Source organism: Camellia sinensis, chromosome 13, assembly GCF_055761805.1.
Source record: "Camellia sinensis isolate YWXY chromosome 13, ASM5576180v1, whole genome shotgun sequence".
Classification (NCBI taxonomy): Eukaryota; Viridiplantae; Streptophyta; class Magnoliopsida; order Ericales; family Theaceae; genus Camellia; species Camellia sinensis.
This window is the reverse complement of record NC_138973.1, coordinates 48,329,149-48,401,237: the sequence shown is the minus strand read 5'-3', so window position 1 is coordinate 48,401,237 and position 72,089 is coordinate 48,329,149. Positions and strand designations below refer to the sequence as shown.

The window sequence follows — 72,089 nt, the reverse complement described above, 5'->3', positions numbered from 1 at the left end:
AATGCAACTAAGATAGGCCCGGCTATTCTAAGATGGCATATGAAATGCTACAGCTAACACGTATTCAACTTGGAATTGAAATACAAATGCAGTTAGTATGATGCGCCAAGCTCGGTGCATGCAAGATAGATGAATGAATGCAAACATGCTATCATACTATATGCTAATTGAAACATGCCCTAATCTAACCATCATAAGTTGGTAAATAAAAGGGAGAAAGACGTGGGGTTGGAAGACATACATCACACTCACGCACACTTATTACAACATTGTGCCCTCGCTCGGAGGGTCCGAATAAATAATACAGTCCCATATGAATAATTACAGTCCGAATAAGTACAAAACCCTAATTACTTAACAAATTTAACTAGGAAAGCAGTAAACTAGCACGCAAATCTATGGACCGCCTCAGCTTTGTTCCGAATGATGAATGATGCATGCTTGAGTTGCCTTGCGCGGAAATCCATTGCGATGCCCCAATTAGCCTCTGTTTACAATTAAGCCCGGAATATTGCACGAAGCTCCAAAAGACTGCCGATTTCTGATTTGCTGCAACAGAGAGCAAGAAAGGGGCATGGTAAAGTATTTTCACATATGTATGCATACCTCGATCCTCGTGCCACCAATCACGCATCTCGATGCATGATGGCCAAGGAGTGGAATTGCACGACTCAATATAAAATGAATGAACATAACAAGACCGAGACTCCATCATGGTTACTCCGGAGTGTCGATGACCGGGAATTGAGGCACGTTCCGTCACTCGAAGTACGAAACGTCCCTCGTTTCCCGTGCTTGGGCTAACTCCTATCCCAAGCACAATGCAATATGCATGACATGCATGAATGCAATCCTAACATGCAACCTAGCATACGCAATGCTATGAGATGGCATACACAATGCACGATGTAGCAAGGCATACACAATGCTCTAACATACAACCTAGCATACGCAATGCTATGATTTGAAATGGCATATACAATGCATAATGGACTTACACCAACATGAGTGGACCTCAGCCACACTCACATTAGCGGCCATGAGATGAAAATGAGACCACCGAAATGCGTGCACACATGTACGCAAACCGAGGACCGAACCTAAGGCACAACGTGCAACTCTAACAAGGCATGGCAAGGCATGAAATATGGCATACAGACATGTAAATTTCAGCACTAAAACTTGATGCTAAATGATCCCGAATCATGGATATATGGCACCCGATGCATGAGATAAGCCCCGAAATTCAAAACTAGGCACATGTATTGACTTATAGCTATACAAAGCATGCATTATTTGACCATGGAGCACAAAGACAGAGCCAAGGCAGTCCCAAAACATGAACATTTCTAATTCAAAGCATGACCAAAAGATGCTAGCATGATGGACTAAAATAGCATGCAACTTTGACTAGCAAACATGGTTTACATGGCATGTATGTGAAGCATGTGAGATCTCATCAAACCAGCAAAAATCAGTGAACAAAACATATGAAAATATGTCCAAATAATCACTGAAATGCAGCCAACATCTGCAAAAATGATGAGCTCCTTTAGAGGGCCATACAAGGGGTCATTAAGCACATACAAGATAGACACTTAGCAAGACCAAACCAACTCTGGAAATGGGTTATGAAAGCCCTAAAATCCACCAAATAGGCCCTGGAATCAGTCTCGGAAACATGCAAAGAAAGGCCTCTTTGAAAGGCCTTGAATGGGATTTCTCTACACATGCATCATAGACATAAAATATGGCCGAAAGGGCCTTGGACAGAGCCAAGAAAGACCTCAAAATCCTCAAAATGAGGCCTAGAAAGTAACTTCAATGCATGCAAAATAGGGTCCCTTTGGAAGGTCAAACATGCTAGTAAAGAGAATGAGGGGTGAGAGGGTCACCCCTCTATGATTTCAAAGCTCAAAACCTCATCAAAGCCACTGAAAATCCGCTGAATTTTAGTGGCTAAGTGGCCAAAACAAGGCTAATGCGAATGCTCAAATGCATGGCTTAAAGCATGAAGGAATGAAGCATGCATAGGAGAAGATAACCCCAAACAGGAATGGGACCTTAACCAAACTTAAAGAGGATGTCAAAATAATACTTTTTCTAATTTATAGAAAATCTCGAAAATGTTCACAAGTAAGGCTAAAACATGATGCAAAAATAGCCCTAAAAGAGAGATAAAGGACAAGGGGCAGAAGATGGTCTCAAACAGCAAAGATCCCTTCAACAAAGTTGAAGAGGGGCTAAAAATAAGATACTTTACAGTTTGGGTCGAAGCCCAGAAATGCTCGCAAATAAGGCTAATATATCATGCAAAATAAGCCCTAAAAGAGAGATAAAGTACAAACAGGGAGTAGATGGCTTCAAACAGCAAAGAGACCTTCAATAAAGTTGAAGAGGGGCTCAAAATAAGATCTTTTCCAGTTTGGCTCGAGGCCCAGAAATGCTAGCAAGAGGGGCTAAGATATCATACAAAATAAGGCAAGAAAAGAGGGAAAGAAGGCTTACCCTTGTAGCACAGCAATGCAGCAGCTTTTGGTCCAAGAAAATGAGCTCTCTACCTCTGCAAATGACCTTCAAGGTGCTGGAATGGAGTGTGGAGGTGGTAGGCTATGAGTTGGTGAGTAAATGGTGTAAGAACAATGGGGTTTTGAGGCTTGGATGAGAGATATAGAGGGTTGGGTGTATATATATCTCCAGCTGGTTTTTTTTCTAACCCTTGTAAAATGAGGTGGGGTGTTGGTTATATAGAGGGAGAGGAGCCAAAGAAAAGGGGGGGGGGGAAAAAACCAATTCAAATTTCCCCCCACAAGGACAGAACCTCGGGCATAGGGTCTAGTGCAAAACAGCTGGCACAGCTGGAATACACTCACAGAGACAAAAATGGCCGACCAATTCAAAAGGGCCAAGGTGGTCAGCCGACCAGGAAAGGTGGTAGGCCGACCAGTTTAAGTGGTCGGCCGACCAGGGATCAAAAGGTTCAAGCCCTAAAGCTGGTCGTCCAAGTAGCCCTTGAAGTTAGCTTTCCAATGCCGCAAACCTTGCATTAAAATTCCTCCTGTGGAAAAAGTTATGCTAGTTTTGGTGAAGCCGCGCAGATTCGGTCCAACCGGATTGATCCCCTACTTCAACCAACCATATCTCCCCCGCCCGAACTTGTCCTTAGGAGATTCTTGAGTGTAAAATGAAGCCCCGGAAGTAAGCTTTCAAACGGTGGTGGTCTCATATCTTAATTCCTCTTTGGAAAGAGTTATGCCTGTTTCGGTGAAGCCGCGCAGACGTTTTCCTCCTTCCCGGATTCATGCTGAACCACTTTTGACCAAAAAAGCTGGTCGGCCATCTGATTTTCTAGTTTTCCATGTGGCCACATTGAAGCCCCAGAAGTTAGCTTTCCAATGCCGTAAACCTCGTATTAAAATTCCTCCTATGCAAGGAGTTATGCCCGTTTCGGTGAAGCCGCGCAGATTTGGTCCTATCCGGATTCATGCCGAACTTCTCCCAAACTAGTTTTGCTTTCTCTTCTCCTCTTTTCTTCAAATCCAAACCCCTAGACAAGGTGTTTTGAAAGATTTTTCAAAGATTTCATCTCTCTTTCGTTCATTTCCACTTTGTCCTTGCTCGGTTTACCGAAAAGCGTAACATTTGACAAAATGCGAGCCTCGGAACATCGTAAAAACTTTATTTCAAAAACGTTTTGAAAGAGAGGGTTTTAAGGTCTAAAATATTTTGATCAAGATTGTTTCGGTCCAAAAAGGGTATGAAGTTGAGATTTGACTCTCTCCTTACCGAAGAAACTGAACCTTTGCCCTGCACACCTTTCTCCATCAAGTAAACCATAAGTCGCGTCCAAGTCTTAAGGGCAATCAAAAATGGGGTGTCTACAACTTTGAGGAACCAATGCCAAGTGTCTCCATTGTGGAATCATTAAGGCCAGAGAAGAGAGTGAGAGGATGGGAGGAAGCCATGATAGAGAAAGAGAGATTTGAGCTGCCACAGACTAATGATACGCAACTTTTCGCTTTGTGTCTCTCTCACAGGCCTCAGCTAAGAAGAATATGGAGCAAAGGAAGAAGACAAAGAGAAAAGGCATCGAGACAAAATGATGGAAGGATCGAGGTGCTATGTGGGTCAGACGCCGCATTTGTTAAAATTGCGTGCCAGACACGGTGCTTAAAGGAGATGAAAATGGGACAGAGAGACGAGAACATGGGAGAAGAGAAAAGAAAAATGAAAAAAATGAAAAAATAAAAGAAAAACAGAAACAAAAAAATAAAATCAAAGACAAAAAAAAATTGAAGAAAAAAAAAAGAAAAATACAAAATACAAAAATGAAAAGATACAAAAATACAAAAAAATATGTAATAATTTCAAAAATAAGAAAATAAAATGAAAATTAAATTTGTGCATCCATCAAACCATCTTTGAGCATCGATCTTACGATCACACTATTCATATGCATTGATTGTATAATTAGACCGTTCATGTGCATCTATCGCATAATCTCATCATACTCTTTGCATCTGTCGCATAATCACACTGCTCCCCATGTATCTATCTCATCATTGCACTGTTCTTGTTCATTTGTCGTATCACATTCTCTTTGTATTCATCGTTTGCACGTGAAACGTGTTTAGGCTTGTCATCATTTGGTCATTACAGTTCCTCCTCTCACAATTTAGCGTTGTTGGAGTTTATCCCTATTTTGTTCCTCTTCTCACGATTACAGTGTGGTTAGAGTGTGTCATTCCGCACATGATTTCAGCGTGTTTAGAATGTGTTCTTCCTCCTCTCATGATTTCAGCATGGTTAGAGTGTGTTCCTTTTCTTACGATTACAGCATGGTTAAAGTGTTTCATTTCTCATACGATTTCAGCGTGTTTAGAATGTGTTCTTTCTTCTCTCACGATTCTAGCATGGTTAGAGTCTCTTTCTCCTCCTATGATTTCAGCATGGTTGGAGTGTGTTCATCTCCTTACGTTTATAGCGTGTCATGATTACGACGTGGTTGGAGAATGTTCTTTCTCACATCGATTTCAACGTGTTTGGAGCATGTTTGGATTTGCATTTCTTACATTCATGTAAAAAACATGTTTGCATCACTCATATAGAAAGTATGATTGAACAATATTATTTATTGTACTCATATCAACTAGCATGCATTGTGTTGTTTGCTTCTTTCATATGGTATCTTTGCAGCTTTATCATTATTGCATCTCATCATCAATTTTTCAACCGACTGTGTGGAAACATGTAAGTCCAACTTTCAATCGGCTGCGCGAAAGTGCATAAGTCCAACTTTCAATCGGTTGTGTAGGAACACATAAGTCCAACTTTTAATCGGCTGTGTGGAAACACGTAAGTCCAACTTTCAATCGGCTGCGCGAAAGTGCATAAGTCTAACTTTCAACTGGCCGTGTGGAAACACATAAGTCCAACTTTTAATCGGCTATGTGGAAAGACGTAAGTCCAACTTTCAATCGGCTACACAAAAATACGTAAGTCCAACTTTCAACTAGTTGTGTGGAAATATATAAGACCAACTTTCAGTTGGCTACGCGAAAGCACGTAAGTCCCACCTTCAACCGGCTGTGTGGAGACACGTAAGTCCAATTTTCAATTGACTATGTGAAAGCACGTAAATCCAACTTTCAACCGGTTGTGTAAAAACACATAAGTCCAACTTTTAACCTCCTGTGTGGAAACACGCAACTCCAACTTTCAATCAACTGCACAAAAACGCGTAATCCCAACTTTCAACCGGTTGTATGGAAACACGTAAGTCCAACTTTGAATCGACTGCACGAAAACACGTTAGTCTAACTTTCAACGGACTATGTAGAAGTGCGTAAGTCCAACTTTCAACCAATTGTGAAGAAGCGCGTAAGTCTAACTATCAACTCGCTATGGAAGCATGTAAGTCCAAACTTTCAATTACATTTCGAGCATATTATTTGCATCCTACCCCTGAACTACGCTAGTTTGATTCCTTGCAAAGGGATACGTAGGCAACCTTCGGGTTCAAGTAATTATATTTGCATCTTATTTCTTTACCCAAATCTTACAGACTTGTCAAAAAGGTTGTCTTCGAGCTTTGACATTCACTCATGTCATGAAATGACGTATCGAGCTCTATCAAAGAGGAACAACTGTAGACATCTCATTTTGACCAGCCTTAAGACTTGGGCGTTTTCTTCTGAACACCCGATGATGAAAATTGGAATATGCTATTTTATGAATTTCTCAAAAGAAAAATTAGATTTAAGCTTTAATCACAACCTTGCATCCGTTTTTAACCAAATTATTTTAGACCCGTTAAAAACCTTTTTTTTGGACAAAATACATAAAACAAAGCAACTTTGAAAAAATTGGCCTCATTTCCTCGTAGGATGACCACATGGCTTTTGAAACCGCATGACTTGTGAGAAACCTCGTGGGTTGCCATATGGTTTGTTAGGAATTAATGGGTGTGGTGAGAGAGGAAAAACAAGGGTTTTATAAAAAGAGTAAGGGAATTGAGAGAAAAAGGAAAAGAGAAGTCAGAGAGAGAGGGGGGAAAAATTGCTTTTCAAAACAAAACAGAGGAAAAAGTTAAGTGAAAGAAAAGAAGAAAAGAAAGGGGGAAGAGACAAATTTGTTTCAGAAAGGAAAAGAAATGGGTGAGAGAAATTATATTCAAAGAGAAGAGAATGGGAAAAGGGAGAAGAATTAAAAAATTGAGAGAGTTGAGGAATTTTGTTCAAGTAGAGAGAACTTTCAACTTTTTCACCTCTTTCTTTATGGATATATTATCTTTTAATTCCATTAAAGCTAAAATTTAAGCCTTCTTGCTAAGATTTTAAAACATATTTTATAATCCTGAGAGTGTTAGGAAGAGAGTTTGTTAATTAGAAAATTCATCATTTATTCAAAAGGTGAATTTTTGTATTTTTCTCATCTAATTTTGTGTTGTTTATAGGCAAAAAAATTAAAAAATAATAAACAAAAATATAAATAATAATTTATAATAAGTAAATAATTATTTGAGGGAGTTGTTTTCCACCCTCCTCCGTTGTTCTCTTATTATTGCTGCTCTCGTTGTTTTATTGTTACTATTTTAACATTATTATATATACATATATATATATATATATATATATTGTGAAGTGGGTTACGTCGGCACCAGTTTGATTTTCATTTTATTTATATATTATTTTATTATGTGTTATATAATATTGTGTATATATATATATCAAAAAATGGTAATGGGGTGCAGTTGGAGGTGTTGGCATTTTCAGTGTCTACATATTACTTGAGGGAAAACATAACACAAGGCTTAACTTAGTTTAGTGATTAAAATGTTGAGTGTTAGGGTTTAGGTCACGGGTTCAAACCCTCTTAGCAACATTTCTTGGTTTTTTTTTATTTTATTTTAGTGGAGGATGACATCAACGTAATGCAGTGATGGCGTCATCACTGTAGGCAGATGATGTTAGTCCCAGTGGACGAAATATTCCATGGTGTTAATAGAATTTCGGGAGAATTTTTCAGTGAGACCCCCAGAAGTGCGACAAAGGTTGGTCCTAGTTAAACAGACCATGCCTGACACAACCGCGAGGTTAGAGTTATGAAATTCTGAATAATTATTTTTTAATTGCATTTGTATTTTGTTAGTGTAACACTTTGTACTTCTTGGACTAGTGGAATTGCTCTTGACACTCTTATTATTGTACTTGGAGCTTGTTTGGTTCATTTTGGGATATTGATTGAGGTGGTATCATAATGATAAAGTAAGATTGAACCAAAAAACATTGATTCGGATAATTGTCACATGAATAGTCTTCACTCTTTTGCCCTTTTCTCTTTCTACACTTTGAATTTGATGTGAGGTTAGAACTATTGAAAAGTGTGCTTCCGGGCCTTCGATTTGAACACAAGAATGACCTAAAACGGAATCCGGATGGGGGAGTTATGCCTATTTGAAATTTGGGTACCTATGTTGGAAGCAAGTCTGCTCAAGCAAACTTTTGACCGCTCGAGCGATCTGCGCAAATTCTGGCACTTTAAAGTCACTTTTTGGCCCAAAATCTATATTCTTTCTTCCACTCTTCTCTCCCTCTCCTCCATACCTGAAACCCTAGAGCTCCAAACACTTGATTTCTTTAATTTCTCCCTTAAATCCACCCTAGATCCTTTAAGAAAACTGAAGAACAAGTCTAGTTCGAGATATCTACCGATTATTTCACATTTTCGTTGAGATTTCAAGTGAGTTTCCATCTTAAGCTTCCATTCTTGAGGTAAGGGTATTTTTAACTTATTATTTCTTTAATTTGAGAACTACATGTGGTAATTTCATTAGATATTTACCTTTGTAGATATATATATATATATATGGATGTATGGATTGTGCTTGCTAATAAATGATTTGGAAGGATGTGGGCAATAATTTATGATTATGGATGGAATCATGTCTATTATTGATGATTATTGTTGTTGATGATGACAATTAGTCTCTAATTCATGAAAGAGAGAAAACTTCTAATTTTCTACAAACTCTAGTTTTGAAACTTGTTCAATAAAGAGGGGTTTTGCTTAATTGATTTTTAAAACATGAAATTGGGTGTGTTTATTCGACTTTGAGGTTGAAATATGAATTATTGGATTGTTGTGAATTGAACTAGGGGAAATTGAAAACTTTAAATTCATGCAAAATTCATGCATCATATACATTACTCAATTCTTCTTGTGATACTAATGTGTATGAATGGTTGGAAGAGTAAAAAGGGGGTTTTGTCCAATTGGCTTCTAGAACCTAAAATTAAGTGTATTTACTTGACTTTGATGTTGAAAAGTTAGACTTTGAGACTTTTACACCAAAACTAGAGATGATGATGGTTATGAATTGAAGAATCTTCTCATTGTTGGCATGTGAACTATTAAATTGTTGTGCATTGAAATTATTATAGGGAAATTGAGATTTGGAAAATTCATGCATCATAAACTTTTAAAATTTTATTTTGTGACTTTTAAAATATTGGCGTATTGAAGGAGTTGAAAGGGGATAAATAGTTTGTGAGACCGGGTAGTGAGTCAGGTTTGGTTGAGTTGTGTAAAGTAATTGATACCCGCACGAGGAGTCAAAAGATGCCCAATTGCCCTATCTGCGCATATCGCCGGACGAATGTTGAAAAATGTTTTTGGGTGTCCATGAACCCGCCGTTTCAGGAGTCAACAAATGTGGAAAAACATGGTTTTTGGGTGTCCACGAGCCCGCTTTTTCAGGAGTCGGAAAATGTGGAAAAACATTGTTTTTGGGTGTCCACATCTGCGCCGTTTCAAGAGTTGGAAAATGTAGAAGGGAAAAAAGTTTTTTGGGTGCTCATTTCCCTGCCGTTTCTCGAGTCGGCAAATGTGGGACTAGTTTCAGTATACAGAATCTATATCTATGTATGTATTTTGAATTACGACTCTTACTTGGGATGTTATAGTATATTTACCACCCTTACTTTTAGAAGAATGATTATCTAATATCCTGCATGGTCATTTAAACTTATAAAGAAGATTTACTTATACTTGCATAGCATGATCATGTGTATTACAATTAATTATATAATTTGTTAAATATACTTCCTACTGAGCATTAGCTCACCCCAAAAACTAACCATTTTTAGGAAATGAAGTTGACGAGCCAATTAAATGATTTACTATGGAAATTAATTTGGACGAAGCATGAATGATTACTTGTTTGATGTTTTGTGTTGAAGCCTTGGGGTTATTTTGTATAAATGTGATAGATTTTATTTTTAAATTCTTGAGATAGAGTGTTGTCCCTTTTTGATTTCTCTATTTTGTATAACTTCGTAGCTTTTGAACTGTTTCCTTTTAACTATGGATGTAAACCGACTGTATTAAAATTCTTGAGAATAGTTCAATGGGGAAAAAGTGTTATGGAATTGTATTATTATTTCTTTACATACTGTTTGTATCTATGTGGATTGAGATAGGAGAACAGTATTTGGGAGGTGTTTTCCCAGGACATTACAGTTAGTATCTTGTATGTTTATAGCTTTAGTACCCTGCCTATACCTATTTCGTTTTTCTTATTATGTTTAGCATTCTACCATATGGCTACATGCTTAAGTCATATGTCTCTACAAATGCCGATGGATGGAGGTTGTGTCGCTTAATTTAGAATGATATTGATTTTCGTTTTTGTGAACTCAATTTCTCTGAGTTGTACATCTTCAAAACTCTTTCAAAATGCATAAAAATAAATTGTTTCAAAATGAATAACATAGCCTATATTTGTTTGCTTCATATAGTAAATTTTAGGTTTTGTTAAATAAATCAAAATATGAACATTGTACGAGCAAGAAATAATCTTCTCGTATAATCCTGTTGATCAAGTTTGTGCTCCTCTAAACGTCATCGCTTTACTCCTTGAAAACACAAACGTGAGCTAGCCGACGGGTGTGTGCCGGATACCTCTCCGATGCCTAAGTTAGCAAAATAGACAAATAGACAAAAGCTCTGTGTATTCGGGAATTAAAGTTGTGTTACCTCTCCATAGGTGATGTTGTGAGCTTTTATAGGTTCCGTGCGGCACAATCCTAGTAGGACTCTTATTTCTCCATGCAGAGTCCTCTTAGGAATTACTCTCCTAAAAGATAATGCTTATCCTTCAACACCCCCCTCACTACTTAAACCAAGTGAGATGGTCCTAGCTCGGTGGTATATCCAAACGAACGAGCTAGCATTGCCATGGCACAATGACAATGTAATCGAGCTAACAATATTCATGTTACATTTATACCGGCGCTTTATGTGTAACGTGTACCTCGGCTTCGCCTGTAGACCGTGCTAACCATAGCCTACTTGAACCGAGCTACTCAACAGCAAGGTCCTGAGTAGAAGCCAAAAATACCTGGGCTCAAGATGGTTTGACCGAGCTAACTGTCACCGCGCCGACCGTGGTGACCAAGCTAACCACCAAGCTCTTTTGGACCGGGCTATTTGCAAGGCTCCTCTGGACCGGACTAATTACAAGGCCATTTTACTCAGCCCTTCTTACTGTGGCCCACAAAATGGCCCATTACCCAGCTCGGCCCAATTTACATATAAATTAACCTCTCAATTGCCCCTTAATTCCATCTGCGCAACATGATAGGGATTACCTGTTACCAGCCGAGCCAAAAAAGCTTCAGCCTTCCAACCGAGCTACAAAACTTTAGCCTTCCAATCCGAGCTAAAAGACTTTAGCCTTCCAATCCGAGCTAAAAGACTTTAGCCTTCCAACTGAGCTAAATTCACACCGTGCTACCAATCTGTCCAGTCAAACATCTCTTCAGTCTCTGCAACTGAATCAATTTCCATTCCAAGGACACATGGTAGACTCTGATTAGCTCAATGTAGCTATCACGCCATCTTCATACTCCACGTTTTTTTTTTGAATAGTCCCGCCTTTTTGTCCTTTCCTCTACACAAAACAGACCCTTCGTTTTGAATCATATACTTCACTATTCATCTCCTTCTTTCTCTCTCTCTAAGCCCCCCTCTCTCCCCAACTTTATATTTGCAGAGCTCATGTTTGTTGCTGCTACTACTTCCATCTTCAGTGCCTTCACCTTGAACTGGTAAGTGGTTCGAATCTGTTTCTTTTTTGTTGATTTTGTACCTATTCTGCAACACATAGCATGCTTGTTCGTATGATTTTCAAAACACCTATTCCACTTTAGCTTCTATTTTTCTGAAAAAACCTCTTGTAACATAACCACTGTCTATATGAATAACTGGGGAAATGGTAGTTTTGATCCAAAATCACACTCCAACCAAACTAGGATACTGTTTGTATTAGGTACGACCTTGGCCGAAATAAACAACCGAACCAAAACTTCATACCCTACTCGAAGTTTCAATTAGCCGGGCTATCGAACTGCATTAAGTTTGCGCAATACCGCGCTAGAAAGCCCTAACCACCGACCGAGCTAAAACCTGGAGCTAAACTAGCTCATTAGTTAAAACCGAACTAACAATGCTGCACCAAAAAGCTCAACCGAGCTAATGGCCCTTACTCAAACTGAGCTAAGAATGGATAATGGCCCACGTAACCGAGCTAGGACTTCATTTATCTCTGCCTTTGTTTCTTTTAGCACGGTCCAATGAGCTGAGCTTAACACCTTTCTTTTTTCACTTTGCAGACTTAGGTTGCCAGGCACTCCCTTGAACGCTCAACCGAACTACTCAGCGTCATTTCACGACCGAGCTAATACTCCGTTAATTTGTACATAATTTAAAACCTCATGGGTAAATATAGGTTTTTGGTAAACACCCCAGGTGCTATGGCCGAGTTCTGAAGTGACTACCACATCCTTGATGGTGTCCATCTCACTCTAGCTAAACTAGATATCACACCTTGGGGAAACCCTAGTTTGTTCCCTTTACCCTTCTTTCCATTGTAGAAACCGGACTAAGATTCCCTGTACAGCCTCTTCTTTGCGAGTTCCTTAGACAAACCAACCTCTGCCCTACCCAGCTTTCCACAAATTCATACCGCATAATAAATGGCATCGTCGAGCTAAACTGCCGGGCTGGCCTTAACCTCGGTTTAGCCGAGCTCTTCCATCAATATTCCATGGGTTCAAATGAAGATGGCTGGGTTTATTATTTAAGAATAAGGCGCCGGCATGAAAAGATAATAAAGAATACCCCTGATAAGGACGTAAACGATGATGACTTCTTCTGGGTTCTGGGAATTTCGAAGACCAAGAAGCCCAGATCCGGGGTGACCGAATAAACTGGAATAAAGGAGTCGCCGGTATAAAGTAAATAAAACTCATGTCATAGTTTAGTAGAGGTCGATCTTTTAATTGGATGAGCGGTTGTACTCAATTAATGACCTTTCCCTCTCATACCTAAGGTTCTGAACCGAGATATCTTTAGTTACGACGAGCAATAGCCTTGGCACGAGTCACGGGTTTTTTAATTTTTCTAAAATATTAGGTGATGACTTTGAGATGTAGTCAGTCCATTTTTGGCAATGGTTTTGCAATGAAATGGATTTTCTATAAAAGTTGTCAGATTTGGACTCTCATCTATATTTCACATTGCACTCGTGAGACTAGATCAAAGAAATTGAGAATCTAAACTGTTTAGCGCGTTCGAGGTACCCCCGGGCAATGCGACACTTACTACCAATAATAGAATCAATAATTATGGATATTAATTACATAAAATTAATAAGAGTTAATTAAAAAAAACCCAAGGTTTCGCGTGTTTTTCAATTTAAATCCCAGAATTTTAATTTCAACAAATTAAACCCTAGAATTTCATCTGTGTTTCAATCTGGCCCCTCTGTCCATCTCCATTATATTAAACTAACGGAAATTTGGGCAAAATTTCAGATTCAAACCCACATGTTCAAATACTTGTATCTCCCTTGTCGTAACTCCGTTTTGTCTCATTTTTGCGTCGTTAGATTCACCTTATGGCCTAGGTTCATTGCACTCTTCATAAGCCTTGTTCCACATCTTTTTACTTGCCGTCGGAGCTCTGAAAGTTGGCCAAAAATAAGATTTTTTTTTCTCTCTTTGGGAAAAATTTTCATATTCAAATCCACATATTCAAACACTTATATCTCCCTCGTCATAACTCTGTTTTACCTCATTTTCGCATCGTTAGATTCAACTCATGGCCTAATTTTTGTTCCGCCCCTCATATGCCTTATTCACCTCTTTTTACATGCTGTCGGAGCTTCAAAAGTTGGCCAAAAATAAGATTTTTATCTCTCTCTTTTTTTGTTTTGTTTTTTTTCTTGCTGCTATCGTAACAATATTCTTGGTAGTGGAGATGCCTTGTATGATGCTTGATTGGAAACCAAGGTGCCCTAACATGCCCTAACATGCCTTATTCGCCCTGTTTGGTTTTTGATTTTTATGTGTAGTTATATACCTCTCACTGCCGCCACCATTACCATCACCACCTCATCTTGTAGATAATGATTATGAAACAACCACAGCAATAGCAACAAGCCAAGAAGAGTAGCCACAGAGGAGAAGGAAGAAGAAAAAAAGCCTATTTTTGGCCATGAGCTGAACAATGCATATGAGGGGTGGAATAAAAAGAGGTGGAACAAGACATATGAAGGGTGAAATAAAAATTAGGCCATGAGTTGAATCTAAGACTCAAAAATGAGGTAAAATGAAGTTGCGACGAGGGAGATACAAGTGCATGAATATGTGAATTTGAATCTAAAAAATTTGCCCAAAGAGAGAAAAATCTTATTTTTGGCCAACTTTCGGAGCTTTGACGACAAGTAAAAAGATGTGGAATAAGGCGTATGAAGAATGCAATGAAAATTAGCTCATGAGGTGAATCCAATGACGAAAAAATGAGGTGAAACGGAGTTACGGAGAGGGAGATACAAGTGTTTGAATATGTGGGTTTGAATCTGAAATTCTATCCAGATTTCTGTTAGTTTAATATGACGGAGATGTACGGAGGGGCTAGATTGAAATACGGATGAAACTCTAGGGTTTAATTTGTCGAAATTGAAATTCTGAGATTTAAATTATAAAACACGCGAAACCCTGAGGTTTTTTTTTTTTTTTTGTAATTAATTAATTTAATTATTATGTTGCTATACCTTTACCATTCTTTCTTAAAACAAAAATATTTCTGTGATTATGTCATCTTTCCTGCAAATAATACTTAGTTTATAATAAGAAAATTTTCAATTTTCTCCTTATTTCTTTCTTTCCAACCTATTATCTTTTTCTCCTGAAAACCCTATCTGCAATACATATGTTTCCATGCCATTCTCAACCTTCTCACCCTATAAAGGTCAAGTTCATGCAACTCACGCTTGTTTTTATTTTTCAGAAAACACTTTTCAAAAAATTTTACATTTTTATTTTCTATGTTTTTTTGTTTTTACTGATTTTTTTTAATATTTTAAGCATTTTTTTTACTTTTTAGACGCACCTAACACAAATACACCTAAAAAGTAAAAAATTTGTAAAAAAATCTTTTAAAAATTCACTAAATACCAAAAATATAAAAAAAAATATAAGAATTCAGTACATTTTTTTATATTTTTATGTATTTATTAATTTTTTTAAATATTTTTTCACAAATTTTTTACTTTATCTAACTAAGGTGCATCTAAAAAAGTAAAAAAAAAATTAAAATTTTAAAAATATTCACTAAGAACAAACGAATACGAAAACTAAAAAACTCAGTTTTCAAAAAACTTAATTCGGAAAACTCAAACCAAACACACTGATTATTTTTAATCTCTTCTTAAAAGACTATTAAAAATTAGTTTATGTTTAATTTTTTATGTCACATATGTATGCGTTCTTTTTACAATATTTTACATTATTTCTCTCTTTAGTTTGTCTCACGTTTCTTTTTGGGAAAATTAGTCTGAGGTCCCTCTTCCATATTTAATAATGGAAGAGATCCACAGTATTATTTTATAATGTATAAGGTCCCTCAACCCCCACCCTTGTATATTACAGAGAAATTTATCAAATCAACCTTCATTCTCTCTCTCTCAACTATCTTCCTCTGTTAAATTTATATTTTCTTCTTCTTCTCTCTCTCTCTCTTTCACTTGTTTCTACATCTCTTTCACCCTCTAAAATGTTTGTATTAGGGCTTCCAAATCCCTAATAATTTTAGAGGCGAACCATCGGTTAAGCTGCGTAGATCAGAACATGATGTGCCCGAGGCAGTACAAGCCAATGTAGATCTGTCCGGTGGCAACCAGGCTATCAAAGAGCTGATGGAGCCACCTCAGGTCTTGTTTGAGGCAGTCAAGGTCAAGGTGGAGCCATCCAACGACATTCAAGCTGTAGGAGGGCAGACAGAGCTTCAGCTTTGAGAGTTTTTGACTGAGACTGCTCCAATCAAGGGCGGGCGATTCGAGGTTCCTCAGTCAGAAGTGGCTCAAGTAGTCCCGGTCGGAGGTTTCTCGGTCGGAAGTGGCTCAACCAAGGGCGGGCGATTCGAGGTTTCAATTTTTGGGTTGGGATTTTTGTGGTTTGGGTTTAGCGCAGAGAACTGATGTTAATATAGAAATGTATGTTTGATAAGAGTGGAAATCAAAATTAAGGGCTTTCACCTCTCTAATAATTAGGGATGGATTTCTTTTTGAAAATTTTGGGGGGTAAAATGAAATTCATCCTTGTTTTATTGTTGTTGAAGTGTTTTATTGTTGTTGAAGTACTTATCTGGTAAAATGAATTTATTAATTACTGGTTTTGTTGGAATGAAATTGACCAGTCAAGTGTTGGGTCTATTTTGTCACCCTCATCCAACAATAATCACACTCATCATCAACTTAGAGAGTTTCCAATTTCCATAGTGCTATTGTCAATATGCTATTAAAGTTTGCCTTGTTTCAATTAATTTGATGAAGTTTGATTTAGTTAATTGCGCAAGCAATGTCCATTCCAATTAGCTGAGAAAGAAACAGAGCGAGCAAGCTATGCATGATAGAGCTCTCAGTTCCTCCCTACTAGGCATTGATGGTGACTCGAATACAAGGATTCATAGTTCCAAACCCTATTTCAGTTTCCTTGCTTCATCACTTCCCCTATAAAATTGCCCTCAAGTTTCAAAAGGTAAATTCTCAGTCCTCTAATTATTTCTATGAAACCCATATTGTTTCTCTGGAGAGTTGAGTCTAGGAGAGGCAAGAGAGCAGAGAAATTTGTTTAATTTTCTCTGCCTTTAACTGAGTAAAATTGGTGAAGTCAATTTTCTCTGGGTTTGGGAAGTCCAGAATTTATCAATTTTCTCTGGTTTGAAAATTGGTTAAACTGAACCCAGAGAAATTTGAATTTTCTCTGGGTTGAACCCAGAGAAAATTCTTTGGAAGTCCAGAATTTCTCTGGACAAAATTTCTCTGGACTAATTTTCTCTGGAACAATTTTCTCTGGACTAATTTTCTCTGAACCAATTTTCTCTGGAACAATTTTCTCTGGACTAATTTTCTCTGAACCAATTTTCTCTGAACCAACTTGAGGGACCTTAGACATTATGAAAATATTTGATGTCCTTTATGCTATAAAATCTTAATACGAGGGACCTTAAAAAAAAAACCCCTTTCTTTTTCTTTTTCTTCTTTTACTTCCAACCAATTTTTGTATTTTATTATTGTTTATATTCTTACATCAAAAAGTTTAAAACTTAATTGGTAGGGATTACCGTGTTTTACAATTTTTTATGGGTAGTTTTTATTTAGTTGACAACTAAATAGTTTTTAAATATAAATGATATTATTAAATTAGTCATAGATTATTACAAAATGCAAAATGGCAAATGGCAATATTACATTCTTAAGCATTTTTTTTTTAAACTTTTTAGTTCCGTGCATAACTTTGGTACTAAATTACAACAAAGTGACATTTTAATGATGAAAGTTTTAGAATTTTCAAGGCTGCATCCTTAAATTTTTATTTTTAGTTATTTTAAAAATATTTATCAAAAATAATATTTGCTAACCTAGCATATTAATTATTAAAAAATAATGATTATTTTCTACCACCCTTTCCCAAAACAAAATGTTGCCATGATTATACCATCTTTTTTTTCCAAATAATAATTTTCCCATAATAGAAAAAAAATCAAATTTTTTCTTATTCTTTGTTCCACCCATTCTCTCTTACCCAAAATCCAAAAATAAATATACAGCCACCATAAAGGTAGAACCTCAAAAAGAGATTTTACAAAAGAACATATTTAATACAATTATATCTTATTTTTTGATTTTTTAATACTATTTTATTTCTCTACGCAGCTGCAAGTGATCAATGCAAAATAATATTTTATCTAAGAAACTCTAAGTGCTTTATAGTATTAATCTAAATCTTTTAAGTTTTTTTTTCTTAAAATTATGTAATTAATATATATATATATATATATATATATATATATATATATATATGTGATATAACTATTGGCTCATCAAACCTATATCTCATTTGAAATTTTAAAACTTTTAAATGAAAAGTTCAAAATAGAATTTTATTTATATTTAAGTTACATCTCATTAAAAATTTAAAATCTTTAAATGAAAAGTTTAAAATAAAATTTTAGTTATCAAATTTGAAATTTTGAAAAATCAAAAAATTTATTGAGATTCACAAAAAATGTCAAAGGATAAAAAATAATTAATGAATTGTTATAGATTGGGTGAACTGACATAAGACAAGTTACCATTACGAAATTCTAAAGACAAAATTATTTATATTTTACCGTAAGGTAATTTTTGTGTTTACCTTATATTTTACTTTTTATATTGATCAATTATGTTACAACACATGTTTTTGTTATTTAATATTTAGGGTGCACCATTAATAATAAGATAGCAAAAGAAAATTTTAAGTGTAGTTGTCATGAAAATAGCTAAGTTTATTTGATTGTAAACAATTTTGACTTACTAATTTTGCACAATTTTGTTATACTTAAACTAAATCATGATTGATTTTTAAAATTGTGGAGGCCGAGTTTAAGTCGGGTCAGATTGGGCTTTATCCTCAAGACTGCTGAATATATAGTGAAGAGCAAGGTTGTGGCTAACTAGAACCTAGCTATCGGGCCGAATAGGCCACGGACCCTATGGAACGACTGGGGGCTAGCTGTGAGAGCAGAGTGTCCATAATAGAAAGTGGGGCTCTGGAGATCAATATAAAAAGGAGGATCATCAGCCAAACAGGGGACATGTGAAAAAAGAGAGATAACTTGTGATAGAAAGAAAAACCTGAGAGAATACTAACTTGCTTGTCGGAGTGCTAATTCTGACACCCCTCGCTGGAGTACATATCTCTATTTCAGATACCAATTCAAGGATTGAGAAAGTCTGCTTGGGCCAAAGTGTATTTCCAAACTCCATTACCACAAAAATCTGCTAGAGTCATGTATAACTTGTTGATAGTAAATAAATTTAAGATATTTAAAAGTATTTATGAAAAGGGTTACAACCTCCAAAAAAAAAAAAAAAAGTACCAACATGTTATAGTAAAAATAATTAAAATATTTATTGTTAAAAAAATATAAACACACAATTTTTTTAATTTTTATTTTTTAAATATGAACACAGATGTATCTTTTTTACATACTGAATCATTACAAACACTCCATGATATTTCTCTAACAAAAATTAGAAAAATCTCAAAACATTAACTTTTTAAATAGAGTCAATCTATACTTTAGATTTGTTAATGCCGCTGTCACGCCCCATATTTTATTACTTGGATAACATTACTAATATTCATTAATTAAGTCCATTTACAATAACATTTCATCATTGGATGAAATGATAAATAATTAAATATATATATTCCCTCTCGTTATACAACAATGACATTTACATACAAATAAAAGAAATGCCCTGAGACTTACAATAAAAGAGAGGACGCTACTCTTTATAAAAAAAAATAACACTCAGCCAAACAACAAATGAAGTAATACAATCCATTACTACATTACACTTATGAAATGGTAAAACCCATTGTTTGATCTTCAAATCTGAAAAGCATTCCCTGTACACATAAACAGGCAGGGGGTGAGCAACTACTAACTCACCAAGCAATCTCATATTAAAACATTAGAAGATATGCAGGTACCAAAATACTCATACATATACGTGAAATCATATCATGTCAAAACCATATGATTTTATTACATAATTTCTTAAATCCAATTTATTTAATTAACCACAGCAAATTAACTTAAATAAATAAACATGTTTCAATAGCAACATGACATCCTTTTCAATTCATTCAATTATCTCATTATCAATTGAATCAAATAATTAAACAATTCATCAAATCCATTTTATACAGTCTTATGAGATGAATGCATATGCTATGTCATGCTCAAAATATTTTTCTCATCTTTTGAAAATCTTATGCATAATGCCATTTTGAAAACACATTAATCAAACAATTTCAATAAAATTCCAAGATAGTAAATACGACTCAGGTAATTCCTAGACTGGTGTCTGCAAGTAAACTATACAAGTACTACCAATTTGTCATTTTTATCAGTATTAACTAGAAGGCTCAACACCTGTAATCTGTCATTTTTACCAGTATTAACTGGAAGGCTCGACACCTATCATCTACACTAACTTTCAAGACTTACCACCGTATTTACCCCAAAATCATTTCATGAAAACTTGTTTCCCAACATTCATTTCTCAATGCAAAGTTTTCAAATCAAATTTCAAAGCTCATCATTATCAAATGAATTGATATGCCAATGCAATGATTAATAATAAAATGCAATATTTCTTCCACTTTCAATACCTCCACACAATATTTTCATTGTGATCAAAATTCTCATTTTCTCATTCTAATATAATTTCTCAAGATGAATATAAATACTTTTATTCCAATTCATCCATGGGACAACAAAATTCTCACACTCAGAGTAATCTCAACCATTTAGTCACTTTAAGACTATATCAACATGTTACCCAAAAGACAACCTAAGAGGGGGGTGAATTAGGTTTTTACAAATAAAAATAATAATACCCTAATAAAAATTGTGACTAGCATAATAGATAAATATAGTTAATGAAATAAAAATAATTAAAACAAGTGTTCTAACAACTATGTCAGTTAATGATTTTAGCACAGTGAAAATGTGAAATATAGCCATGGCAATTTAAATAAAATAAAGAGATAAGGGAGAGAGAGACAAACAAATTTATAGTGGTTTGGCTTCAATTCGGCCTACGTCCACTTTTCAAGCTTCACTTAAGATTTTCCACTATACTCTAGCTTCACAGGGTGCTAGCAACCTTTTCATAGATGGAGCAATCCTCCACAGATTTTGCACAGACTTTTTAAGTCAAGAACACTGAGTGTTCTACACTCTTACAAGGTTGAAAAGAAGGTGTTTTTGCTTTCACAGAAAGTTACAAGAATTATCTCTCAAAGATAGATATAAAAATGAAGCTCTGGTTTTTCTGTAAACCTCACACAAGAAAGATGGGCTTAAAGCTATACGTCTCGGTGTATAATTTTTGAAAGGGGATGTAAACAAAAATTGAAGAACGCTTCTCAAAGAATTTTTCAGAGAATAAATATGAGTGATTATAGATCAAAGAATTTTTTTTGGTTTTTTTTGTGACTTGTTTACATTAGAGGCTTTGGTATATATGATGAAACTTATAGCCGTTGTATTCATTTGAATATCTTCTACCCCATCATTACTAATTTGAATATTTTCCACCCCATCATTACTAATTTGAATATTTTCCACTTGAACCTTTTGGTCTGCTGCTGTGTTGGGTTGTTTGAACCTTTGTATTCATTTGAATATCTTTCACTCCATCATTACTAATTTGAATATCTTCTACTTGAACCTTTTGGCCTGCTGCTGTGCTGGGCTGTTTGAACTTTTGTTTTGGGCTGTTTGAACCTCTGATTTAATCAAATATTAAATACATTCTAACAACATTTAGGATAAAAGTTTTAGGTAAGAAATAATGGGATAAAATAAAATTTGATTCTATTTTTCTCTTTCAAATAAATTAAAGCATAATTAAATAAATTATCAAAATAAATGTTGATTCTATTTTTCTCTTTCAAATAAATCATCAAAATAAATTTTGATTATATTTTTCTCTTCCAAATAAATTAAAACATAATTAAATAAATCATTAAAATAAATTTTGATTCTGTTTTTCTCTTCCAAATAAATTAAAACATAATTAAATAAATCATCAAAATAAAAAAGTCTAACAATCTCTCCATTTTTTATGATGGCACACAATGATGTTTTGATTTGATTTAGGAGTAAGAAAAACTCCCTCTCAAGTCATGCTCCCTGAATTCATTTCTAAATACATAGGTTAGCACATGTGTAATAAATAAGTTTTAATTAGAGACATGATATAAGACTAAGATATCAAACTATAAATACATAATCATCAGATTAGTTTTCAAATAATACCATAATTTGAAAATAATAACATAATACATAACATCATAACAAAATAATACCATAATACCATAATACATAACATTATATAATTTTTCTGCTTGTGACATTATCAAAAAGAAATCATGGGTCAAAATCTGGAGGAGGAGGAGGAGGAAAATGATAGTGATAAATGGCATCTATACAATTCAAAATATATGTAGGAATATATATACGATTCGTGCGCTTCTCTCTTTTCCGTCGAAAATTGCGTCGGACACGCGTCCTCGCTTTTGCGTCAGCCAACCGACAAAAGCGAGATGGGCCAGTCAACGACCTCGGCTCTCTCTCCCTCTTGTCTTCTTTTCCTCTATTTTCTTCTTAATCACGCTACTCTCCTTCTTCTTTCTCAGTCGCTTCCATCTCTTTCTTCTTCTACATGAGAGAGATAGAATAGAGAGACTGAGCAGAGCAAAAAGGCTGCCAAAAACGACCCTCCTATCGATTACATCTCTCTCTTCTACTTCATGCCCTCGTCTCGTCCCCTTACTCTCTTTCCGGACCTAAATGATCCCCTAAGCGCTACGGAGCCGAGTGCCCCGACTCCTACTCTTCCCAACTTTCTTATGATGTCGATTTAGCAAATAATGACAGTTCAATCAGACATTGAAGCCAATCATTTCACACTGATGTCCTATATGGAGACGGTGACTACAGTCACAAAATTGGCTCATCGACTGCAGAACAGGACGAGTGAGCTCCACCAGGTCAACGCCCAACTCTCGTTGCTCTAGCGCATGTACAAGGATGCGCGAGCAGAGATTTGCGTACTGAAGGCTGAAAATAAAGAGTTTAAACGGAAGACCACCTCCATGGCCTGATTTGGAGTAACGTCGTTCTTGGCCTTTGATAGTCAGCGGGGAGTCGTTGCTCTCGACGAAAGCACAAGGGCAGGAACGTCAAGCGTCACCCAAGGTGATAAAAAGAAGAAGAGAGCGGTGGAAGAGGCGAGTAAGTGAGGTCGGCGTATGGCCGTAAAAAAAAAAATGAAGGGTGTTTTTTTTATGTAAATATTTGTATTTTGATTTTTATGTTTAAGTACTGATAAATGAAATTAAAAAGCAGAAAAAAATAAGAAAATTAAGCCCAAACAAAAAATAATAATAAAAATAAAAGAAATTAAGCTTAATAGCAAAATAAAAAAAATAAATTAAAATAAAATAATTCCAGCAGAAATTAAACTTAATGGGATGTTGGTGTTGCTGGAATGGTAATGCAAAAAAAAAAAATACCATGAGGGTTTAAAAAAAAATCAATGTATGCAAAGTTAATTTTACCTCAAGATGCAGAATCCAAAAAAAATTACATTGTTAAGAATAGCAAACTGTTAAGGAGAATAAATGTATGAAGGACTTGAGAGCATTCAATTGATATAAATGTTTCCATATCAATGTAACAATACACATATATCATTTTAACAAAAATTCAAGTTTCACAGTCATAACAAAGCTTTTTAAGTAGAAATCGACATTCCAAACTCGCCACGAATAAAATTGAAGCGATCCTCGCTTAGGGGTTTTGTGAAAATATCCGCCAATTGCTTGTCGGTGTTTACAAATTCAAATACAATATCCCCTTTTTGAACATGATCTCTTAAAAAATGATGTCAAATTTCAATATGTTTTGTTCGTAAGTGTTGAACCGGATTTTTGCTTAAATTGATGGCACTAGTATTATCACATTTAATAAGGATATAATCATAATGCAAATCAAAGTCCTCCAATTGTTGTTTCATCTAAAGTATTTGGGCACAACAACTTCTGGAAACTATATATTCAGCTTTGGCCGTTGATAAAGCAACAGAATTTTGCTTTTTACTAAATCAAGATACTAATGAGTTACCAAGAAAGTGACAAGTGTCACTGGTGCTTTTTCTATCAAGCTTGCATCTGGAAAAGTCAGCATCCGAGTAACTAATTAAATCAAATGCAACACCTCTATGATAAAACAGTCCCAAATTTTGAGTGCCAACAAGATATCTAAAAAAAAATTTAACAGCATTGAGATGTGATTCCTTAGGACTTGATTGATATCTAGCACACATACAAACACTAAACATAATATCGGGTCTACTTCCAGTTAAATAAAGAAGTGAGCCGATCATACATCGATTTTTGTTTGATCAATGGACTTACCTTTTTCATCCTTGTCTAGCTTAATGGATGTGCTCATAAGTGTTCCAGCTATTTTTGAGTCATACATACCAAACTTTTAGAGTAGTTCTTTTGTGTACTTAGCTTGGTTGATAAAAATTCTTTCCTTACATTGTTTGATTTAAAGTCCAAGGAAATAATTTAGCTCCCCCATCATGCTCATCTCAAACTCACCTTGTACACACTTAGCAAATTCTTTACACTAGGTTTCATTAGTAGCACCAAATATAATGTCATCCACATATATTTGCACAATAAGTAAATCATCATTTTTAGGTTTAACAAAAAGTGTTGTGTCAATCGTTCCTCCAGAAAAATTATTTTCAATCAAAAATTTACGTAATCGTTCATACTATGCACGAGGTGCTTGTTTCAAACCATATAAAGCTTTTGATAGTTTAAAAACATGATTTGGAAAAGCATGATCTTGAAAACCTGGGGGTTGTTTAACATAAACTTTCTCATTTATAAAACCATTAAGAAAGGCACTTTTTACATCCATTTGATAAAGTTTGAAATCTCTAAAACATGAAAATGCAAGTAACATGCGAATGGCTTCTAATCTAGCAACTAGAGCAAATGTTTCATCGAAATCAATACCTTCTTCCTGATTGTATCCTTGTGCAACAAGTCTAGCCTTGTTTCTTATAATTGTGCCAGATTCATCAAGCTTGTTTCGAAAGATCCATTTGATACCGATAATGGTATGATCTTTAGGTTTTGGCACAAGTTCCCACACTTTGTTTCTCTCAAATTGGCTAAGCTCTTCATGCATAGCAATCATCCAATGTTCATCGAATTCGGCTTCTTGAAAGTTTTTAGGCTCAATCTGTGAGAGAAAAGCCAAGTTACTACAAATGTTTCTAAGTGAAGAGCGAGTTTCAATACCTTTTGTAGGGTCACCTAGGATTAAATCCTTAGGGTGATTATGAACAAACTTCCATTCTCTTGGCAAATCATCATTATTTCCTCATTCTTCTTGAGGTGGGAGAATAGGTTGTTCAATCTCTTTGTTCAACTTACATGGTTGGTTCTCTTCTTTGTAGATACTTGAATCTTCCACATTTGGTTCCAAATATATATTATCACTAACAATTTGCTTTTGAGCAGTGATGTTACTTTCATCAAAAGCCACATGTATAGATTCTTCCACAACAAGATTTCTTTTATTAAAAACACGATAAGCTTTGCTAGTTAAGAAATAGCCAAGAAAAATTGCTTCATCAGATTTTGAATCAAATTTATCTAAGTTATCCTTACCGTTATTATGCACAAAACATTTACAACAAAAAACATGCAAGTGACTAATGTTGGGCTTTCTATCATGCCAAAGTTCATAAGGAGTCTTTTTGAAAATAGGTCTAATTAATCACGATTTAAAATATAGCATGTGGTGTGAACGGCTTCGGCCCAAAAATATTTAAGAAGATTATTTTCGCAAAGTATTGTTCTACTCATCTCTTCTAAAGTTCTATTCTTCATTTCTACTACACTATTTTATTGAGGGGTTCTAGGTGCTGAAAAATTATGTCCAATACCATGCTCATCACAAAATAATTCAAATTTCTCATTTTTAAGTTCTCTACCATGGTCAGTTCGAATATTAGTAATAAGAAAGTCTTTTTCATTTTGAATTCTACGACAGAGTTTTGTGAAAGAAGAAAATGTTTCATCTTTGTGTGCTAAAAACATAACCCATGCTGTGGAGAAGTGGTTTGGAAATACTCTTCAGATCCTGGGAGACGCTAGAGATCCTCAACTAGTCACTTGAAAACACACAAACACTCTGGTCGGGGGTGCCGGAATTAGCACTCCGACGGACAAGTTAGTTCTTGTACTCAAAATAGCTTGTCTTCTAAGTTAAGCAAAAAGTGATTGTTACATACCTACTAAATCTGTTATTCCTATATTTATACCTGTTTCTTTTGGGCCTCGGGGCCAGGGCCTACTTTTTAATCATTGCCCTTTCTCTTATTCGGCCCATATATTATATTCGGCCCTCCTATTCTCGCAGGATACAGCCGATTAATATCAGCCTTCGGTAGTACGTGCCTTCTGACTTTGCCATTATTCGGCTCCCACAATTGCCCCCCGAACTCCCCATTGACGGTAGTTAATCGGCGTGTTTGGTTTTGAATTTGAAAAGTCAAAATAGGTCAGATAGCTTCGCATACCCCAGGGTAGATGTCAGAATGCGCACACCTTTTCGGTCATCATTTTACTTTCCCGCCTCATTCGTGCATCCCTCGCATTTATTACAATTTGAAACTTCAGTCTTTTCGAATACATAATTCGTCGAGTATTCCAGACTCTTTGACCACCAGCGGGTATCCCTTCTCTGACTCGCATTTTCTGTAATTCTTCTCCATCTATCCTTGCCCCGTTTACTTCTCGTAAGTCTTCTTCCCTCTTCTTTGCAATCCTATTTTCTGTTTGTCATTTTGATTTCGGCGGAACCTTGAATCCCCGCAAAAATGGCTAAACACTTGAAAGACCTCTTTTCTGAGGGTCGTATTTCCGGATTCCGGCGACACTTTTCCATTCCCGATGATGTCCACTTATCTCTTGTAACGGACAGTACTCTTGATATGGAGAGGGAGGATCAAAATACGATCGTCTTCCCTCTCTTATCCATAGCGGAGGGCGGAGTTCGTTTTCCCCTATATCCATTGCTTTGGGTCGTCCTTCGCTATTGGAGTTTGATTCCTTCTCAACCCAACGTAAATTTCTTTCGAATCATCATGGGGGTGATAGAGTTGAACCGACGCCGTAGGATCAACCTTGGCATTCCGACGATTTGGCACTGCTACGCTTTGGCCAAAACTTCCGGTCGACTGGGGCGATACTTTGTCAGGGCCAAGGACACTGACCATCACTTGATAACCATGCTTGCCAGTTTTGGTAAGAGAGTTGACGATGTAATGGTCAATGTCTGAGGTAATTGGGAGTTCGGTGAAGACGAAGACTTCCTAAACCCTATTCCTAGACGGAAGGGTGATCCAGGTTGCCATGTTATGCCTCGTGATTGTTGATCTGCCTTTTATTCGGCTTTTTTCCTTTAATCACCCCTTGTTCTTTGCAGGTAACAGATTGAAAAAAATTCTTCCCTCAACTGACGACGCAGTCCTTGAGGAAGTTAAGTTTACACTCAGATACTTCAGCTGTCCAAACGTACAAAAGCAAGGGAGAGCTGCTCACATACTCCTTCGATACGAACCTACTTATACTACCTTCTCGGCCACAGACGACATTCCAATTCCATCCGGCGATCAACACCTTTGGACCTTTCTCTTTCCCAGCTTCAAGAGCCTTAGGCAAATTGGCCTCGAAGATTCGAATTTGGGGGAAGACGTAGAGCCGGTGGTAGAGGTAGCTGTCGAACCAACCAGAGAGGTCGCTGAGGAGACCGAAGAGGTCGACGAGGCGATACGCTCGGCATTCGAGGCTGTCGGACTTAACCAGCCTTCACCGTTCACTTCAGGTCGGGCAGAGTTTTCTTCTGGAGATATTTTTGCGAATTTGGGAGACCTACCCAGCGATTTTTTCGAAGGTATGGCTGGGGAAAACCTTACGCAGATGGCGCGAAAGAAAAATGCCGAGCGAATGGCTACTCGAAAGAAGGCCAAGGCCGCCCATTCTGAGCCCACCTTGATTAAAAACTTTCATACCCGTTATTGAAGAGACGGCCCAGGTTACTACGGCCGAAGCAGGGAAAGAGGTTGAACAACAGGTCATTGACAAACGGCTGATTCTGGAGGAGCGGGGCAAAAGGCGTAGTGCCGAGGGAGAGGCTGGGTCGGAGATTAGCCTTGCTTCCAAATGGCCTTGTTTAGAAGAGTCGGACGTGGTTGCTCCTTTTATTGTTCAGCCAAAGATCAAAGATACGCCGATCTCTTCTGACGCTTCAGCCATTGAGGATCTAGCCGTGGCGTTGAGCCTAGCGGCTTCAATTTCCTTACCGGCTGACAACGCAGCCTTTCGCGCCATGCTGGATGTTATGGCCGTAGCCCTATCTGCGCAGTCGGCGCTCCTAGTAAGTGACCATCTCAAATTCTCTTGAATTTGTTTTCATTAAGGTATCTGACGATCCCAACTTGTTTTGCAGACGGTTGGCAGGATCACGAACCTAGGCCGCCGCCTGCATGATGCCCTTGGCAGGATTGATCGTTTGCAAACGGAGGCGGATGGTCAAAAGAGTACGGCCGAGTTTGAAGTGATGAGAGCCGCAATGGAGAGTGTGCGAGCTGAAGCAGAGGAGGAGAGGGCTCGCTCAGCTGAACAGCTCTGCTCTGACACTGAGAGTAGGGCAAATGTGAGCGAAGAATCGCTCAAGTTAGCCAAGGAGGAGCTTGCCGAGGTGGAGGTTCAGTTAGAGGAGCTCAAGGCGGCCAAGGAAAAACCCGATTCTGAGGCTTCTGCAGCATTTGAGGCAGGAAAAAGGGTCGCCTTCACGGAATATGTAGATGAAGTCCCCAAATTCTAGAATCGGGGGTTCAAACATGGATGGCTCAAAGCCCTTGCTGCCGCTGGAGTTACATTGGCCATGCCAATTCCCTACAAGCAAGTGGACGTTGAGCCACTTGAATCTGACCCCGAGGATTGATCTGGGAGACATTTCAATTTTATTAAGTATTTTTAATTTCGATGTAAGTTTTAGTTTAATAGACTTTTGTTGGTTCAGGGTAGTTTTCATGTATAAATTGGTTACTATTTGCGCTCAATTTATTAATGAAAATTTCCTTGTTATTTCACCACCACTTGTACACAGTTTATGAAGTTATGTTAATGAAGAATGTTTTGCCTTTCACTACCTTGGATAAAATCATTGTTGTGTTTGAGCTTTCAGAGATTGAATATCTTATGACAATATTGATTTATCATTCATATGCCGAGTATTGTGGGCATTCAAGCCGAATAGGTTGGTGAAATTTCCCTGGCCCCAGGTGGTTCATGATCGTTTGGATGCCGGATGAGACGACCTTAAGAATTTTGAAGAATCAATTCGTGAGCCGTCTGGGGCAGTTGAGCCGAATAGATTGATGAATCTGCCCTTGCCCCAGGCGGTGGATGATCATTCGGGTACCGGATGAGACGACCTTAAGAATTTTGAAGAATCGATTCATGAGCCTTCTGGGGCACTTGAGCTGAATATATTGATGAATCTTAAGAATTTTGAATCGATTCATGAGCCAGCTGGGGCAGTTGAGCCGAATAGATTGATGAATCTGCCCTTGCCCCAGTTGGTTTATGATCATTCCGACGCCGGATGAGACGACTTTAAGAATTTTGAAGAATCGATTCGTGAGCTGGCTGGGGCAGTTGAGCCGAATAGATTGATGAATCTTCCCTTGTCCCAGTTGGTTCATGATCATTTCGACGCCGGATGAGACGACCTTAAGAATTTTGAAGAATCGATTCGTGAGCCGTCTGGGGCACTTGAGCCGAATATATTGATGAATCTTAAGAATTTTGAATAATCAATTCATGAGCCGGCTGGGGCAGTTGAGCCGAATAGATTGACGAATCTGCCCTTGCCCCAGGCGGTGCATGATCATTTGGGCGTCGGACAATTGAGGTTTTCTTAATTAACGAGATTGCCTCGAGGGTGCTGCCTCTGTAAAGGATAAATGAACAAAGGTACAACCTTTATGAGCTTAGTAAACAGCCGACCCCAGCTCTTGGAGGAAGATTTATCGTGTGAATGTCGAACAGACTCTTCTTTAACAGTAGAGGGGAAGCGAGGACGCTAGCTGAGCTGGACGGAGGCATGAATCGAGGTGGTGAACCTTCGCGCACAGGAAGTAGGAGTTCTAGGGATCGAGAGAGGTATCAGTCTCCTCGACGTCAAAGCAGGTCACCCAGGCGGGACAAGTAGTCACAGGGCAAATCTCCGCCACCCCGAGTCGAGAGGGGATCTGACGCGAATCCGTGCCCATTAAGCTTTGTGGTATTTGTGGGGAATAGACCCATGACAGAGGCGGACTCAATTGTTCGAGACCCAAATGCAGTGGTCGAGTTTGCTCGACAAATTTTTCCTCCTAAGGTTCAGCAGTCAATGGTAGGTCGACAAGACTATGACGTATTTCGCGAAGGCATTCACGGGGCGGTGAAGGGGCTTTACACTGCCTATGAAATTGGCATGCGGCTACGCGCTGCACGTCGAGAATTGGAGAAGAAGGAGGAACGTATTCAAAGTTTGGAGGCTCACACAGAGGCAACTGAGCGTGAGTTAAGGAAGACCAGGGCGGTTCAAGCACAACCCGCCGGGCAGGGAAACCCAATTGTGGAGGAAAGGGTTACCAGTTAGCTCATCAGTATCGCACTCGCCGATCGTGAGACGGCGAGTATGTTTGCAATGGAGTCTGCGAAGGAGAGGGCCTATGAAAAAGGTTTTCATGAAGGCCAAAAAGTTGGAATCGAAAAGACCAAGGAGAATCTTGCCGAAGAGGTTTGTCGATGTGAGAATCGTGGATTTAGGCACGGTTGGATTAAGGCATCTCAAGCCGCGGAAGCTCTTCGAGCGCCGGGTATTGATTCGGCATCGCCACTCTACCATAGCAAACATTTTTCGTTTTCCGCTTTTGAAGTCGAGAAAAGTGAGGATGAGGGTGACGCCATATAAGAATACGCATTGTAAGGTTGAAACGCAATAAAAACTATGTAATTTATTGTTGAATTGAATAAAAACGATCTATTATAAATATTCCATCGTAGTTCGTATTCGGCATTTACATGTTTCGTTTTATTACATGGATGTTTGAATGAATGTACAAACATTGATCATATAGTGATATGCCGGCTTATAGGCGGGGTCGGCCTAATCGTGATGGCCGTTTATTCTTGAATGTGGCCACTGTAATTTCAAGAGGCCAAAAGCCAGCATGTAGAGTGGCTGTGGCAAATTCCAGTCGGCGCGGGGTCTAAATGCTTGGCCGGTTGGATTGATAACGCTGCCCCTGTCCCAGTCAGTGCATGTGTTCTAAAAAGCCGTTTGGGTACCTAGGCCGTGGTGAATGTCAATCGACGTTCGTCTCTTGGGGTTTTGGCGTTAATGAAATTGCCTCGGGGTCACTACCAGCAATTAAAAATAAATGGAATGGACTCTTCGTGCCAGTGACCTCATTAATATAACGCCATTTGTTGCGTGGGGTTATATAATATTGTGGATGTAAAACAAAGTTTCTTTAATCAGCCAAACTCGAACTTTGGCCGAGCTTGATGTCGCAATGGATCGCAACGGAGAATTCTCCATTGTGGGAAGTAGGTCGTTAAAAAAAAAAAGGGAGGCGCATCAGCCTCCAAGTCGTCGAAGCAGATCGCCCTGAAAGGAGACATAACGATCGTTGCCCTTAACCTTCCTTGTCTTGGATCTTGGCCTTGACATTGTCGATGGTGTCAGAGGGAGGTCCAGAGATACGCTAATTCAGGCATGGTTGGATCAAGGCATTTTGAGCCGCGGAGGCTTTCCAAACGACGTGTATTGATTCGGGGCCTCCGTTGTATCAACGTGATTAATTTCCCTTTTCACCTTAGAAGTTAAAGATATATATTGTAATGTTCGAACGCGGATTACGTCTATGTAACAACTGTTTGATCAAATAAAAAGTTTTATTTCAAACATTTGCGTCTTACTCTGAATTTTTTATATGCTTAGCTAAGCACCCTATTTCGAATGTTGTCATGTTTTGTTTCGTTTTGTTCGTGCCGAAGGGTGCTCCGAATTCGGAGGAATGATCTGCTCTAGGGTGTTACGCGTCGGAGGTGTTGCGAATTCGGAGTCTTAGTCGGCCCTGAGGTGTCATGCACCAAAGGAGGCTCCGAATCCAGAGACTTAGTTTGGCCAATCGTGATATCCACGAACGGCGCTCCGAATCCGGAGTCTTAGTCGGCCCTAAGGTGTCATGCACCAAAGGGGGCTCCGAATCCGGAGACTTTAATCGGCCCTAAGGTGTCATGCACCAAAGTGGGCTCCGAATCCGAAGACTTAGTTTGGCCAATCGTGATATCCACGAAGGGAGCTCCGAATTCGGAGTCTTAGTGGGCCCTAAGGTGTCATGCACCAAAGGGGGCTCCGAATCCGGAGACTTTAATCGGCCCTAAGGTGTCATGCACCAAAGGGGGCTCCGAATCCGGAGACTTAGTTTGGCCAACCGTGATATCCACGAAGGGCGCTCCGAATCCGGAGTCTTAGTCGGCCCTAAGGTGTCATGCACCAAAAGGGGCTCCGAATCCGGAGACTTTAATCGGCCCTAAGGTGTCATGCACCAAAGTGGGCTCTGAATCCGGGGACTTAGTTTGGCCAATCGTGATATCCACGAAGCGCGCTTCGAATCCGAAGTCTTAGTCGGCCCTAAGGTGTCATGCACCAAAGGAGGCTCTGAATCCGGAGACTTAGTTTGGCCAATCGTGATATCCACGAAGGGCGCTCCGAATCCGGAGTCTTAGTCGGCCCTAAGGTGTCATGCACCAAAGGGGGCTCCGAATCCAGAGACTTTAATCGGCCCTAAGGTGTCATGCACCAAAGGGGGCTCTGAATCCGGAGACTTAGTTTGGCCAATCGTGATATCCACGAAAGGCGCTCCGAATCCGGAGACTTTAATCAGCCCTAAAGTGTCATACACCAAAGGGGGCTCCGAATCCGGAGACTTAGTTTGGCCAATCGTGATATCCACGAAGGGCGCTCTGAATCCGGAGTCTTAGTCGGCCCTAAGGTGTCATGCACCAAAGGGGGCTCCGAATCCGGAGACTTTAGTCGGTCCTAAGGTGTCATGCACCAAAGGGGGCTCCAAATCCGGAGACTTTAATCGGCCCTAAGGTGTCATGCACCAAAAGGGGGCTCCGAATTCGGAGACTTAGTTTGGCCAATCGTGATATCCACGAAGAGCGCTCCGAATCTGGAGTCTTAGTCGGCCCTAAGGTGTCATGCACCAAAGGGGGCTCTAAATCCGGAGACTTTAATCTGCCCTAAGGTGTCATGCACCAAAAGGGGCTCTGAATCCGGAGACTTAGTTTGGCCAATCGTGATATCCACAAAGGGCGCTCCGAATCCGTAGTCTTAGTCGGCCGTAAGGTGTCATGCACCAAAGGGGGCTCCGAATCTGGAGACTTTAGTCGGCCCTAAGGTGTCATGCACCAAAGGGGGCTCCAAATCTGGAGACTTTAATCGGCCCTAAGGTGTCATGCACCAAAAGGGGGCTCCGAATTCGGAGACTTTGTTTGGCCAATCGTGATATCCACGAAGGGCGCTCCGAATCCAGAGTCTTAGTTAGCCCTAAGGTGTCATGCACCAAAGGGGGCTCCGAATTCGGAGACTTTAATCGGCCCTAAGGTGTCATGCACCAAAAGGGGCTCCGAATCCGGAGACTTAGTTTGGCCAATCGTGATATCCACGAAGGGCGCTCCGAATCCGTAGTCTTAGTCGGTCGTAAGGTGTCATGCACCAAAGGGGGCTCCGAATCTGGAGACTTTAGTCGGCCCTAAGGTGTCATGCACCAAAGGGGGCTCCGAATCTGGAGACTTTAATCGGCCCTAAGGTGTCATGCACCAAAAGGGGGCTCTAAATTCGGAGACTTTGTTTGGCCAATCGTGATATCCACGAAGGGCGCTCCGAATCCGGAGTCTTAGTTAGCCCTAAGGTGTCATGCACCAAAGGGGGCTCCGAATCCGGAGACTTTAATCGGCCCTAAGGTGTCATGCACCAAAAGGGGGCTTTAAATCGGCGATATGATGAGCGCTACAATGGGAGTTGGAAAATGAATTTGAGCGACGAAGAAAAATGGTTTGCATTGTAGAAGTGAAATGTATACAAGTATCAAAGCCCACAGGTCGGGTCAGTGATAAGGTTTTCATAAAATCTCTGCTTGTGCCGATTGCGGGGAACCACGGATTTCTTCAATGCCGTGGGCTGTCAGAAAGCACACAAGCTGATGATAAGTGCTTGGAACGGCTTTCATAATATGTAACCAGGTGCGCCCCATGATGACATTATACGGCGAATGGAGCTTTACGACCAGGAATTCTACTTCGACCATTTTGGAGCCCGCTCAAACAGGTAGTGTGATCTTTCCTAACTGGTACTCAGGGTTCGTGTTAAAGTCGAACAATGGGTGAGGAGCCAGAGACAGATTTGACTTATTGAAGCTAAGTTTGATGAAAGTCTTGTGATACATAACCTCTGAAGTACTCCCGGGTCTATGAGAATGCGTTCAATGGTGAACCGATTTATGCGTAATCTGATGACCAACGGATCGACGTAGGAGGCTGTTGCGCTGCTAAGATCGAAGTCATTGAAAGTGATTGTCGGAGCTTCTCTGGGCCATTCGGTCGGAATATGTTGCTTTTGGGGGATTGGATGCAATTGGATTGCATGCACGGTTGGGGGCATTGGCAGGCTATAGATTATATGGATCACGCCAAGTGGGGGTAAGTCTTGCCTCAAGGCTAGTGCCTTGATTGGCTTGCTGTTTCTCACATACTGCTGCAGTCGGCCGTCTTGCACCGGTTCTTCCAAGTGATACTTTAATGCGTAACAATTCTCAGTCTCATGGCCGTGATCTTTGTGATACTCGCACCGCCTATCCTTTCTTCACGTGTCGGGAGGTCCCACCATCTTCGACGGCCATTTGAAGAATGGAAGGTGTTGGACCTTGGTCATTATCGCAGTGATTGGTTCGGACAATTCTGTGTACTTCTTGTCGGCACGCCTCAAGCGCCTGCTATCAACTTGTAGTTATTCATTCGTCCGGTGGGAGCATTGATCGCTTGATCGGCGAGAGTCCCGCCTTTTGTCTTTTTTAGCGCGTTGCCGTGGCTTAGGGCTCGGTGGTGGCACGAAACTTATTGGTTGAGCAATTTCAGGGAGTGCTGTTTTGTTGGACGTTTGTCCGGCTTTAATTCTCAAGGCATCATCTTCGACTTTGCAATACTCCTCAACTTTCTTCATTAACACCCAGACTGTTTTGGGGGGTCTTCTGGTCAGGGAACTGTGAAGAGCGCTGTTAGGGTGTAGTCCCATTTTGAAGGCGGTGATGGCCATGGAGTCGTTGCAAGCGTCGTCAATGAGATTGAAGCACTCGCAATAGCGCGCCGAGTACGCTCTAAGAGTTTCTCCTGACTAGATCTGCATAGCCCAGATAGAGTCGGCCTGTTTCGGTTGTACCTCGTTGGTGATGAACCTGGCCCTGAAGGATTTCTGTAATTGATGAAAGCTTTTGATCGAAGCCAGCTCCAGCTTGTAATACCACCTGACAGCTAATGGCCCCAGGTTGTTGGGGAATATTCGGCACATGAGGGCCTCATTGTCTGCATGTAATGTCATGGCCTGCTTGTAGTGGCAGATATGATCAGTGGGGTCTGATTTTCCATCGTAGAGAGTGAATGACAGAGCTTTGAACTTCTTGGGCAGGGCCGCCCTTGTAATCCGTCGGACAAAGGGATCATGCTAGTCGTCTTCGTCTGAACTGCTTCTTCTGCGCTTATTCCTTGTACGAAGACTCTTTTCGGAGGAGCTGGAAATTTCAGATCATCCCCTCTCGTTGAGCTCCGTAGACAGTGAGTTGGAGTCGCTATCGGTATCCCTTGGTTGGGCTCGAGGTCATTGTCCACCTGCCTTCGGAGGATGTTCGGGATCTTGGCGCACTACTTCTCTGGATTTTGCCACTTCCAGGGCCAAGTCTTGACGGAGACGTTCATTTTCAGCGATCATGTTCTCCAGCCTTTGTTCATTCTGCTTTGCTTGTTCCATGATCGCTTGCATTGTCTCTTGCGCTGAAGTCATTGGTGAATCGAAGTTCAAGGCACGTCTTGCAGCAATGGTTTCCTTTCCGAGCATATTTGCTGGAGTGAGGTCATCTCTCTATGTGGTCTCGTCGGTGGCTATCGGAGGATCTTCAGTCACGCCTGCCATGGATGTATTTGAGTATTCCCACAGACGGCGCCAGTTGTGGAGAAGTGGTTTGGAAATACTCTTTAAATCCTAGGAGACGCTAGTGATCCTCAGCTAGTCACCGGAAAAGACACAAACACGGGGGTGCTGGAATTAGTACTCCGACGGACAAGTCAGTTCTTGTACTTAAAATAGCTTGTCTTCTAAGTTAAGCAAAAAGTGATTGTTACATACCTACTAAATCTGTTATTCCTGTATTATACCTGTTTCTTTTGGGCCTTGGGGCCAGGGCCTACTTTTTAATCATTGTCCTTTCTCTTATTCGGCCGATATATTATATTTAGCCCCCCTATTCTCATAGGATACAGCCGATTAATATCAACCTTCTATAGTATGCGCCTTCTGACTTTGCCATTATTCGGCTCCCACACATGCAAATCTTGAATAATCATCAACAATAACAAGACAATAATGTTTACCACCTAGACTAGATGTCCTTGAGGAACCAAATAAATCCATATGCAATAGTTGTAAAGGTCTAGTTGTGGAAATGTGAGATTTCGATTTAAACGATGTTTTAGTTTATTTTCCTTGTTGACAAGCACTACAAAGATGATCTTTTTCAAATTTAATTTTTGGAAGTCCAATGACCAAATTCTTTCTCAAAAGTTTAGCAATTAAATCCATATGAGCATAACCAAGTCTTCTATGTCATAACCAACTATTTTCATTATTAACATATAAACATTTAACATTACTAGTATATAGATCATTAAGATGAAAAACATAAACATTATCATGGCAATTACCAACAAATAAAACTTTATGATCATTTGTGCTTTTCAAATGTGCAATGTGATTTATCAAAAATAACTCGATTACCTTTATCACATAATTGACTAATACTAAGTAAGTTATGCTTAAGTCCATCAACAACTAAAACATTTTCAATAGAAGGGTTAGGAGAAATACCGATGTTACCAATACCGATGATTTTTCCTTTCTTATTGTCTCCAAAAGTAACAAATCCTCTACCTTTCGATGATAGTTTAGTAAAGAATGATTTATCTCCGGTTATGTGTCTGAAACATCCACTATCAAGGTACCACTTCCCTTCTTTAGCTTTGAACTCAAAGCAAACCTACAAGATGACAATCAAGTGTTGGTTTTTGGTACCCATAGTTTTTTGGGTCCTTCTTGATTAGTTTTGTTAGATTTCTTAATATCCCAAATCTTTTTAATTCCCATGTTCATATTCTTTTTGAATCGACAATAAGATATATAATGGCCTTTCTTTCTATAATAATGACAAGTAATATGAGGATGTGTCATAAGAGGTGACTTTTCAAAAATTGTATTGATATTCTTTTGTTTCTTAATAGGGTCATATCCAATACCCGATTTATCAAAAACACATCTATGATTTCCAAGAAGCATGTTGAGATTATCTCTATCTTCTACAAATTTTTCAAGTGTTTTTGTTAAATCATCAATATTGTTTTTTAAAGTAGTTTTCTCATTAGAGATAGTGTCTAAATCATTTTTCAAAACAATGTTTTCTTTCTTTAATTCTTTTACATTACTAGATAGAGATGCAACAGATTTCTTCAACACATTATTTTTGGCACAAACTTTTCTAAATTCATCTTGTAGTTCATGGAATGCACTTTCAAGTTCTTCATAAAGAGTAGTTATCTCATCTTGAGTAAAGTCTTCATCTTTGAGAGCCATGAGACATAAGTTGGCTACTTCATTTTCAATTTCATCACTTGAGCTTTCATCTTTACTTTTTTCCCAAGCTGCTACCATGGCCTTTTTGTTTCTTTTGTAGTCTTTTCCATGATTATTCAATTTTGGACAATCCATCTTCATATGTCCAGGCTTTTTGCACTCATAGCAAATAATAGGCTCTTTCTTGTTATCTTTGTTGTACTCTTTCTTGGAAGGCCTTCTTCCTCCATAATTGTTTTTCTTGAAGTGTTTTTTGAGATTTCTACTAAACATGGCATAGCTTTCATCCTCACTGGAGTTTTCATGCTCTTCTTTATTTGATGAAGCTTTGAATGCAATTCCACTTTTCTTTTTGTTTTCAACATCCTCATATCCTTTCATGGTGATCTCATGAGTCATAAGAGAACCCATAAGCTCATCTAATCCAAGTGTGGAGAGATTTTTGGTTTCTATAATGGCCATGACCTTTGCTTCCCAATTCTTTGGTAAACACCTAAGAATTTTTCTCACCAACTCACTGTTAGTATAAGTTTTACCAAAAGATTTCAAAGAGTTTATAATTTCAGTAAATCTAGTAAACATACTTAAAATAGATTCATCAGAGTTCATTTTAAACAATTCATAACTATGAACAAGCATATCAATACAAGATTCCTTCACTTGGTTTGTACCTTCATACGTTACCTCAAGTTTGTCCTAAATTTCTTTTTCCGAATCACAACTTGAAATTCTATTATACTCCTTACAGTCTAATCCACAAACAAGGATAAGTTTAGCTTTAGCATTGGCTTGCAATAATTTATGATCCCTTTCATCACATTCATCTTCAGTTTTAGGTACACTAATATTGTCTACTAATTTGGTAGGAATTTTTGGACCTTTGGTGACAATAATCCACATGGCATAATCAGTGGCGTGTAGGTATAGGATCATCTTATCCTTCCAATGACTATAGTTGTTTCCGTCAAACAGTGGTGGCCTATTTGTGGCTTGTCTTTCAGCTAAGGTTGCCATGGATCGAAACTCCCAAATGGTTAAATCTAAAACAAGAGTCTAGGCTCTGATACCAATTGTTACCCAAAAGACAACCTAAGAGGGGGGTGAATTAGGTTTTTACAAATAAAAATAATAATACCCTAATAAAAATTATGACTAGCACAATAGATAAATATAGTTAATGAAATAAAAATAATTAAAACAAGTATTCTAACAACTATGTCAGATAATGATTTTAGCACAGTAAAAATGTGAAATATAGCTATGGCAATTTAAATAAAATAAGAGATAAGGGAGAGAGAGACAAACAAATTTATAGTGGTTTGGCTTCAACTCGGCCTACGTCCACTCCTCAAGCTTCACTTGAGATTTTTCACTATACTCTAGCTTCACAGGGTGCTAGCAACATTTTCACAGATAGAGCAATCCTGCACAGATTTTACACAGACTTTCTAAGTCAAGAACACTGAGTGTACTACACTCTTACAAGGTTGAAAAGAAGGCATTTTTGCTTTCACAGAAAGCTACAAGAATTATCTCTCAAAGATAGATATAAAAATGAAGTTCTGGTTTTTTTGTAAACCTCACACAGGAAAGATGGGTTTAAAACTATACGTCTTAGTGTATAATTTCTGAAAGATGATGTAAACAAAAATTGAAGAATACTTCTCAAAGAATTTTCAGAGAATAGATATGAGTGATTATAGATCAAAGAATATTTTTTGGTTTTTTTTGTAACTTGTTTACATTAGAGGCTTTGGCATAAATAATGAAACTTATAGTCGTTGTATTCATTTGAATATCTTCCACTCCATCATTACTAATTTGAATATCTTTCACCCCATCATTACTAATTTGAATATCTTTCACTTGAACCTTTTGGCCTGCTACTGTGCTGGGCTGTTTGAACCTTTGTTTTGGACTGTTTGAACCTCTGATTTAGTCAAATATTAAATACATTATAACAACATTTAGGATAAAAGTTTTAGGTAAGAAATAATGGGACAAAATAAATTTTGATTCTATTTTTCTCTTTTAAATAAATTAAAAGATAATTAAATAAATCATCAAAATAAATGTCGATTCTATTTTTCTCTTTCAAATAAATCATCAAAATAAATTTTGATTCTATTTTTCTCTTCCAAATAAATTAAAACATAATTAAATAAATAATCAAAATTATAAGTCTAATACAACATTTTGAACAATAATTTCCAAAACTTCAACAATTCTCATATTCCATGAAAACCATCATTTATATGTAAACAAATAAACAATTTTTCAAACATAATCTATTTCGGCACACAAAATAAATATAATAACATCTTCAAAGATTGTTAACATCTTCAAAGATTGTCAATATCTTTCTTAAAAATCCCAAATTTCTAGGTTTTCTCACCGAAACTACTCATCTTCATTTATTGAAAGAAAGTCACCAAAAACATCTCTCTTCAATCCTCATAGTTCAAAGCCCTCAATTTCTATTTTAAAAGGAACAATAAAGTAAACCCACTTTCAAAAAAAAACTCTCATATTTTTGAACCAACAATCAATTTTCAAAACAAATCAAAGGATGATTTCGAAAATCATCTAGATCTTGCAAAAAAAACATACATATAAATTTGATGTTCAAAAGCAACACATTAGCATACTCCAACTATTAAAATCAAAAATCCATTTCTCAATTGTCTTGACTCACACAAAACTTTCAATAAATTTTGTTCCATTTTAACTAAGATAACCAAAGTAAATTTCACCAATGTCTCATACGTATGAAATATTAACATTTTCATCCTACTATATTAAAAGTTATGGTATAATCTCAATAACACACTTTTAACCATAAAGTATATAAACTTTTAACCAAACTAATTTAATCCACAAAATTAGTAATTTTCTTATATTCACATTTTTCTAAAAGAAATAATATCAAACATAACTTAACCCAACTCATCTTTCAAGCATAATCATATTTCATAAATATAACACTTTTAGAGTTTTGAATCCCAAAACAACTCTATAATATCAACTTAACAATTTACACCATATTCATCAACATCAATTTATTTTTCTTCTCAAAAATAAATTCCAAAACTCAAAGATAAAAAAAAAATCAACTTTATATTTCTCAAAATAAATCATCTAATCATAATATGATATAAATACAATCATACAACTATTAAATTTTATTTTCGGATTTCTTTGCAAAATTATCAACACAAAATAATTTTTCCAAATCAATCTCAAAATGCCAACATTCTTAACATTTCAACATAATTCTTCTTCCAAAAATTACCAAACAAAAATTTAAATATATATATATATATATATATATGAAATGCCTCTTATAATGATATATTTTCTCAAAATAACACTAACATAACTTTAATGTAAAAATATAAAGAAAGTCCCTACCTCATATAATGAAGAAGAGCAGATCTGAAAGGCAAATCTTGCCTGATCATAAATCTAAGACTACCATTGTGAAGATCACGACGAGCTCTCCGACTTTAATTTACAATACTTTTGCAAAATCTCACTCTAAAGACTCTCATTTCAAGCTCAAAGATTGAGCAACAATGGTGAACATGGAAAGAAAGAGAGATAATTAAATTAAAGTCGGAGAGCTCGTCCAAATAATTTATTTTGAAAGAGAGATAATTTATTAAAAGATAATTAAAAGATAATTTATTTTTCTCTTTTAAATAAATTAAAAGATAATTAAATAAATCATCAAAATAAATGTCGATTCTATTTTTCTCTTTCAAATAAATCATCAAAATAAATTTTGATTCTATTTTTCTCTTCCAAATAAATTAAAACATAATTAAATAAATAATCAAAATTATAAGTCTAATACAACATTTTGAACAATAATTTCCAAAACTTCAACAATTCTCATATTCCATGAAAACCATCATTTATATGTAAACAAATAAACAATTTTTCAAACATAATCTATTTCGGCACACAAAATAAATATAATAACATCTTCAAAGATTGTTAACATCTTCAAAGATTGTCAATATCTTTCTTAAAAATCCCAAATTTCTAGGTTTTCTCACCGAAACTACTCATCTTCATTTATTGAAAGAAAGTCACCAAAAACATCTCTCTTCAATCCTCATAGTTCAAAGCCCTCAATTTCTATTTTAAAAGGAACAATAAAGTAAACCCACTTTCAAAAAAAAACTCTCATATTTTTGAACCAACAATCAATTTTCAAAACAAATCAAAGGATGATTTCGAAAATCATCTAGATCTTGCAAAAAAAACATACATATAAATTTGATGTTCAAAAGCAACACATTAGCATACTCCAACTATTAAAATCAAAAATCCATTTCTCAATTGTCTTGACTCACACAAAACTTTCAATAAATTTTGTTCCATTTTAACTAAGATAACCAAAGTAAATTTCACCAATGTCTCATACGTATGAAATATTAACATTTTCATCCTACTATATTAAAAGTTATGGTATAATCTCAATAACACACTTTTAACCATAAAGTATATAAACTTTTAACCAAACTAATTTAATCCACAAAATTAGTAATTTTCTTATATTCACATTTTTCTAAAAGAAATAATACCAAACATAACTTAACCCAACTCATCTTTCAAGCATAATCATATTTCATAAATATAACACTTTTAGAGTTTTGAATCCCAAAACAACTCTATAATATCAACTTAACAATTTACACCATATTCATCAACATCAATTTATTTTTCTTCTCAAAAATAAATTCCAAAACTCAAAGATAAAAAAAAAATCAACTTTATATTTCTCAAAATAAATCATCTAATCATAATATGATATAAATACAATCATACAACTATTAAATTTTATTTTCGGATTTCTTTGCAAAATTATCAACACAAAATAATTTTTCCAAATCAATCTCAAAATGCCAACATTCTTAACATTTCAACATAATTCTTCTTCCAAAAATTACCAAACAAAAATTTAAATATATATATATATATATATATGAAATGCCTCTTATAATGATATATTTTCTCAAAATAACACTAACATAACTTTAATGTAAAAATATAAAGAAAGTCCCTACCTCATATAATGAAGAAGAGCAGATCTGAAAGGCAAATCTTGCCTGATCATAAATCTAAGACTACCATTGTGAAGATCACGACGAGCTCTCCGACTTTAATTTACAATACTTTTGCAAAATCTCACTCTAAAGACTCTCATTTCAAGCTCAAAGATTGAGCAACAATGGTGAACATGGAAAGAAAGAGAGATAATTAAATTAAAGTCGGAGAGCTCGTCCAAATAATTTATTTTGAAAGAGAGATAATTTATTAAAAGATAATTAAAAGATAATTTATTTTTCTCTTTTAAATAAATTAAAAGATAATTAAATAAATCATCAAAATAAATGTCGATTCTATTTTTCTCTTTCAAATAAATCATCAAAATAAATTTTGATTCTATTTTTCTCTTCCAAATAAATTAAAACATAATTAAATAAATAATCAAAATTATAAGTCTAATACAACATTTTGAACAATAATTTCCAAAACTTCAACAATTCTCATATTCCATGAAAACCATCATTTATATGTAAACAAATAAACAATTTTTCAAACATAATCTATTTCGGCACACAAAATAAATATAATAACATCTTCAAAGATTGTTAACATCTTCAAAGATTGTCAATATCTTTCTTAAAAATCCCAAATTTCTAGGTTTTCTCACCGAAACTACTCATCTTCATTTATTGAAAGAAAGTCACCAAAAACATCTCTCTTCAATCCTCATAGTTCAAAGCCCTCAATTTCTATTTTAAAAGGAACAATAAAGTAAACCCACTTTCAAAAAAAAACTCTCATATTTTTGAACCAACAATCAATTTTCAAAACAAATCAAAGGATGATTTCGAAAATCATCTAGATCTTGCAAAAAAAACATACATATAAATTTGATGTTCAAAAGCAACACATTAGCATACTCCAACTATTAAAATCAAAAATCCATTTCTCAATTGTCTTGACTCACACAAAACTTTCAATAAATTTTGTTCCATTTTAACTAAGATAACCAAAGTAAATTTCACCAATGTCTCATACTTATGAAATATTAACATTTTCATCCTACTATATTAAAAGTTATGGTATAATCTCAATAACACACTTTTAACCATAAAGTATATAAACTTTTAACCAAACTAATTTAATCCACAAAATTAGTAATTTTCTTATATTCACATTTTTCTAAAAGAAATAATACCAAACATAACTTAACCCAACTCATCTTTCAAGCATAATCATATTTCATAAATATAACACTTTTAGAGTTTTGAATCCCAAAACAACTCTATAATATCAACTTAACAATTTACACCATATTCATCAACATCAATTTATTTTTCTTCTCAAAAATAAATTCCAAAACTCAAAGATAAAAAAAAAAAAATCAACTTTATATTTCTCAAAATAAATCATCTAATCATAATATGATATAAATACAATCATACAACTATTAAATTTTATTTTCGGATTTCTTTGCAAAATTATCAACACAAAATAATTTTTCCAAATCAATCTCAAAATGCCAACATTCTTAACATTTCAACATAATTCTTCTTCCAAAAATTACCAAACAAAAATTTAAATATATATATATATATATATATGAAATGCCTCTTATAATGATATATTTTCTCAAAATAACACTAACATAACTTTAATGTAAAAATATGAAGAAAGTCCCTACCTCATATAATGAAGAAGAGCAGATCTGGAAGGCAAATCTTGCCTGATCATAAATCTAAGACTACCATTGTGAAGATCACGACGAGCTCTCCGACTTTAATTTACAATACTTTTGCAAAATCTCACTCTAAAGACTCTCATTTCAAGCTCAAAGATTGAGCAACAATGGTGAACATGGAAAGAAAGAGAGAGAGAGAGAGAGAGAGAGAGAGAGAGAGAGAGAGATGAGCTTTCTATTTAGCCCAATAAAAGCAAAACGAAAGAGGAAGGAAAATGAGTGGTGTGAGGGACAACCCCATGTGGGCTGTCTTCCCAAAAGTGGTTTCTTTTCAAAAAATAATTTAGTTTTTGTAATAATACCTCAAAATTTTACAATATAAATTATAAAATGATATAATTTTTCTCACCACAAAATATAACATTTTGTACAACATAAAATATAATATTTTACTCACCACGAAATATACACCCATTTTATATACTATAAAAATATACAAATTTTCACCATATGGTACACACTACAAATTCATCTTTCAAATATATATTATAACCATATATAATAAATAATTACAACTCCCAATATGGTCACTATTAATCACGTAATTAAAAATGATTAAACAGTTAAACATGAGTCATAAACAAACTCAAATTAAATTGAATCCAAACCATGAATCTTGAATTAAATTCTCACCCATAAGCCAAACATGGCCCAATTATCTACCAAAATAGACCTAACAAATCTATCCAAATCATGATCTAAGCATTAAAAATTAAATAACAAAATTCTGCTATAAATTCAACTGAACACCAATCAGCCCGTGAATTTTTATAAAATAAATGCTCATCATTAAATTCTGAAATTTTTATCCAACATACTAGACTCATATGGGAACAACATATAAACATTTCATAATTTTCTGAGATCGGGAACTATTTTTAAAAAATACAAAACTAAACTGTTTTCGCACAGAATTTATACAGCACTCAAATTCAAAAATTTGCTCAATTAAATTATGCACTGGCTATTTTTTTTAAAAAAAATTGGGTCATTACAACCGCCCTCTCCTCTCCACCTCACAACTATCACCTAGCCATGAATTCTGAAGAACAAATTGGGACATAATCACTAGAAAATAACAAACATTAGCTAACCTTGAATATCTTTGCCAAAAGAGTTTAAAACTGTTGCGGTGATCTATTACATGAAATAATATTTTGAGCGATAAGCAAGTTTTTTATGGTGTGAAAAAAAGTTCGATTGTGTAATAGTTAGGGTTTTTGGGTAGAGAGAGAATATATTAGAGAAAAAAGAGAAGAAAAAATAAATTTTAATCTATCATTTTGAATTTTCATAAGAGATAATAAGTTTTAACAAATTAGGAAAGAGTTTCTTTTAACTTTTCTTTTGAAAAACATAAATCATGGAATAATTAGTATTTTTTTATAATTATTACATTAATGTGTTAGCCAATAGTATTTTTTAAAACTATTTTTTAATTCAAAATTTAGGTTGGGTTTGGTAGAGTTTTGTGAATATGATTTAAGAGTATGAGCTGTATTTTGAGTTTGTGAGTTGTGAAATTATGATTTGAGTGTAGAAAATTTGTTTGGTTATGGTTTTTTAATAGAGTGTTAAATTGGATTTTGAATTGTATGCGGAATTGAGTTTTGAAAGTTTGATGTGTCATGTGAAATAAGAAACTTGGTGATGAGTTTTCAAAATAGTTTTCAAAACTTAATTCAACCTATAATTGATAATCAAATACACAACTCATAACTCGATATCCGTATTTTTAATCAACAGTCATAACCAAAATATTTTTAAAATACTCAAATAAAAAAATGATTTTTTTTCCAATTAATTATTTTTAAGTAATTTTTTTGAATAATTTTTTTTCAAATAATTTTTTTTTTATAAATAACTTCTATGTCAATTATTTTATGTTAATTAATTTTTCTGTCAATTCATTTTTTAGGCAAGTACAAACATTTTGTGCAATACTTTTTTAATCTTTTTCAAAAATTTTGTTCAAGTCAACACATTTGGAGATTACATATTGATAAAAATTAACAAAAATCAGTTTGTTCAATTTTTTTAAATACAAACCAAAACGTAAACGTTACCAAACATTATCAACATTTTTTAATTTGTTAAATTTTATGAATTTAATAAAAAAAAATCCTTTATGTTGTATCTTTTTGTAGGTTCATTATTGTCCCTCACACCTAACTCTCACCCACTCGTGAAGCTAATATTATTGGGGGCCATTGAGTGATATTTGTCTACAAAATGACCAATTCACCTCTCTTTCATAGAATGACAGGTTGTTATGTAAGTATAAAATGAAAAAGGTAATAGTGTAATTTCACTCATCCAATAGACCCACTCTCTCCTCTGCTGGGTGTCGGTCACTGTTCGATAAAGGAAAAGAAAAAAATGCCAAAAACGAGCCGCAGATTGTCAGTGATCAGTATACGAAAGAAATAAAAAATAAGTAAGAAGTGCTATAAGTCAGTATCGGATGGAAAAAAAAAAAAAAAAAAACCCTTCTGGACCTGAGCCTTCATATAAGTCAGTGTTTCTGCATTTGTTTAACTACATCATCTTCACCATTTCATTCCAACAACTTCGGCAACTTCTTCACTCTACAATATTGACTACATTCAGTGTAGATATCCGTGTCAAAGAAGAGAGAAGAGATTTCATAAGAGGTTAGTTTGTACCACAGTTTCATATTCTTGATAGCTTTAGAGCTGAGTTGCAGAAAGGTGAAAAATCCATCATACGGGACAACCGGCCGGTCATCCGGCCGGTCAACCGGTTTCAGTCAGCTACCACCAGTTTGCTTGCCTTATGCGCTCAGTTTCGCTATCTGTTGGTTGCCTTTTAGCAGAGGCTTAGTTTGGCTATATTTTCCTTTTTTATTTCACACCAACATCATACATTTTTCTATACATCTTTCATACATTTTTCTTAACTTTTGCAGTCATCATGCTGAGAACAAAAAGAGCGAGACCCGAACGTGGCGAACCCTCTAACCATGCACAACATCAACAATAGCAATAACATCATCGCTATCAGACTGTTGATTTTCTCACATACAATCACGATCAAGCTTATTCAAATTTTGCTAATCGACCAATTGTTACGGGGAGAAAGGTAAATCTACCTTCTCAATATGATCCACTGTTGCTTGGTAGACTGGACACGATAGGATGGTTACCTTTAACTAATTTACCACATAAGATAGGTCCCCGTCTTGTATATTTATTTTACCTTCACTTGAGATCTACTGAGGGACAAGTGGAATAGTGCAGTCTGACCCCTTATGTGAAAGGGAAAGTAATCACGCTAAATCCCCACACTTTGGCACAAATTATTGGAGTTCAAACAGGAGATTTGCAATGCCATTTTCAAACTAAGGCTCCATTAGCTAACATTGTTGGTGATCTAACTAAGGTTTATACCATAATTTATGAGAACCGATTCATCGTCACTAATTTACAAGCAAGACATTTAAAACCCCACCTTCGTACTCTTCATCGATGGATAGTTGAAAATGTCACTCCCAAAAAAGGACATTTTGATGTTGTTCCATGTTTTAATGTTTATTTGTTATATTGTTTTGAAATTGGACAAACATTAGATTTATGCTACATATTACTGAGAGAAATAATGGTTGCAAATCTTGGTACTCTCAGTGGCCGGTCACTACCTTTTGGAGCTTTGTTAACCAAAATTTTCAAAGCGCATCATGTCAACCTTGAAGGTGAAGTAGATGTGAAAATCACTTCACCAATTTCTAAGTACACACTAACCTGAGCTGATGGTGCTGAAAACTTACTAGGCTCTATTAATTTTGAAAATGAACCAATACCTGATGAGAAAGAACTCAATGACAATGCCATGCCATGCCACCAAATGAACAACCCTAATACTGGACTGATTATTTAGCGTTGGAACAATAACGGTACAATCAACGCCTATAATGGGAACAACAAATGGCTAATCAGGTCAATACATTGGATACTTGGTTCGATGAATTTGCCGCCGCTCAGAACTCACTAATTCAACAATTTGGTGAGTTTTGTGTAGACTTTGGGAGACATGATGAAGTGACAAGTAACCGCATTGATCAGATTGACCATCGAGTCACTCAGGTGTACCATCACTACTTCCCTCCACCTCCGCCACCACCTGACAATAATGCTTAACTTGTTTCGATGAGCGTTTAAATGGTTCACACATGTTGTGGTTACATTTTGTTTTCTTTTTTTGTTGTGGTTATTTTTTTTTCTCATTTTGTTGTGATTATTTCGTTTTCTTATTTTGTTGTAATATTTTGTATTAACGTTATGATAGTATTTTTTTTTTTTTTTTGCATTGTAAAATTAATCAATGACAATGTTATAATAATTTGTGAGTTATATTATGAAGTGAAGATGCCATATGCAATTTGTTAGAAAGTGCATATTATACATGTAAACAATAATAAAAAAATTAAAATTAAAATTAATAACAAAACCATTATTTAAATAAATTGAAAAAAAATTAATAAAAACTTATTTCGTATAAAAATTAATATAAAAAATTGTTTTTAATAGCAAAACCATTAGTTGAATGAAATGAAAAAAATAATAATAATAAAATTATTTGGTATAAAAATTAATAGGACATCTAAAGTTGATAACAAAACCATTATGTTAATAAAATGAAAAAAAAACAATTAATAAAAAGAATTCGTATGAAAATTAATATAAAATTGTATAGAACAATTAAAGTTGATAACAAAACCATTGTTTCAATAAAATGAAAAAAAAAATATTAATAAAAAAAATTCATACAAAAATTAATAAAAATAAATTAAAATCAATAACAAAGCCTTCATTTGAATAAAATGAAAAAAATAAATTAATAACAAAATGTGGTCTACAAATTAATAAAAAAAATTAAAATTATTAACAAAACCATTATTTTAATAAACTAAAAAAAAACAGATTAATAAAAAAAATTTGCCTAAAATGAAATAAAAAAAAAAACTAAAATTAGTAATTATATATATTTTTAATAAAATGAAAAAAATTTAATAAAAACTTATTTGATATAAAAATTAATGGCACAGTTAAATTTGACAACAAAACCATTATGTTAATAAAATTTTTAAAAAATAATTAATTAAAAAAAATCCCTATGAAAATTAATATAAAATTGTACAGAACAATTAAAGTTGATAACAAAACCATTATTTCAATAAAATGAAAAAAAAATTTATACCACAATCAAACTTTTTTTTTCTTTTTTCCCAAATGGCACCTATCCGACCTATTTGGTGGCATGCGCAACTTTTGCTATTTTCCCAAAAAAATTAATAAAAACTTCTTTTGTATAAAAATTAATATAAAACTTAAAATTAATAACAAAACCATTATTTTAATAAAATGAAAAAAAAAATGAATAAACATCATAAACTGAATGAATATCATAAACTACAATTTTTGCATGCATCATTCAACCATCAAATTCAATAAAGTGTTTGGCCCTGCATATTATACATTGCATCAACAACATATTTAAGTGTCTTCATTCACGTAATTACATTTTGTTGATTGACCATGTGATGATGTTTGGGAAAGAAATTTGATTTGGGTTCCCTTTCCTTTAATTGCCATTTAGCCCAATCCTTGTCCTCATTGTCAGTTATCCTACAAAAAGAGGAAAAAAGTCATTAAATTTACAGTTACAAAAAGTGGGCGAAGTTATGTAATAAAGGTGTCATAATGATTGAAACTAGTAAAATAATTATACATTTCCAACCATTAGTCACTACGATATTCACTTGCCTTGTTCACATCACAAATCTAGCCATGGCCAACATGATTTTGCCACATAGCAGTTGCAATTGCATCCCTAAAGTTCGATTGGTACGTCAACCCATGTTGTGACATGTCAACATAGTCAGCTTGGTCTCCAACAAACCTGTCTGCTTCCGCTTCTGCCGCCATTTCATTATTAGCTTCCATGAAGAATGGGTCTATATCTGCATGCAAACGGATCCAATTGTGCAGTACACAACATGCAATCATGAGAGGGCCTTATCTTGTAGACTTGTAATTTGGCATGGACCGCAATATTGGGAATCACTTTTTCAGAACACCAAATGTTCTTTCTATGACATTGCGTAATGACGAATATCGATGGTTAAACAATTCCTTGGATCCTGAATAATCACGGCCATGAAACTCTTGCAAGTGATAGCGTTGGGAACGAAATGGGGCAAGAAATCCAGGCATGTTCGTGAAACCAGCATCCACTAAATGATACTTGCCTACATGTAAATAATGAATGCACTATTCTGTCAAATAGATGTACAAAGAAATAATTTCAAAAAATGTACCGTATGTTATTTGGTGACACTCACCATGTGGTGGGTGTGGAAACTATAGATCAGCTCTTGTAATAAAGTCAACTAAAATGGCATTGTTGTGAGCGCTACCTTCCCATCCAAAATTAATAAATGTGAACAACATGTTGAAGTCGCAAGCTGTGAGTAAATTTTTCGATACCGTAGATTTGCGATCGTGGAATGTATTTTGTCTTGAAGCAGGGACCCATGCATCCACCAATGTGCCATCAATAGCACCAACACAATCCTACTTGAAAGATATTTGTTTGACATTAAAAGTGAAACAAACTTGGATATTACTTTTATAACATGAGAAAAATATATATATCGTCCCTTATTGTTATTGAAAACTTACAGGATAATCATTAAATTCATACCTTGAGCCAGGGAAAAAGCCTCCTATCATTTAAAATTTTTGCCAGTATCTCGTCTTCGTTACGTGGTTTGATAACCATTGATGCAACCTTGCACAGTGCCTGCATAACAATTTTGATATGTCGACAAATAGTTTCCGTGTAGTGTTGAAATCTATCGGCCAGTAGTCGATAGCGATCATTTTGTGCGAAAGTGTATAAAAAAATTTCAAGCGATTCCTCGACACTGATATGCATATGTTCAGTATCGATAAAGCCATTTTGAAGTAAGGTGTCTTTCAATAAAATGAACATTTGTGCATCCATTCACATAATGTCCATCATTGTTTTTGGATGGCCATTTAATAAGCTGAAGATGTAATCATCACCTTTGAATGGACAAGTTCGCTGCGGTCGCCTACTACTTGACGTGTTGATATGGTCATGCATGAAAGCAATCATCAAAAAATCCATAAAATCTTCAATAACCTCATCGTCCTCTGATGAGATCTCCATTGCATTGCTTTCTGTGTCGGATGACATATTGTTTCGTCTACATCACAGTAAAAGCATAATTATAAAATAATGTTTGACAACATGCTAACTCTCACCATTATTGGTGAAACTGAATTAAAAAGTGGCTACATGAATAGTCAGCCTTAGTCATTTACCAGCATCCACTAAAATATATACGCGAAGAAAATTTGTTTAATATGTAGTCATCTTGTCAAAATATGCTATTGAAAGAACTGCGAACAATAACACAACATATTGATGTAAAACAAAAACTACTTAAAAGTTTAATAAAAATAAACATACGAAGATGGGAAAAAAAAGAGCATCTCATGGGATGAAAAAAAATGATAAAAAACAAATCAGGAATCATCAAATCATCTTGTAGAATGACAAGGAGAATCGCTAACTCAATCAAAACACAACTTCTCACTTCACTGCAAAGCTAGGATCATAGCTAGGCACATATGGGTAGGAGTACGCATAAAAAACCTTCGCCATTCCTTGTCTTTAAACAGTGTCAGTGCCCTAACATACTGGACCAATGGTATGTCCCCAAGCTCTGGCAATGCATCTTGACATGCATCAAGAGAATACTTATCTCCACATGCACTTACAGCCTCTGTGTCAGTTGATCGTGCACGTGAATGTTCTATTTTTGCTCGTACGTAGGATATGAAAGCTGCGCACACATCATCGAACCACTTGACCGTGACTTTTTGGAGTGACCACTGCCAATCCGGCTGCTTGTAGGGCCCCTCTTGTGACTTTTTCCCTTCACTGGATCCATGTATTCATCGCCAAATAAGTCAACAGGAATGGCTTCAGCAGTATTACTTCCACCAACTTCAAGGCTCCAAAATTTATTTAGCATTTCATCTTCTTCATTTGAGTCAAGGGCTCCTTGTGTGGATGCACGAGACAAGGCCCCTGTGGCACAACAATTTTCAGCAATCTCTGCTATTTCTTGGAAATACTTAAATCCTTTTGTCCTAAACTTCTTTACATTTTTGGTAGCCTACAGCAATTAAAAATATTGAAATCAGCATACTGTACGTGTGATGATATGTTACAAAAAAAAATTGAAAATGGTATAGGTTAATGAAAAACCTTATCCCAAAATTCATCGAGTGCAACAATAGTTCCTACAATGGGATCCCATCCCAGACCAGTCTGTGCCTGCAGTCGCTTAAACGTTTGGTAATCAGCTTTCAATTGCTGATATTTTTGTCGCACCTACTTTGCTGTATACCGAAATCCATACAGATTTTGCAACTAATTTGCAAAATGATTCCAATGCCTAATTGTCCACACAATAGTACGACCTGGTGTTTGATTTTTTTTAACCACTTCTCTCAACATGTTTATTAATTTCATTTCAATTCTGGGAGTCCATATTTTTGTATCCTGATTGTCATCTGAATTGTTTCCATCCATCTAAAAACACACAATTTATATTTAAACTACTCTGGAGTGGATATAAAAAAATAACAGCGCAAAAATCAATTACAATTATTTATGTTTACGTACGAATCAAAATTAATATTTATTTGAACTTGTTAAATAATGTTAGGAAAAGCAGATGGTATGAAGGGCAAAACAGAGACAAAATAAAAATCACATAACATTAATGTTTATTTGATCTTGTTAAATAATGTTAGGAAAAGCAGATGATTTGAAGGGCAACACAGAGACAACATAAAAACCACACATATCATTAATGTCTATTTGAACTTGTTAAATAATGTTAGGAAAAACAGATGATTTGAAGGCCAAAACAGTGACAAAATAAAAATCACATAACATTGTGTGTAAAAAGTTTGTGAAACAAGTGTACGCAGTAAAAAAATAAGCAGAAGAAGAAAAACAGAAGGAGAGAAGGATGAAGGAGTAGAGCACGGAGGTCGACCGGCCAGTCGACCGGCCGGATGACCGGAGGGACGACCGGCTCAGCTTCAATCGTTCAAAGAGTTCAGACAGATCAGAAACCATTTCTATACTGGTTTAGACTTCTCAGAAACCATTTTAGAACTCATTTGTACATACCAGATGATTGAAGGATATACGTACCAGATCAGCGGGAGATAAGTAGTTATCACCGGTGATGGAGTGGGTATAGTGACTGAATGTGCGACTCTTTGGTAGCCGTCTGATTCGAGAATAGGTATGACAAATTTGACCTGTGACAAAAAAATTGGGAATAAAATTAGGGATGTTTCAGAAAATCTGTGAGTTGTAAGAAAATATTTGAAACAAATTTGTGATTTATTTGATCTCGATGTTGTCGTTGTTTGGTTGCCCGGAGAATGAATCTTCCACAACGCTCAAATTGTAATTCACTTGATTTGTGGGAGATGGTATGGATAGGGAGCGGGTTCACAGACATAATTTATAGAATGGTCTGAGTTCACAATGAACACTACCCATGACGAATCGTCAGCCCTGATCTTTGAAATAGAGAAAGACGAGTAGATCAGTTCACCTGTATATTTGTTTTTGCATGTGAACCTTTTCAAAGATGATGAACAAGGAAGCTTTTCAAAAAGGAAGAACACTGAAGACGTTGAAAGTTTTGATAGTGGAGAAATGAAGAAGAAAGCTGCCAAACGGGAAGTAGAATTGTATTTTGAATGATATGGTGGAATTCTATTTTCAAAATTGTATCCAAACGTGAAGCGCGAATGATAAGGTCGAAATATAATTTGAAAACACAACCAAACAGAGCCTTAGTTTTTATTTCAGTGTATTTAATGGATTCAACTCAATTTTTTGTGTGTGACTCTTTTCACATCCCCAGTGCAAATGCATTGGACTCCAATTAGATTTTGGCAGTTTTCTTTTATTTTTGCATTTTTTTTAAAAATTTCAAATGAAAAGTTTGTCTAGCAAACTATTTTTATTTATTTTTCTCAAAATAAGTTTTCACTCTCTTAACGAGTGGAGCTGAGCTAAAAGTTTAAGAGTTCAAACTTGTTTATTAAGATTTACTAATATAATAATTTATGCCTATGAGATTCACACCCCTTTTCACACAAAGTGTGTAAATAATTTACGCAATGTCTCCTTTCGTTATAAGAAAGGCAAAAAAATTTGGCTATTAGTCATAAATGTTTTAGTAATCGACAAATGTATTATGAGGGGCAGAAAAGATGCTTAATGCCCCAATCCATAGCGGATGCCATACATTTTTATCTCAAATGTTTTAAAGTTGTTCTCACATTGGTGTCATAAATCATTTTCCCAAACAAATATGTAAGAGAATGATTGCTTTCCACACCAAAGATAAATTACACTAATCTATCTTAAGATTTTGTACAATTCCATGATATTTGTAGTTGTTGAAACAATCTTCTGCGTAAAATAAATAAGTTCAAACAAATCAAACAAATAAAAAATAAATTACTTACAGAATTTACTTTGCTGAAATGAAAAATAATAAAAACAATCAAGTTGAGTGTGTGACACTTTATCCTTAAGACAAATTCGCCTGGCTATGATGCTTACGGATAAAAGGCATCTATCTCCCAGGATATAATGATCTTCACAAATTGTAGTAGCGCTCCAAGCAATTTGTACGACAAACAAAACCTATGCTCTATACTCTCAGAATTTTTTCCTAAAATTAGTATGTATAATAATGCAAAGAGAGCACAAAGGAAAGCAAGAAAAAATGAATTTCAGAATGACCAATCTGCTGGAAATGAACCGGTATATATAGGGCTGAACAGGTATGAAATTCAAACCTGAACAGGTATGATTTCAAATTGGAACATGTGCAAGATCTATTTGAACCTAGTTTGAATCTGTTCAAATCTGTCTAGGCAGATTTAAATTTGTTTGGGAATACCTGAATCTGTCCGGTGCAAAACAGGTTGAAAAACTGTTTGGACTGGTTGAACCTACTAGAAATTGGACTGGAGAAGGGCTCCGTTTGGACAGAAAAAATTAGTGCAAAATTTAAATTAATTTTGTTAAGAAATTCAAATAATTTTCCCGCAAGAATTTGAAAATAATTCAAGTAAATTTTGTCCACAAAATTAATGTCCGACCAACACCCGTGCCCGGCCCGGCCGGACAGACAGCGGCAACGACGCGCGCGTGTGGTGGTTTGAGCCAAGGTTCAATTTGTCCATAACTCCTCCTTTCTACAAACTTAGGGTGCCCCTTGGGGCCCAACCTAAGTGTTGCCACCAAGAACTTATGTACACATATAAGTTCTATTAAGTTTTCAATGTGAGACAAACCTTACAAGGAAACTCATATTTTATTCTTTATTTGTCCATTCTACGAACTCGAAAATGACATCAACTTCCCATTTCCTCATAAATGGTTTTGACGAACCGTCTTCACCATATTCCTTACCATACGGCAAGGAACACGTCACCTCTTTGAACCCACTCCAAAAGATGTGTAAGACCCACTCAAATTTGGGCTTAAAATTGGCCCAAAATAAGCCTATAAAACCATTATTTCCAACAATTCCCTACATGAATGGAATTTGACGAAGAGAAAATGCAATAACATGATCTAATTACATAGAGTACAGAAATTGAGAATATTCTGCTAAGGATAGGTAGCTTTTAGCTTTGAACCCTCCCTTGTGAGACACTATCGGATTTACTAGCTAACCAATGAACATGATGTCTTGAACTGTTCAGCCATTTGTGTAAACCAAGACAATAGAACTTATATAGTATATTACCAGACACAGTTTAGTTTTCACTATTATGTTCATTTTGGCCCTGAATAACTTTGTCTTTCATGAGTGCTCTAGATAATTGTAGTCCTTCACAAATCTCATAGAACCAGCCCAGTTCATACTCACATAGGTGATTCTTATGAAGAGTATCCTGCCATACTCCACTAGGTATACCTAGATATAAGAATCATTAAAAATATTTACTTAACCTAAAACGCTGCAGACATCACTATTTCATCATAGAAATGGGTAGGAGTTTGACTCCCCAGTGATCATTATAAGTCATACACAACTCGGTTGTCCCTTTAAACCTAAATCTTGGGATCTCCAGTCAACTAGGTTGGATTGCCGTTATGGTTAATAGGCTTGAGTCTCATTCCCCTCGATGAATTCTCAACTAACTCTCTTACTAACCCTTTGGTTAGTAGATCTGCTATGTTGTCTTTAGACTTCAAACATTCAATGGAAATAATTCCATTAGAGAGTAGTTGTCATATGATGTTATGACGACGAAGAATGTGTCATGACTTACCGCTATACATATGACTCTGTGCTCTACCAATTGCTGATTGACTATCACAATGTATGCATACAGCAGGCACCGGTTTTGACCACATTGGAATATCTTCAAGGAAGTGGCGAAGCCATTTTACCTCTTCCCCAGCTTTATTTAAAGCCATGAATTCTGATTCCATTATAGACCTAGCAATGCAAGTCTGTTTGGAAGATTTCCAAGATACAGTCGCACCACAAAGAGTAAAGACATACCCACTAGTGGATTTTGAGTCTCTAGTATCCGATATCCAGTTTGCATCACAATATCCTTCAAGTACTGTTGGATATCTAGTATAATTCAGCCCAATGTTACGAGTAAATCTGAGGTATCTTAGAACCCTTATAATTGCTTTCCAGTGTTCTACTCCTGGGTTACTCGTATATTTATTTAATTTGCGTACTACATAAGCTATATCTGGGAGAGTGCAGTTCATCAAGTACATTAAGCTTCCAATAATTTGAGCATACTCTAATTGAAAAATACTTTCCTAAATATTCTTAGAAAGAAACAAATTAACATCCATAGGTATTCTAGCAAGATGATCATCATCTATGCTAAATTTTTCGAGTATTTTCTCAATGTAATGAGATTGTGACAAAGCATAACCTTCTGATGTTTGGGTAATTTTCATACCAAGTATTACATCAGCAATCCCCATGTCTTTCATGTCAAAATGTTTATTCAACATTTTCTTTATAGCGATCCCGGTTGTCCCTTTACTATTCTGTTGTATTCCGGACTCGGTTCCGTGATATTGGTAGTGGTATATCTTGTTGTCATCCTTTAATTCCACTTGATCGAGTTTTAGGATGTATCGGGCAGAGTTGTTACAGGTTGGTTAGGCTTTGGTTTCAATTCTTTGTTGCCCAGTTTTTAGAAGGTCCGCTCGAGCGGGTCTTCTTGCGCTCGAGCGGAGATTGCACGCTCCCAGTTTTTCGTGTCCCTGCAAAACTTCTGCAGGTGTGATTTTTACGCTCGAGCGGGTTTCTTTACGCTCGAGCGGTGGCGCTCGAGTGGGTACTTTGGCGCTCGAGCGGGTAGTACCTTTGGGTGTAAGTTCTGGGAGGGGGAAATCTACGCTCGAGCGGACTGGTTTTCGCGCTCGAGCGGATGTACTTTATTCTTGTGTCTTGGCGCTCGAGCAGGCCTTATTGCACTTGAGCGTACCTAGTTTTTTGTTCTTGACGCTCGAGCGTTGTGTTCTCCGCTCAAGCGGGAATGTCATATATCAGTTGGCAGCTGGGCATTTTAAAATCACTTTTTACATTCTCTCTCTCTCTCTCTTACTTTTTAAAAAGACATTTTGAGAGTTCCTCTCTAGAAACTCCCTTCTCTCTAGGGTTTGATCTAGTTAGAGTGTTTCCTATTCCTTCGGCCTTTGTAAAGGTTGGGTTGATCGTCGAGGGCTACACTTTGATCCGAGAATATTGAGTTTTGGAGCACGTTGAGTTTCTTCACCTTCTTTCCTTGAGCTCCGAATTTGAGGTAGGGATTCCTACTCACTCTTATGGTCTTTGACCTAGATTTTTGGTTGTTTTGATAAAGTGTTGAAGTTGGGAAATTTTTGGACTTAGGGTTTCAAAATGTTGAAAGAGGGTTTCGTTATTTTGATTTCAAGAATGTGTATTTGAGATTCAAAATAATGATATTGTTGTTGGTTGTTGAAATATAGACCATTGGGTCAATATTGGGAAATGGGGTAGAAAACCCTAATTAGTTGTATAAATTAATTGGTATGATTAATTTGAGAAAATGGTGGTTATATGGAATTGAGTTGGAAATAATGAAATTGACTCATTATATGGTTGAATAGTGGTGTTAGATTTATTAATCTCTCACTTTTGAAAACATTGATATTTTATCTATTGGAGCTTTTTTTATCTGTTTAGAAATAATTGTTTGGGCTACCGGTGGAGGGTAGTTTTGATTGTTGTAGACAATGCATGATGATTAGGCAAACTAAAACTAATCAATTGGATATGTCATAGAATATGACGGTTGATAGAATACATTAATGTTATGTATTGATTGATTGTGTATATGACTTTTGTATATATACGTTGTGTGTGGGGGAGGAGATAGGGGATATACTCCACGGTTTAGGGGAAGATAGGGGATGGACCTCTAAACCGGATGTTGTTTGGGAGGAGATAGGGGATGGACTCCACTAATACAGCTCATATGCTTGTCAGATAATGTGTTGATATAGCTCATATGCTTATCTTTGGAAGTGTTGATATAGCTCATATGCTTATCTTTGGAAGTGCTGATATAGCTATTATGCATATCTGTTGAAATGTGGATACAGCTTGTGTGCTTATCTGTTGAGATGTTGATACAACTAGTATGTTTATCTATTGTAAAAAAAAAAAAAAAATTGAGAAATGTTTAATATGAGTTACTGTCTCATATAAGTGGTTGGCCAGGTTCTGAGCCGTTGTCGTAAATTGTGAAATTGATAAGAATGGAAACTGAAATAAAACATGAACATAGTGGTCATGAAATGGAAATGGGTTATGAATTGGTTTATGGAAATTGAACATTTATCAATTGCTAATGTCTTAGTCATTGCTCATACTGTGTTTAGCATATCTCTTCTGGGCGTTGGCTCACCCTTTATGGGACATTATTTTCAGGTACAGGTAGTATGCCACCTCCAAGGACTTAACTTGGACGATGATGAGTTGAAGACTCCTTTTGTTTATTTTGTTTGTATTACATGTATATCAAGCCAATGGATTATTTTGTATAGAGTTAGTACTCTTCTTTTGTGTAACCAAGTGTTGACTTGGAAAGCTGTAAGCCCATAAGGCATTTGCTTTTATTGTTAACATGTAATACAATGTAAGAATCACTCTGATGAATAGAAATGGTTGTTTTCTTTTATATCAATGCATGTTTAAAGTAATGGGTTTTATGTATTATTTTGAGAGCGTTACATTCTCAGTAGTTTTAATCATGTCATTATTACTACATATGATGAGCATATCATCCACATAAAGACATACTATAACATAACCGTTGTTTGTGTTTTTAATACAAACACATTTGTCATATTCATTAATTTTGAATCCATTTGACATCATTGTCTTGTCAAATTTCTCGTGCCATTGCTTTGGCGCTTGTTTTAAACCATATAATGATTTAACCAATTTACACATTTTCTTTTCTTTTCCTGGAACAAAAAATCCTTCTGGTTGTTCCATGAAATTTCTTCATCTAACTCACCATTTAAGAAAGTGATTTTCACATCCATTTGATGAATTTCTAGATTGTACAAATATGCAATGGCAATTAGCATTCTAATGGATGTTATTCTAGTAACTAGTAAGTACGTGTCAAAGTAGTCAAGACCTTCTTTTTATCTATATCCTTTGACCACTAGTCTTACCTTGTATTTGTCATACGATCCATCCGTTTTAATTTTTCTTTTGAAAATTCACTTGTACCCAAGAGGTTTACAACCTGGTGGAAATCTACCAATTCCCAAGTGTGATTTTGCAGGATGGATAACTTCGTTGTTTACAGCTTCTTTCCATAAAGGAGCCTCAGGCCTGAACATAGCTTCTTTAAAAGTTAAAGACTCATTTTCTAACAAATATGTTAGAAAATCTGGACCAAAAGATTTTGAGGTTCTAGCACGTTTACTACGCCTCGGTTCCTCTTCATCATTTTGATCTATCTCTTGCTCTTGTTCTTGATCATATCCTTGATCTTGACTAATAATAGCATCATAAAATCTTTTATTAGTACTAGTTTTTTGTCCAGTTTTTTTTGGAAATACTTGTTCAAAGAAAGACACATTCCAAGACTTAATCATGTATTTACATGCATTTCGGAATATTATGACTTATGAATCAAAAATCAATATGCACTACTAATCTTGGCATAACCAATGAAAATGCAATCAACTGTTTTAGGACATATCTTAGTCTTTTTAGGATTAGGAATAGCCACTTTAGCCAAACACCCCTACGCTTTTAAGTATTTGTAGGATGATACTCTCCCATGCGACAATTCATAAAGTGTTTGATTCACTTTCTTTCGATGTATTTTATTAAGTATATAATTAGCAGAAAGTATTGCTTCTCCTCAACAATTCCATTTTGCTGAGGTAAGTAAGGAGCGGTGGTTTGATGAATTATTCTATGTTCTTTACAAAACTCACCAAAAGATGATTCATATTCACCACCTCTATCACTTCTTAGTTTTTTAATTTTCTTACCAAGTTGATTTTCAACTTCATTCTTAAATTGAATAAAAGTTTCCAAAGCTTCATCCTTGGTTCGAATTAAATAAACATAACTATATCTAGTATAGTCATCTATGAAAATGATAAAATACTTTTTCTCACCTCTTGTTTGAATTGATTTAAAATCATAAATGTCACTATGAATTAATTCAAGTGGCTCCATACTTCGTTTAATTGAATGAAAAGGAGTTTTAGTTAATTTTGTCTCAACGCAAATTTCACATTTATGATTTAAATCAATGTCAAATTTAGGTAAACATTCCATATTAATTAATCTATGCAAAGATCCATAATTAACATGTCCTAATCTACCATGCCATAAATTTGAAGACTCAAGCAAATAAGAAGAAAATGTATTTTTATTAATAATAGAGGGTACAACAGTCATTACATTCATTTTGAAAAGGCCATCAAACATGTAACATTTTCCTACATACATCCCGTTTTTAGTAAGCACAAATTTGTTCTTTTAAAAAACTAGCCTAAACCCATTTTTACTCAACAGAGATCCGGAGATTAGATTCTTGCGAATGTCCGGTACATGCAGTACATTGTTGAGAGTGAGTTCCTTTCCAGATGTCATCTTCAGAATAATCCTTCCTTATCCTTCAACTTTAGAAGTCGAGGAGTTGTCCATAAAAAGTTCTTCACCATTGTCTACCACAGAATAGGATATGAATATCTTTTTGTCAGCACAGATATGGTGAGTAGCACTAGTGTCTACCGAACATTCTTTAGGATTTCCGACAAAGTTTGCCTCGAAAACAACTGCAGAAAGATTTATGTCATCAACACTATTGGAAATTTTGTCCACTTCGATCATATTCGCTTGAGCATGCTTCTTGCTTGATCTTCCTTTGCCTTTGCCTTTGCTACGACAATTTTTGACCTGATGTCCCTCTTTGTCACAAATGTAACACTTGCCATTGAACTTGTACTTTTTAGTTTTCATTTCTTTGGAGCCTTGTGCCGAACTTTCTCCAGAATACTTCCGTTTCTTTGCTTTTGGAGCATATTCCACCACATTTGCCTTAAACTCTATTGGATGCTTACCAGCACGTTTCTCAAAATTACAGTTGTCCTCCTCAATCCTCAAATGCGTAACCAATTCTTCCAAAGCCATTTCTTTGCGCTTGTGTTTGAGATAGTTCTTGAATTCTTTCCAGCCTGGTGGTAATTTTTTAATTAAGGCAGTAACTTGAAAGGATTCACTGAGAGACATGCCTTCTGTATGAATGTCATGCAGAATGAGTTGGAGATCTTGAACTTGGCTAATCACAGTCTTAGAATCAACCATCATAAAATCCTGGAATTTGCCAACCACAAATTTCTTTGAGCCAGCATCTTCTGTTTAGTAGTTTTTCTCCAAAGACTCCCAAAGTTCCTTTGTCGTTTTGATAGGACTGTAGATGTTGTATGATTTGTTTTCAAGTCCGTTCAAGATGTAGTTCCGGCAAAAGAAATCAACATGTTTCCAAGCATCGACCGTAGTAACCACTTGCCGGTCGATTTCATCCTCTTTCAGAGTAGGAGCATCCTTACGGAGGAAACACCCCAGGTTGAGAGTAGTAAGATAAAACAATATTTTCTGTTGCCATCTTTTAAAACCAGTTCTTGAGAACTTCTCTGGCTTCTCACCGTGATTGACTGGCACAATCATAACAGAAGGAGGGATTGGTGCAATTGCAGCCACCTAGAACTTATATACACATATATATATATATATACACATATAAGTTCTATTAAGTTTTCAATGTGAGACAAGACTTATAAGGAAACTCACATTTTATTCTTTATTTATCCATTCTACGAACTTGAAATGACGTCAACTTCCCATTCACTCATAAATGGTTTTGACGAATTGTCTTCACCGTGTTCCTTGCCATGCGGCAAGGAACACGTCACCTCTTTGGACCCACTCTAAAAAACGTGTGGAACCCACTCAAATTTGGGCTTAAAGTTGATCCAAAATAAGCCTATAAAACCATTATTTCCAACAATAATTACATTTTATTTATTGTTGATGGCATATGCGAGTATTGTCAAAATGCTAACATTACCCCTTACTCCTCGAAATCACTTGTATATTAAACAAGAAGTTTCACTTTATCTGCTATGGTTTAGTGCATGTTGCAAATGACTTCATATCATTTATGCAGTAGGATGATGAAAAATATGAGAATAGGGTAATAAAATCATTTTGTTTAAGCATAAGAGGGCAACAGAAAAATTTATATTATTATTAACGATGTTAAAAGACCGATTAAGATAGAGGGTGGTGTAAATTTAAAATATGAGGAAAAATCTATATTACAAAACAAAATTTTAAGGAATGTCAATATAGTTTACCCAATTCTAAATGGGGTTCACAACTATACCAAATTAAAATTTGTATAAATTATAATGTTTATTGTGGCACAATTGAGATTACAAGAATCAAATGAAATTCACACCAAATTACGAAAGGTAAAATTGTAAATTATAATATTTATTGTGCCACAATTGAGATTATAAGAATCAAATGAAATTATGAGTACTTTCTCTCTCTAGTTGAGAGCTTCTCACTCTACATTTTTTTTCTCCTAGGGTTTTTAGCGAGCTGCGGCAGTCGGGGTGGGGAAGGGAATTCCGACGGCCTCTAGCCTCCTCTCCCCTCTTTCTACCCCCTCTTTTTCTCTTTCCTTTCCTGGTTTGCTATAAATAATATGGAAGCTTGGGACTTTCATCTTCTCCCTCCTTTGTGGAGTGTTTCATACCCTCCGCTTCATCTCTGGCCATAGCCTCACCGGATCCGCCGCCTCAGCTTCGCCAGATCTATTGTCACCGTCGCCACTGGATGTTGTTGGTGTGGTTTTTTTTTTTTTTTGTCTTTATGCTATGCTCTGTTTTTGTTTGTTTAGTTATGGTGTCTATCAGGGAGTGTATGTTCAAACTTACCCATTCTATGATTGGGATCTTTGATTATTTTAGACATGCTCTAATGCCGATTCTATGATCGGTTCTGCTTCGCAGTACGAGCATGAACACATGATGTGGGTCTAAATATTTTCTTAGATTTCTCTCATTTGTGCTTCTTGCAAAATTTTTACTTTGTTTGGTGTAAGTTTTGGTTTTGATGGATCTTGTAAGTGCTATTTGTCCTTTTTAAATGAAATTATCTACTGTCCAAAAAAAAGAATCAAATGAAATTCACACCAAATTACAAAAGGCAAAATCATAAATTATAATATTTCTTGTGTCACAACTGAGATTACAAGAATCAAATGAAAATGACGCCAAATTACAAAAGGAAAAATTGTAATTTTATTTCCTCTAACTAACTAAATTAATTTCTTTTCTTTGTTTAATTAAAAATGTAAGAAAAGGTGACCAGCGCATTACAAACCTCTTTGAATGTAATAATAAGAGTTCTTATCTATTGGGTGCCAAACACGATGAGCTTGTACAAGCCCACAAACATGAGGTAATCTGTAATTACTCTTTCAATACAAGATTATCTATAAATCAAGCCAACCCCATATACGACCTACAAATTTCTACCTATCGAGTGCTTGACATTCAAAAACTGTATGGGCCCACAAACACGAGAGATTTGTGATGGAATGAACAATTACTCTCTCAACCATAAGTCAACCCAACGCCATTGGAGTATTTTAGAAAGTTGGTAAAAAATTAATTTTTTAATTTATTTTATTTTTTTATGGGTAAAAAATGTGAGAGGTGATATGATTCAAAATAAATAAAAAATTAAAAACTGACATTTTATCCTCTTCACAAAAAAACTCCATAGGAGTTCCTATCTATCGATTACCAGACATAAAAAAAATTTGTATAAGCCCACAAATACAAAGGATTTGTGATGGGATGTACAATCACTGTCTTGAGATGAGATGAACATGAGTTGACCTAACCCCATATACGACATATAAGTTCATACTTGTCGAATGCCAAATATAAGAAATTTGTATGAGCCCATAAACATGACATATATTGTAACGGGATGTACACACTCTCACAAGACAAGATGAGCCATAAGCTAAGCCAAACTGATCTAAGACATGGTGGCAAGGAGCTGGTTGACACAAGACTTGTGCATCCCAACGATAGTTGATGAGACATTTTTTACCCACTAGGTCACCACACTCAAATAATAACTAATTAATTAATTGATTCAATCTACGTTTGGCACCACAAAAATATTGATTTTTGAATTCAATTTATTGGAGAATTTCACTGATATATTCATCTCCTACATGACACACATGACAAACGTTATGTGTATATATAAAATTTATCTTCTCTAAATAATGGTAGGATTTAGATTTGATAGACCCTACAAACACATGCAATGGGAGTCCATTTTTTTTTTTGTTTTTTAGTTTTAAATGAATGGGTGACACTTGCTACGACAATCTATGACCTGAGGTCCCTCTTTGTCACAGATGTAACACTTGCCATTGAACTTGTACTTTTTAGTTTTCCTTTCTTTGGAGCCATGTGCTGAACTTTCTCCAGAATACTTCTGTTTCTTTGCTTTTGGAGCATATTCCACCACATTTGCCTTAGACTCCATTGGATGCTTACCAGCACACTTCTCAGAATTGCGGTTGTCCTCCTCAATCCTCAAATGCATAACCAATTCTTCCAAAGCCATTTATTTGCGCTTGTGTTTGAGATAGTTCTTGAATTCTTTCCAGCCTGGTGGTAATTTTTTAATTAAGGCAGCAACTTGAAAGGATTCACTGAGAGACATGCCTTCTGCATGAATGTCATGCAGAATGAGTTGGAGATCTTGAACTTGGCTAATCACAGTCTTAGAATCAACCATCATAAAATCCTGGAATTTGCCAACCACAAATTTCTTTGAGCCAGCATCTTCTTTTTGGTACTTTTTCTCCAAAGACTCCCAAAGTTCCTTTGTCGTTTTGATAGGACGGTAGACGTTGTATAATTTGTTGTCAAGTCTCTTCAAGATGTAGTTCCGGCAAAAGAAATCAGCATGTTTTCAAGCATCGACCGTAGTAATCACTTGCCGGTCGATTTCATCCTCTTTCAAAGTAGGAGCATCCTTACGGAGGAAACACCCCAGGTTGAGAGTAGTAAGATAAAACAACATTTTTAGTTGCCATCTTTTAAAATCAGTTCTTGAGAATTTCTCTGGCTTCTCACCATGATTGATTGGCACAATCATAACAGAAGGAGGGATTGGTGCAATTGCAGCCACCTAGAACTTATATACACACATATATATACACATATAAGTTCTATTAAGTTTTCAATGTGAGACAAGACTTATAAGGAAACTCACATTTTATTCTTTATTTGTCCATTCTACGAACTTGAAAATGACGTCAACTTCCCATTCACTCGTAAATGGTTTTGAAGAACTGTCTTCACTGTGTTCCTTGCCATGCGGCAAGGAACACGTCACCTCTTTGGACTCACTCCAAAAGATGTGTGGAACCCACTAAATTTGGGCTTAAAGTTGATCCAAAATAAGCCTATAAAACCATTATTTCCAACAGTAGTTACATTTTATTTATTGTTGATGGCATATGCGAGTATTGTCAAAATGTTAACATTACCCCTTACTCCTCGAAATCACTTCTATATTAAACAAGAAGTTTCACTTTATCTGCTATGGTTTAGTGCATGTTGCAAATGACTCCATATCATTTATGAGGTAGGATGATGAAAAATATGAGAATAGGGTAATAAAACCATTTTGTTTAAGCTTAAGAGGGCAATAGAAAAATTTATATTATTATTAACGATGTTAACAGACCAATTATGATAGAGGAGGGCAGTGTAAATTTAAAATATGAGGAAAAATCTATATTACAAAACAAAATTTTAAGGAATGTCAATATAGTTTACCCAATTCTAAATCGGGTTCACAACTATGCCAAATTAAAATTTGTATAAATTATAATGTTTATTGTGGCACAATTGAGATTACAAGAATCAAATGAAATTCACACCAAATTACGAAAGGTAAAATTGTAAATTATAATATTTATTGTGCCACAATTGAGATTATAAGAATCAAATGAAATTATGAGTACTTTCTCTCTCTAGTTGAGAGCTTCTCACTCTACATTTTTTTTCTCCTAGGGTTTTTAGCTAGCTGAGGCAGTCGGGGTGGGAGAGGGGATTCCGGCGGCCTCTAGCCTCCTCTCCCCTCCTCCTACCCCCTCTTTTCTCTTTCCTTTCCTAGTTTGCTACAAATAATATGGAAGTTTGGGACTTCCATCTTCTCCCTCCTTTGTGGGGTGTTTCATCTTCCCTCCGCTTCATCTTTGGCCATAGCCTCACGGATCCGCCGCCTCAGCTTCGCCAGATCTATTGTCACCGTCGCCGTTGGATGTTGTTGGTGTGGATTTTTTTTTTTTTTTTGTCTTTATACTATGCTCTGTTTTTGTTTGTTTAGTTATGGTGTCTATCAGGGAGTGTATGTTCAAGTTTACCCATTCTGTGATTGGGATCTTTGATTATTTTAGACATGCTCTAATGCCGATTCTATGATCGGTTCTGCTTCGCAGTACGAGCACGAACACATGATGTGGGTCTAAATATTTTCTTAGATTTCTCTCCTTTGTGCTTCTTGTAAATTTTTACTTTGTTTGGTGTAAGTTTTGGTTTTGATGGATCTTGTAAGTGCTATTTGTCCTTTTTAAATGAAATTATCTACTGTTCAAAAAAAAGAATCAAATGAAATTCACACCAAATTACAAAAGGCAAAATCATAAATTATAATATTTCTTGTGTCACAACTGAGATTACAAGAATCAAATGAAAATGACGCCAAATTACAAAAGGAAAAATTGTAATTTTATTTCCTCTAACTAACTAAATTAATTTCTTTTCTTTGTTTAATTAAAAATGTAAGAAAAGGTGACCAACGCATTACAAACCTCTTTGAATGTAATAATAAGAGTTCTTATCTGTTGGGTGCCAAACACGATGAGCTTGTACAAGCCCACAAACATGAGGTAATCTGTAATTACTCTTTCAATACATGATTATCTATAAATCAAGCCAACCCCATATACGACCTACAAATTTCTACCTATCGAGTACCTGACATTCAAAAACTATATGGGCCCACAAACACGAGAGATTTGTGATGGAATGAACAATTACTCTCTCAACAATAAGTCAACCCAACGCCATTGGAGTATTTTGAAAAGTTGGTAAAAATTTAATTTTTTAATTTATTTTATCTTTTTATAGTAAAAAATGTGAGAGGTGATATGACTCAAAATAAATAAAAAATTAAAAACTGACATTTTATCCTCTTCCCAAAAAAACTCCATAGGAGTTCCTATCTATCGATTACCAGACATAAAAAAATTTGTATAAGCCCACAAATACAAAGGATTTGTGATGAGATGTACAATCACTGTCTCGAGATGAGATGAACATGAGTTGACCTAACGCCATTTATGATATATAGTTCATACTTGTCGAATGCCAAACATAAGAAATTTGTATAAGCCCATAAACACGAAATATATTGTAACGAGATGCACACACTCTCACAAGACAAGAAGAGCCATAAGCTAACCCAAACTGATCTAAGACATAGTGGCAAAGAGCTGGTTGACACAAGACTTGTGCATCCCAACGATAGTTGATGAGACATTTTTTACCCACTAGGTCACCACACTGATATATTCATCTCCTACATGACACACATGACAAACGTTATGTGCATATATAAAATTTATCTTCTCTAAATAATGGTAGGATTTAGATTTGATAGACCCTACAAACACATACAATGGGAGTTCATTTTTTTTTTAAGTTTTAAATGAATGGGTGACAAAAATCATTTTGATTTAAATAATATATAAATTTGAACATTTGTTGAGAATATTCAATTTGTTTTTTTTTTGTATATTTATTTTTCAATTAAATTTATGTACAAAAAATTATTTTAAGACTAATAGAATGGTGTTATGACATTTGCAAATTCAAGAAGAAAAAAAAAAACTTAGCCTCATTATGCTTTAAACTTTATAATATTAATTTATAATATAGAAAAGAGAAACATCATTTTCGTTGTAAAATCTATGATATTAGTGGGCAATTATAGTTTATTTTTTACAATTATATCATTATAGTTTAAATGGGCAATGGAGTAGTAGTTTGTTACAATTATATCATTATATAAAATTTTAAGAGTGCTGCTATTAGCACCTCATCAATTATTTCAGACTTCTTTTTTTTTTTAGTTTATTTTTTATTATAATAATAACCTCAAATAAAATTACTAAAAATGACATCAATAATTTTAGGACATCACATCTCACAATTAAGCTCACACACCCACTACATCATGAATTAGGATTTGTGAGAGTACCTAGCTCCAACACCACCCACCCATCTTTCCCAAATCCCACCTTCAAAACCTACTCACCCTCAAAACCTTAAAAATCCTTTGGCGGCAATATTCTGGCGATAACGGTGGTAACTATTTGATTATTTACACTTCTCCAACAATAACAATGAATGAAAGTTTTTCTGGCAACCACAACTCCATCAGATGAGAGGAGTACAACAATAAAAGCTCATAAGAGGTTCATAACTGTGACAGTGTTCTTAGCTCAGAAGAGATTAGCCTTATAAAGATAAGTTTCTTGAAAAAAATAGCAAAAATAATAAAAATTGTTCGTCATTTTTTCGGGACTGAACTCTCGAACATATGACTGAAATTCGGGAACACAGGTCCGAACATTGTTTATTTGTTCGAAAACAGGTAACCGAACATTTCTTATTTGTTCGGGAACAGATAACCAACTCTAACAATGGTCAAATCGAAGAAAAGAATGAGGCGGCAAAAATCACAACCCAAACCAGTCTTGTCAAGGCAATTGACAGTAATTGCACTTGGCTGTTCTTCTTCTTTCTCAAGCACAAAAATTCCAACCCAATTTCTTGCTGATATATTATAAGGATTGAAGATTAAACACTCTATATTTATTTTCTCACTGTAAGGTCATGAATAAGTATGTGGAGATAAACTAGTAATCACTTTCGTGGGTTTTGTTAGGATTTTTGGAAGAGAGATTTTTTGAGGTGTGGAGGTGTGCTTTTAATTGAATTGGTGAAATATTTTCACAAGGATAATTTTGGTATTATTTGGAAAAAAAAAAAAAAAAAAAGAAATTTTAAGGGTTTTAAAATTTGTAAGTAGGAGTCCAAAGAAATGGAAGGGTCCAAAATAATTGATGGGGTGTTAATAGCCAGACTCAATTTTAATTATACTTCAATTCATAATATTTTAAACTCAAGCCTAGCTTTGCTTCCAGTCCACTTTGTGACTATACGGTGTTGTTGGGCCCGTGGGGTCCATTACAAGTTCTGTTTCAATAATCTGAATAGTCAATGTATACAGCTCGTTGAGTATTTTATCCCTGTAAAAAATCAAGTTGATCAGATATCGATACCTACTTGATCAGATTAGATTTTTGTCAATAATTTATTTTAAAAATTATATTTACCGTTGACATAAATTTGATCCGATCAAGTAGCTATCGATATCCGATCAACGTGATTTTTTACAATGATAAAATACACGACAAACTCTACATATTAAAAGTTCGGATTATCAAAATAAGACCCGTGGTGGGCCCCCACAAACCCAACAACAAGCTCTAATTCGATCTCAGACTAGAAACAAGCTAAACCCTTTAAACTCTAACTCTAATCGTACTTCACATCAACTACCACCTCTTTTACCTCGAGCAACTACCACCTCTTTCACCTCCAGCAACCACCACCACTTCAACCTTTGACAACTCCTCTCAACACTCTCTCCCCACCCCAATCCTTTCTTAGCGAAACAAACCGAATGTATATACAAACAAAACATAATTGCTACATATATACACTTAATATGTATTTAGCATAATGAAATTATTTAGATTATAAAGTTAATGATTTTAGTTGAAGGTAAATGCAAATGACATCTTTTTTCTTTCTTCTTTATTTTCATTTTATATGAAAATACTTTTACATGTGGTTAATTAGGTCCAATTTCACCTTGAACCCAAGCATTTTAAAATGCAAAATTTACACCCATTTATTCAAATCAAAATCAAATTGTTAGTTTATTTGTTAAATGAAATAAAAATTAACATTTTATCAAATAAAATTACTTTACAAAATTCAAACATTAAAAATGGGTTTATATTTTTATATACTTTCCTTCTCCCCTCCCCCTTATTTTCTTTTTATTTTTTTAATTTTACGTATTTGTTATATTAAATGATAATTGGTGAATTTTGTAAATTGAATAGGTTAATTCAGGCACAAGTTTAGATTCTAAAGTGAAGGGTACGAACATATATATTAACAATAAAAAATGAGATGAAAACATATACAATAAATATATATTTTTTGTTATATTCACATTGAGTTACAAAAAGATAGAAATAGTAAGACTGTAGAGGGTGAATTTGCCTCACATTGATAGAACGTGATGAGCATGTCAATTCCTTGATACCTAGAAAACAAAGAAAGCTGTTGAAGGGTTTTCGACCTTTGTGTTGTTGGACAAGCACTCTGGTGGTCAAGTCAGTATTTAACTAAGAATCCAGAAAATATAATGAATTATGTTGTATGTATTTGGTATGCTGTCTCTCCTTAGTTGTCTTTTGTAATATCGAAGTGGCATTTTGTTGTCCATTTGGCGATGTCAAATGTAAGGCGAGTCTGTTTTAACATTTGTCATTTCATTCTAGTCGATTACTTCGTATCTCTTTGATCTCATTTGTAGGGATGGCAATTTGAAACCGGCCCGATGGGGACCCGATCCCCCGACCCC

General features: G+C 35.6%; 1 protein-coding gene across 2 annotated transcripts; it reads right to left on the bottom strand.

Moving 5' to 3' along the window:
- Positions 1 to 19,211: 19,211 nt before the first annotated feature.
- LOC145806141 (uncharacterized) lies at positions 19,212 to 44,705 on the bottom strand. Of its 2 annotated transcripts, XM_082902186.1 has the most exons (3): positions 44,483 to 44,705; positions 36,982 to 39,164; positions 19,212 to 19,523 (listed from the first exon to the last, which is right to left on the bottom strand). In XM_082902186.1, the coding sequence occupies exon 2, from the start codon at positions 38,377 to 38,379 to the stop codon at positions 37,165 to 37,167; it is 1,215 nt and encodes a 404-aa protein (XP_082758312.1). In that variant the 5' UTR covers positions 38,380 to 39,164; positions 44,483 to 44,705; the 3' UTR covers positions 19,212 to 19,523; positions 36,982 to 37,164. The 2 variants fall into 2 exon arrangements, with proteins under 2 accessions (XP_082758312.1, XP_082758313.1); XM_082902187.1 differs by lacking the exon at positions 44,483 to 44,705 and having other exon boundaries at positions 36,982 to 40,487.
- Between the last annotated feature and the right edge of the window lie 27,384 nt (positions 44,706 to 72,089).

Coding starts and splice junctions, on each gene's coding strand:
- LOC145806141 (XM_082902186.1), bottom strand. CDS start 38,379: ATGCTTGTTCATAGTTATGAATTGTTTAAAATGAACTCTGATGAATCT.